The sequence below is a fragment of the Cydia fagiglandana genome, chromosome 26 (genome assembly GCF_963556715.1).
Source record: "Cydia fagiglandana chromosome 26, ilCydFagi1.1, whole genome shotgun sequence".
Taxonomy (NCBI): Eukaryota; Metazoa; Arthropoda; class Insecta; order Lepidoptera; family Tortricidae; genus Cydia; species Cydia fagiglandana.
In genome coordinates this window covers 5,324,853-5,385,800 of record NC_085957.1, presented here as the reverse complement: position 1 = coordinate 5,385,800, position 60,948 = coordinate 5,324,853, and the positions used below count along the sequence as shown (strand labels likewise).

General features: G+C 38.7%; 2 protein-coding genes and 1 non-coding gene across 3 annotated transcripts; all 3 read right to left on the bottom strand.

Annotated features, from left to right (window-relative positions):
• Window positions 1-6,027: 6,027 nt before the first annotated feature.
• On the bottom strand, window positions 6,028-17,626 carry LOC134677489 (gelsolin-like). The gene is made up of 11 exons (XM_063535970.1): window positions 17,586-17,626; window positions 17,142-17,213; window positions 15,446-15,520; window positions 14,465-14,657; window positions 12,085-12,200; window positions 9,981-10,158; window positions 8,447-8,547; window positions 7,673-7,789; window positions 6,967-7,035; window positions 6,446-6,508; window positions 6,028-6,256 (listed from the first exon to the last, which is right to left on the bottom strand). The coding sequence occupies exons 1-11, from the start codon at window positions 17,598-17,600 to the stop codon at window positions 6,185-6,187; spliced, it is 1,071 nt and encodes a 356-aa protein (XP_063392040.1). The 5' UTR covers window positions 17,601-17,626; the 3' UTR covers window positions 6,028-6,184.
• Window positions 13,107-13,179, bottom strand: Trnav-uac (transfer RNA valine (anticodon UAC)). The gene has a single exon. It is a non-coding gene; the product is annotated as a tRNA-Val (tRNA).
• Window positions 17,627-32,925: 15,299 nt separating the features above from the next.
• Window positions 32,926-54,447, bottom strand: LOC134677365 (cholesterol 7-desaturase nvd). Its single transcript, XM_063535799.1, has 9 exons — window positions 54,351-54,447; window positions 51,291-51,539; window positions 49,427-49,610; window positions 48,330-48,515; window positions 47,477-47,649; window positions 39,374-39,479; window positions 35,611-35,732; window positions 34,417-34,587; window positions 32,926-33,124 (listed from the first exon to the last, which is right to left on the bottom strand). Exons 2-9 carry the CDS (start codon window positions 51,531-51,533, stop codon window positions 32,960-32,962), a joined length of 1,350 nt encoding a protein of 449 aa, XP_063391869.1. The 5' UTR covers window positions 51,534-51,539; window positions 54,351-54,447; the 3' UTR covers window positions 32,926-32,959.
• Window positions 54,448-60,948: the final 6,501 nt, after the last annotated feature.

Genomic DNA, 60,948 nt, shown 5'->3' with positions numbered 1-60,948 from the left:
TTATACTGATAGAGCAATGTCCATTAAAGGGGGCCCATTACTGGATCCACGTCCATTACCGGGGGCCCATTACTGGAACTTTAGTGTCCATGACTGGAGAAAAAAAGCATAGTTTTAATTTGTTAAATATGTGGAAACTAATTGCAGTATCTTTGATACAACACGCCTAAAACATGAAAGACGGATAGGACTTTCATCTTTTAACACGCTAAGCGGTAGACCATTTACATGTATAAAAGAAATATCATAAATACTCAAAATTTCCTCTTAAATGTCCCATGACTGGTGCTGTTTATAAGTAGTATGAAGGTACTTTGAAAAGTACGCAAGGTCTTAATAAGCGAAATGTACCTACCTATTAAAAAGTACTTGGAACAACTAAACTTTATTTCTAAAATAAAAACAGCATACGTAATCGTCACTCTAAGGTAACACTACCACAATACTCTATGTGCTTTTAAAAGTATGCTAGGCCTCAAAAATCGAAATAGTAAACAGTACTTACATAGTACGTTGATAAAACTGGGCTTGAAACACTACAGTAAAAGCAGTATAATCGCCGACACTGTTAAACTGTCCATCGGTGGACCTTATGCCTTTTGTAATAAGGTCAACCGATGTACAAAGAGTATTGATGTATGTATAAACAAAATTTATGTATCTGAAATAAACAACAATCAACTGTTACCTTTTAAGATGTGTATGGTTTTTTAAAAGCACATAAAGTTGGACTCGAGAATCGAAAACAGTAAAAAGTACTTACATTGAAAGTACGTTGGAAGAACTGGGTTCGAATCCGCGCATGCGCTGTGGAGGTGCGCGCGCGACTGATCTTATATAAGTGGTAGTTGACTTCTTGAACCGGTGTCCGTCGCACAGTGACCGATTATAACAGTATAGCAATCTCACCTGCCGGCCTGGCCAAGGCAGGCGTGTCTCACTCCGCGATTTCGTCGCTTTGCTACAGGTAGCTAAAAGTACATCCGTTCGGCCCCAATTTTGGGGTTTGCCATAAGCCGCGCGTGGCGCTGTCGCCACCTAGCGGCCATATCTGTGCTGATCGTCACAGACGCGTTTTGTTAGAGAGTGAGTCTTCTGTACCTAGTACTATTATTTATTCTGTGGCCAAGGTGACAATCGAGGATAGAATTTGGAGTGTTATTGATATTTCACTGATACCTAAAAATTTCTAGAGTTAGAAAAAGAAAAGTTTGCAACGATTTTGATAGCCCACGTCACGCAGGGCAAAGTGTTATTTTAAACGTCAGTCTTCTATGAAATTATGACGATTTCTTGGGCTAGGTAACTCTACCACTTTGAGCATTAAAAGTTCGTCTTTTATGTTTTAGTTTAGACGTGTTTAATGAAAAATACTGCAATTGGTTTCAACAAAATTAACAAATTGAATCTAAAATACTCCAAATTGTAATTGTACCTACTGTGATTAACTTTAGTTAGAGCCACTTGCCGGTCTACTGGGAATAACCTTAGGGCCACATGTACCATTTCACTAACCCAGAGTTAACCAGTTATACCTAGAGTTACCGTGGTTACCAGTACAATATGACACTGGGTTAATGGTTTAACTGGTTAATTCCGGGTTAGTGACCTGGTGCGAGTGGCGCTTAGTGTGCGTTTGCGTACTGTTATATAATAGTTTACTGTGTCAATCAGTAACAGTATGGCGTAAGTGTTTAGCGGTCGTGTTATCAACTTGAACCCGCTGAAGTTCTGATTACTACGAAATTGATATCATTATTGTTGAACAACAGTTTGCATTTATTTATATTCGTTTAATTAATCACAACAAATGTAGGAAAAACAAATAATTATCGAGTACTTAAGGGCCACCCCACATTATGGAAAATGACGTCGTTGCGCCGCTGCGTCGACGTTGCGTCGAGCAGCGGCCATAGAGTTATAAACGCCGACGCTCGAAAGACGCTAAATGTGGGATGGCCCTAACAAGTGACTGTGGGTATTGGTGGGTCTGCCATCTTGTGGCAAAAATCGGAAAGTTAAACTTTCTCTTTTACTCAAATTGAGGCGTAAACAGAGAAAGATGCCCGCAATTTGCGAACTACGGTGTTCGTGGTAGGATCTTATAGTCTGTATACAGGATGATGCATGAGACGTGAGCAGGACTAATCCTGCACACTCAGTAGCTGATAATTGATCGATCACCGTCGTATTTAGATGAAACAGCCACACTTTATCCTATTTTTTAACTTTTTGGCGAGGACAAATTTAATTCTCTACGATCATGGTGACCCTACAAGACCTAATTAATAAACATAAAACCTCTTTAACCGTAATGACAGCATTATGATTACGAAGATAATAAACTATCAAACTTGAGTGAGATACGAGTTTTCAAAAGTAACCAGACCGTGATGACATTCAATTTGAATGACACAGAATATCGGTAGTTTAGTATTCTAATTGTAGGGTGACCATGCATGTCGTAAATAAATTAATAACTTTTTTTTTTCATCACGACTAGAAAATTAACGTTTACCTCACTAATACTGATACGAAACAGTTGCTTATTATTTACGAAATGCGCAGTGTTAGTCCTGCTCACGTCGCCTGAATCATCCTGTATTTAGGTATTTAAATAAAAGTAAACATATTTGTAAATTTTCCGGTAGTTTAAACATTTATTGGTTAACCAACCAAATACAAAACCGCCTGGATCAGTCACTGAACGACCAGACTTTAACCTACATTATTTGATCATGTAATGTTTTCATCTACCCTCAACTGGATTAAGGAGCCATTTGAAGGTAGATTTTGTTTACTTTTATTTAAATAATTAAAGATACAGAGTATAGATATGTTATTTTTTTTTATTTTTTATTATGAATGGGCTTACTCATGGCCACAGACTAGCCGAGGCGTAGACGTGGCGTGACGTGATGGATGTTATTGCCAAAAGAAGACGGTATGTCAAATTTAATGCAACATTTATGCGAAACCATGATTTGCAAGAATTTGGTGAAGTGTTTGTGACTTTCCACGACAAAAGGTACCTTGTGGCGGCTGGCGCTTACGTCGCATAGCTCCGCAATAATATTGGAGTGGCGTTAATAATGGCGTAAGCGCCAACCGCCATAAGGTACCTTTACCGTGGGATATATTTAATTTACCACATAATTTACTAATAACATTACTATCGCTTACTAAAACTATGGGTTCCGTAGTCAAATAGGAAATACAAAAATATTTAAGTAGGTATTCATTTTGTTTTATTTAGCTTGCTCATTTGTTAATGTAATAAAATATTTATAACAATTATAAGGAAAAAAACAAAACAGTTAGAACAAGATTAAACTTATTCTCGTTACTCGTAAATATTACTAGGAATCGCTGATTGAGATATCATGTTTACTAACACATTAATTACCTGATTAAAATAGTTAATATTTAAATATATGAGAATGTTCCTGAAAAATAATCTAGTAGGTAGTATTTATAAAGAACCGACTGTAAAACAAAAAAAAAACTGGCCAAGTGCGAGTCGGACTCGCGCACGAAGGGTTCCGTACCATAATGCAAAAAAAAGGCAAAAAAAACGGTCACCCATTCAAGTACTGACCCCGCCCGACGTTGTTTAACTTCGGTCAAAAATCACGTTTGTTGTATGTGAGCCCCACTTAAATCTTTATTTTATTCTGTTTTTAGTATTTGTTGTTATAGAGGCAACAGAAATACATCATCTGTGAAAATGTCAACTGTTTAGCTATCACGGTTCGTGAGATACAGCCTGGTGACCAGGTGACAGACGGACGGACAGCAGTCTTAGTAATAGGGTCCCGTTTTACCCCTTCGGTACAGAACCCTAAAAATACTGCTTGACCGCGCGACCGCGAAGCGCGAGTGAAGACTTTGAGTGACATTCCATTTCCAACTGCAGCTGCAATACTGTTCATTTTACTATGGAAACGCGTCGCTGTCATTGTCAATTTTCATAGAAAATGAACAGTATTGCAGCTGCAGTTGGAAATGGAATGTCACTTTTTCCGTTATAGGCTTTAGTTTGCAAATATAATGTGTAATCTTAAATAAAAGAGCGTTAGTATTATTTATAAAAAAAAAAATTCTTTCAGTTAAAACAGTATATATTTTGGTGAGATGTTATACAAATCTTTGGCATAGGTGTTATATAAAACATTACGAATTTTTATTTTTAGTTTAAAATAAAAACTTTTTACAAAAAAAAGAAAACCGACTTCAAAAAGGATGAAATAAAATATTATCCTTTTTAAGTCTATGCGTTACCAACTGATATGTTTGAAGTCGGTGCCAAGCCAACTTTTGAAGCATACCATTATTTTAGTGCGATTCGATAAGGATGTACGTTGGATTGCCTTACAATGAACGTACTTTCTGTAGGTACAGTCGACGTTAAAAATATGTTTACACTTCTCGTCTTATTACAAAGGAGTAAGGTGCAAAAGTGTATAATACCTTTCTTTGACGTCGACTGTACCTAAGAACACACCTCAGAACACACGATCACGATCGATCTTCTTGGCACAGTCCGTACCGTATGTTTGTCGTGTGGCAAACGTGGGATTGGAACTGAAGTTATTTCCCGTCCCTTATTCAGAGGACTACATTTCAAAATATAAAACAATTCAAAGAATTTACGTTCTTGCCAAATTTCACCTAAAGCGGTTCAATTGTTAAGCCATAAAAAGGCGACAAAGAGGCAGACAGAATTACTTACACATTTATAATAGTTCTAATGGTACACTTCTAATGGGATTTATAGTCATAAAGCTGATTATTTTTGACGGGTATTCTTTACTACTTGGCTTGGCACCGACTTCAAACATATCAGTTGGTAACGCATAGACTTAAAAAGGATAATATTTTATTTCATCCTTTTTGAAGTCGGTTTTCTTTTTTTTGTAAAAAGTTTTTATTTTTCCATTTTTAGTTTTAACGCATTGTTAATAGCGCGACGCGTGAATGAAAAACAACATCATGATTAACACTAAATTCGTGTATTTACTTTAATAAATATGTAATCTGGAATTTTCTCGAGTCCGTCTGGGAAATTATAATTCCTGTCACTACACTAAATCCATCCTCCGCCCCGCCACTGACCCAATCCCTCAACCCCCCCGATCACTCAACCTCATAGCGTATCAACCCCTGATCCATGTACCCTTCGGCCCTGAACCAGCCGCCCTTCAACCACCATTACCCGACCCCTTAATCCCCGACCCCTTAACTCCTAACCCTAACCCCCGATCAGTAGCCTTACCAGCTTACCAAGAGTTTGACATTGATTTATTCGCTAGCGCGTGTGTGTAACTTACTTTCTTTGCATCTCACTCGTACTGGCATATTAGTGCGAGCGAGGTGCATAAAAAGTAAGTTACGAAGACGTTAGCGTCGCTAACTTAGCGAATATGTCAATGTCAAACTCGTGGTAAGGCTACACTTGCACTACGTCAAATTGGCGGTGTTCGGAAGCAAATGCTCGAGTTACTTTAGAAAACACCGAAATCACTTTACACGTGCCTTTAAAAACTGAGGAGTTCCCTCAATTCCTCATGGATTCCATCATCAGACCAGAACCAAAAATAATACGGAAACACCTTGGAGGCAACTCCTTCCAAACAAAAAAAGAATTACTCAAATCGGATCACAGGTGCCGGAGTAATCGCTGAACATACTACATTTAATAAATCATCATCATTATCATCAAAACAATCATCATCATCAGGTCTACTTCATCAAAGTGGTGGTTTTCGGGAGAAAATGCTCGAGTTGCTTAAGAAAATACCCAAATCACCATGCATGTGCCTTTAAAAATTGAGGAGTTCCCTCAATTCCTCATGGATCCCATCATCAGAACAGAACCAAATTAAAATGGGACCAACTCGGAGGTAGCTCCTTTCAAACAAAAAAAGAATTACTCAAATCGGACTACGGATGTCGGAGTAATCGGTGAACGTACATAGAAAAAAAAAAATAGCCACAACCGAATACAGAACCTCCTCCTTCTATGAAATGGAAGTCGGTTAAAAATGGAAGTCGGTTAAAAATGGAAGTCGGTTAAAAAACGCTTTCAATACATAATTGATAAATATCGTAAAAAGTCCATAAAATTGTCATATTGAGATTTGTTCAGTGGCAATAAAGTAAAATAAAAACAATAGTGTAGTGTTTAAGCCCATTCGGGGAAAAATAGTTTAAACGCTGCAGGCTCCCCTCCTTCGGGTACTTTACACACGTGAATCTGAAAATAAAAACAAATTGTTATTTATGAATACTTGGGGCATACTGAAAATTCCTGGACTGGCCGCCCCGGGTGTCACCCATTTAGGTAGGTTCCTGCCTTCGGTATCGGACAGTGTTAAATTCTCTAATAATGAGTGTTATAAATTAAAATATAATATATTATTGAAGTGATATATAAGTCACTTACCCAAGCGGGGCAGTTGTTATTCTTGAGATACTCTTCTGCTCTATTCATTGCCTCCATTTTTTCCTGAAATTATTTAATAAAATCTTAATGACCTGTTTGTAAGCTGGTGCTATGCCGCGAAAGTTATTAGTGTTAAGTTGTATCCAGACGAGACAATCTGATGAAATTCTCCGATCGAACAGGGCCGTGCGGACGCAAATGCCAATTTGATTCCCCGATCACATCAGCAGGTGCGGACACAAAAATGCCAATTTTCATAGTAGAATGCAAATGGGTGATTTAATTTGTGTACGTGTGGACGCTAGATGAGATTGACCAATTATTTTCCTGAACAAATCGACTGATTTCGTCAGTCCCGTCTGGATACCGGTTACGGTTACGGTTGCTCCTCATACCTACTAATATTTGTCCCCACCTCCTTATTTTCATTTTTTTTGTTAACACGCTCACCCGCATCTTAGAAAAACGTATTTTTGTTTATTTTTAATCAAAGAAGGAGAAGATAAGAGATAAATGTTTACCTTCTGGTTGGATTTCTTCCCGACCCACACGAAAACTCCACTATTATGAGCGTCCAGGATATAACACTCCTAAAACAGTCAAAACAAACGGATAACATTTATTACTATGTATATCAAAACAATAGAAACACAGATCTTCTATTTTTTGTTATGTTAGATACACTTTTAACAAACTAAATGTATAATGTTGTGCACAGGAGACTATTGCATCTAGGTACTCTATCGGCGCGATTCGGGAAATAAATGAGATATTCACTAGATATGAAATAGTCAAGATAATTATGTGACGTTCCACGGCAAAAGGTACCTTACGCGGTTGGCGCTTACGCTATTATTAACGCCGCTCCAATGTTATTGCGGCCGCCTTTTGCCGTGGAACGTCACATATCTTTACTATTTCATTACTAGTGAGTCTCTAATTCATTTCCCGAATCGCGCCGTATAACAGTTCAATACAGTGATAAATAAGCAAGGAATCGTTTCATATTATGTACCATGGTATAGGTAATAATATACTCCGCCTGGTACCTACGCTCTTCCCGTCTTTTCTAGGTCACCTAACTGACACAAGCCTACGTCATCATGCGACAGCGCTATATGATAATATGCGATAGCGCTATATATAGCGGCCATTTTAGTGTGACGTAGGCCTGTGTCACTCTGGGAAGAGAAGACCATGTTTTATTAGACTATGTTATGTACTTACATCGGATTTAAGCTGGGATTTCCCCGTGATCGGCTTGATTTCGATGGTCTTCATCTGACCAGATGCGTCAGATATTTCAAAGAGTCTCACTGCCTTCGCGACTCCAGTTTCGAACTTCTGCAGACATGAAATATTAAAAATGTTAGAGTTTAACGCGGCAACACTAAATTTTATTAGGTACTTATATCAAGAAATACATGTAATGTAAACAAAAAAAAAAGATTTTAACTGACGACTGCAACGTTAAGTTTTTTATTCATCATTCGAATACCATTATTCCTGCGCTTTTGATGTCTCTGCTCTACCTATAACCTATAAGGCAAACGTACTAGTGTTCGACGTGCTAATGACCAATAGATGACACCTTGCTGTCACCTCTATTGACAATGACTTAAGTTTCAAGATATGTACTGGGACCACGTCTAGCACCAGTAGAAAATAGAATAGAAATAAAAAAATATTTATTTGGCGTAAAAAACATACATTAGGTAAGTACAACATAAAACATACACCAAATAGGATGCCGCTCAGCATAAGCAGTGTCTGTAAGACACTGTGCTGATTTTCAGGGCACCCAGTAGCTACGTTTATCTTAATATCTTTCATTTCCAAGGAAACAAAGAGGAAGCTGCTGTCAGCTACATCAATGCGTATTGATACTTGTATCAATTTGTTTCCTATTTGCAAGGTATGGTAATATCGGCCAATTTCCTTGATACAATGAGTGATGTTCTCCTGAGTTACCTACACTCATCAAGATGAAATGACATGTACCTCGTCATCCCCACCATCAGACGCAGGGGGCACGGAGTCCTTGTCTCCCGAACCCAGCGCAGCAAAGAAGTTGTTCAGCTCTTCATCGGTGGAGCTTGAATCTGAAACAAGAGAACGGATATAGTGGGTACAGCTAGCGGCAAAGTGCATACTTAATGAATGGAATTCATTCAGAAGTGGGTATGCACTTTTGCAGCTGGACGTACCTGCATGAGAAAAAAGCTCGCTACGTTAATCGTTGCATCTAACATACGCTGTCCGATAATAGTTATCTGACGAATAAAACAAAAATACTCGCGCTTTTACACTGTAAGCCCCCATTCGCACGACAGCATTTTCAACGCGCGTTAAAAAAGCGTTCGAATGGCACAAATGGATACATGTGTATTTATTCACACGATGCGGTGGCGCGCGCGCACACACACACACACACACGCACGCACGCACGCACGCACGCACGCACGCACGCACGCACGCACGCACGCACGCACGCACGCACGCACGCACGCACGCACGCACGCACGCACGCACGCACGCACGCACGCACGCACGCACGCACGCACGCACGCACGCACGCACGCACGCACGCACGCACGCACGCACGCACGCACGCACGCACGCACGCACGCACGCACGCACGCACGCACGCACGCACGCACGCACGCACGCACGCACGCACGCACGCACGCACGCACGCACGCACGCACGCACGCACGCACGCACGCACGCACGCACGCACGCACGCACGCACGCACGCACGCACGCACGCACGCACGCACGCACGCACGCACGCACGCACGCACGCACGCACGCACGCACGCACGCACGCACGCACGCACGCACGCACGCACGCACGCACGCACGCACGCACGCACGCACGCACGCACGCACGCACGCACGCACGCACGCACGCACGCACGCACGCACGCACGCACGCACGCACGCACGCACGCACGCACGCACGCACGCACGCACGCACGCACGCACGCACGCACGCACGCACGCACGCACGCACGCACGCACGCACGCACGCACGCACGCACGCACGCACGCACGCACGCACACACACACACACACACACACACACACACACACACACACACACACACACACACACACACACACACACACACACACACACACACACACACACACACACACACACACACACAAAAAATAGGACAAAAATAGTCCAGCGAAAAGGTAAATAACACCATTTTTTACTGTAAGCCTTTCATTTAATGAAAACATTGGGACATTGGGACAAAGCAAAGCAGTAAAGGGAATCGCCTAGCGTGGCACGGGCATGTAATGTGGAGGGATGAAAGTCATTTGACGAGAAAGGTATTACGGATGAATGTGGACGGAGAGGAAGACCGACGAAAAGGTGGATGGACTGTGTGAGAGATGATATGAAACGAACGCAAGTGAATGATGAGATGACGGGTGAGAGAGAGGTATGGAAAAGAAATACTGCACCGACCCCAAGTGAATGGGACAAGGGCAAGCGAATGATGATTTGGATAAAGCATACCGATGATCTGCACTCGGCCCCTCCCGTTATGGTCTTGGTCCCGGATCTGGTTGGCGGCCCTGATGGCCGTGTGGCGCTCCACACTCTTCGCCTCCGCGCCCACGTAGACGAACACATCATGCCCCTTGTCCAGGATAAAGCAGTCGCCTGCGTTCATCTTGGATATGTGAGCTTCCACCTGTAAATAAAATAGTATAACTATTAAATTTAAAATCCGCCATATAGTAACAGCACCAGTCATGGGACATTTAAGAGGAAATTTGGAGTATTTATGATATTTCCCTTATACATGTAAATGGTCTACCGCTTAGCGTGTTAAAAGATGAAAGTCCTATCCGTCTTTCATGTTTTAGGCGTGTTGTATCAAAGATAATGCAATTAGTTTCCACATATTTAACAAATTAAAACTATGCTATTTTTCTCCAGTCATGGACACTAAAGCTCCAGTAATGGGCCCCCGGTAATGGACGTGGATCCAGTAATGGGCCCCCTATAATGGACATTACTCTATCAGTATAAAATATTGAAATGGGGAATAAGTTACGGCAAAAAAATCCATTTTTGGTATAAGCTTTTATCGCTGAATGTATTAGATCCATCGAGACAATTTATCCAATATACCCAAACACAATTAGTTAGGGTTTATTGCGATAAAGTTCCCATGGCCACCTCCTGTCTCCAAAATATTGAAATAGGTCATCAGATCAGGTCGATGTTATCATAATTGCATTATCATCCGATTTGCATACTTAATTACGTACTTACACAAAATTTCAACTGAATCGGAAATCGAAAAGTGGCTCAAATTCAGCTACCAAGATTGGACCCACACTAACTAACAGGGCAAGTTAAATAAAAGTTTGGAAAAACGATATTAATTTATCCGAAGGCCGAGAACACCTCCTGATTGACATATTTCGTAACTACATTTTACTTCTGTATTGTTTAAATATGAAATTATGGCATGGCAAGCATCATTCTGTCAATTGTCCCATCATAGGAGGTACGCAGTTTTACAGCTCCTATAATGGGATTGGGCCTAATACCACTATTTTGTTACATCTGTGGAGTCACAACATAGTGTGTTGTATACCTTATCTCATCGTAAATGCAATTAACAAGACACATTCTAGTTTTCATCAAGTATTAATTAATTAAAATTTAATAAATTAACTCAACTCTCTTAGCGAAGTTGTTAAGAATTCATAGTGGTACTTTTTTCCACTGACACGACAACTTTTGGATTGACGCCAATTTCTTAAATGACAACCGAATTTAATGAAACTTCAAACTGAGACAGCTTTAGGACTCTTATGTATGATAACATACAGCCAGTGTTTATAAACTACTTTTAGATACTTATTTTAGAGGAATTATGTTTTTTTGTCCCATTACTGGTTCCACGTCCATTATAGGGTATACTACTATATATCATCATTGACCTTTGCGTCTATTGCAGACGATTTATGGTATAACACCGGAGAGACGTCGTTTTTGGTGGCTGAATAGACCGAGATTGCTGAATAGACGAGAGATGCGAGACAGACATGTTCTACTACAAGAGAGAGTTGCGTTCGGTGAAAGGGTAAAATCCCCCTACGCTATATCAAAAAATATGTAAAAAATTTCTGACATAATTTTGGAAAAGAGCTCTTCCAAATGATAGATCCATTTCTAACAAACATAGCTAAGAATCACTACAAGGAAATTAGCTTTCATGTAAAAAAACATCATCGTAATGGATTCATCCGTTGGAGAGATGACAGACACAGACAGACATTGCACATCCTCTTTTTGCGTTTGGGGTAAAAAAATAGATGACGTAATGTACAGTTTGTGCAGAAAGAGAAGAGTCGTGGAATGTTTGGGGCTCAATACATTCCACGACTCTTCTCTTAGCGCAGTAGTGTGGTAGTGTGGTAGTACCTAGTACTAGATATAGATATATGTTACGAAAATGTTTATGCTATGTTTCACGTAATTGAAGTCTGGTCCTTCGAACCGGATTATTTAAGCATGTCGTTTGAAAATGAGAGCGTAACATCAATTGTACGTTTTTGCGGTGGGTTACCGTATCTCTTAAGTAACGCCTGTACAAAATTACCTGTGTGACGCGGACGTTCTTCTTGCCTTTAATCTGGAACAGGCGCCGCTCGGAGCCCTCGTTTGTGGTCACCTTACTGAACCCTGATGCGTGTCCGCCGTCCAAATACATAATCACTGAAAAAAAAAGATTTTTTCAAAGATATGTTTACACTTTTTGCCTTATTACAAAGGAGTAAGGTGCAAAAGTGTAAACATATCTTTGACGTCGACTGTACAGATTATATTTGCCCTATTTTTCATACAAAATAAATATTGTCTTCAATGGACGCCATCGCCACGCCATATCATTGTGATTGACGTTGCTTGTCACGCCTTAAACGTAACAAAATTCGCAATACATTGCGTCTTAGAATAATCTTTAAAGTGTATTAAAAGTCAAACTACAAGTTATTTTTAAAAGTCGCCGAACAAATGTTGCTCAGTATGAGGAGTACAGCCTACAGTTTAATTTTTTGCTCATATTACAGGCCACACCCGGTATAAAACTACTTTATAATAAAATTAATACTTAAAAATTAAACTAATCTAAACAGTCTTGTAAATAATGAAAAAGTATTAACCGAAATAAATGTCATATAACTAAAGAAAAAGTGACCAGTTTTCTAAACTGTTCTGTGGCATGAAAAATAAAACAATTTGTTTGAACACGTTTACAAGTCGCTAACATACACATACACATGTATGTACACGTTACGTGATTGTAGATTTTTGCTGAAGTTATTACAATAAAGTGTTAAATTGTGGCGTTCCATGTCAAAAGGTACCTTATGGCGGATGGCACTTACGTCGTATAGCACCGCAATAATATTGGAGTGGCGTTAATAATAGCGTAAGCGCCAACCGCCATAAGGTACCTTTTGCCGTGGAACGTCACAATTATGTACTTAATTTATCTGTTTATCACCCACTAGTGACCCACCACAAAACTGTACGGAACCCTTAATACCTAGGATCATTATGTTGTCCGTCCGTCCGTCAGTTACCTTAGAAAAAAAACAAATGCGAACGCCAAAAAATATATGATTCCGGCCAGGATCGAACTGGCGGCCTTCTGCGTGTAAAGCAGATGTGATAACCACTACACCACGGAACCACGTGACAGTTGATGTGAAATGTATGCTCACACGCATTGATAACTTTCACTGTCCACACCGAACTACGTTACCAAAGACATATATGTAACTTCGTATAAGATGAATAAAGTCTAAGAAAAAAACGTGCCTCGGAAATCAAGAAAAAGTCATTCTCGGATAGATGCCGCACACACCTTTAGCCTATTCTCGGCTAGATGGCGTGACGACACCGTTTCATTCAGTGAATGAACATGGGTGAAAATGATATATAAATAATAAAATCATTTATCCATATAATATATTTTGATTTTTTTGGTAATTTTATACGTGTTTATTTTGAGTTATAGTCGGTGTCGATTGATGGCAGTAAATTTACAGTGACTACAACATTTACTATGACAGGACACCTCTATACTATCTATTCTTTTTGATTAGACCTATACCCGGTCAAACAACTGTGTCAGTAGATAAAGGCGCGTAATTCAAGCTTTTTAGGACGTTAACCCTGAGCGTCTACTTTTTGCATGTAGACACTAAAACAATTTCGGCAGATACTAAAATTGTATCTGCTCTAAGCTATAGAAAACCGCGTATTACTTACTAGGCTTGAAGTTGTCCAGAAACAGCTGGCTCTCATAACCTTGGACTTCTCTGTGCTGTATAGCGGCTCCGTTGAAACGGGCTTCGTCCAGATTGACGGACAATATACCCACATGTAGACACTAAAACAATTTCTATAGGTACTATGGTGTGTCTCGATCAAGTCTCGATACTCACTAGGCTTGAAGTAGTCCAGAAACAGCTGGCTCTCATAACCCTGGACCTCCCTGTGCTGTATAGCGGCTCCGTTGAAACGGGCTTCGTCCAGATTGACGGACAATATACCCACATGTAGACACTAAAACAATTTCTGTAGGTACTATGGTGTGTCTCGATCAAGTCTCGATACTCACTAGGCTTGAAGTAGTCCAGAAACAGCTGGCTCTCATAACCCTGGACCTCCCTGTGCTGTATAGCGGCTCCGTTGAAATGGGCTTCGTCCAGATTGACGGACAATATACCCACATGTAGACACTAAAACAATTTCTGTAGGTACTATGGTGTGTCTCGATCACGTCTCGATACTCACTAGGCTTGAAGTAGTCCAGAATCAGCTGGCTCTCATAACCTTGGACTTCTCTGTGCTGTATAGCGGCTCCGTTGAAACGGGCTTCGTCCAGATTGACGGACAATATACCCACATGTAGACACTAAAACAATTTCTATAGGTACTATGGTGTGTCTTGATCAAGTCTCGATACTCACTAGGCTTGAAGTAGTCCAGAAACTGCTGGCTCTCATAACCCTGGACCTCCCTGTGCTGTATAGCGGCTCCGTTGAAACGGGCTTCGTCCAGATTGACGGACAAGATGGCCGCTGCGCCCTTCTCGTCCTGCGAGCTCTCGCGGCCCAGCCAGAAGTGCACATCGTAGCTCAGGGATGGTGAGATGCCTGTTGTCTGTAAATATGTGTTTTTTAGTTATTGTAAGTCTTTTTTCTCGTATTTTCATGACAGGGTCGCGACCATAGGCACAGAGACCACATATTGTGCACAGAATGATGAAGAATGCTCTTATTCTGCACGATTTTTCGCCGCGCCGTCCTAACAGTTAGGCGCCTGTGGAAGTTTACCTACTCTGAACCTATTCGTATGTGGACACAGTGAGTGTTATTATCAAAGATTTGTTAGAGATATATATCTCATATATATTGAGGTTTAAAGTGTTCTCTTAAGATTAGCCATGTTTTTCGACGTATACCGGGTGTGGCCTGTAACACGAGCAAATAATTAAAACAGATTGTACTCCTCAAGCGGTGACACTTTTATTCAACAACTTTTAAAAATTATAAAGTATGTAGACTCCCTATTTTTCATACACAATAAATATTTTCTTCAATGGACGCCATCGCCACGCCATATCATTGTGATTGACGTTGCTTGTCAAGCCTTAAACATAACAAAATTCGCTATACATTGCGTCTTTGAATAACCTTTAAAGTGTATTAAAAATCAAACTACAAGTTATTTTTAAAGTTGCTGAACAAATGTTGATCAGTATGAGGAGTACAGCCTACAGTTTAATTTTTTGCCCATATTACAGGCCACACCCGGTATAAGGAGGTATCGCCCAAAATGTATGAAGCAGGCAAGTTTTGCGAGTGTGTCCCGTCATTAACCTGACGAAATATTAAAAACTAGTAAGTATAACATAAAAAAAAACTAAAAGCAATAAACGTTCAAAATACCTTTAAGATAATGTAAGAGTCGCCGCTATAAAATTTCCCGTGATTACTCGGGGCAACGGGCACGGGCTGAAAATTCTGAAAAAAAAAGAAACAATTAAAATAAAATTTGTCCAAAGTGTACAAACACTTTATCAATGAAGGAAAGCATAATATGTCCATATTTTATTGTGTTTTTTTTGCAAACGCCTCAAAGGAAATATAATTTTGATAATAAATAAATAAATTCTGAGAATTAACAACGTATGGCGATATTTATATTATCTTTGTTCTAATAATCAATAAGTTGACTAATTAACACATTAGTGTGATTAAAGGATAATTATGGAAAAATAAACGAGCACAATGAGTTTGTCCTTGTAATTAATGTCGTTATCGATATTCATTTACAAAATGCCATTAGTCCACTCGTAAGAATGAGTTAGATTTTTAAATAGGTATTGTAATTTCACTCGTATTTTAGGATGTTACACGATTAGATAGGTAGAGTATGGAAGTGCCACTATAAATGATAAACTACCTACAACCAATGATATTACTTGACAGTCTAGATTCTCAAGTAATGTAGAAATTAATTTAAATATGATTCTAATCTAAAACAAATAATTAAATTAAGAATTAATGAAAACAATAAAATAGGAACATGGTGACTCTATAAATTTTTCAAACTACAACCAATGATATTACCTACTTGATAACAAGTAATTTGCAAACAATGTAGTTAATGAAAATAAAATAAAAAATAAACGCAAACTCGCAAATATGTTAATAATTATATTATTTCGTTATGTTATATTTGGTTGATTGAAATATATTACCCATGTTAATTTTTCGCTTTATGCCATGATAGGTATTTCCTATCGAAGAAGAAGAAGGAGAAGCGCTGGTGGCCTAGCGGTAAGAGCGTGCGACTTTCAATCCGGAGGTCGCGGGTTCAAACCCCGGCTCGAACCAATGAGTTTTTCGGAACTTATGTACGAAATATCATTTGATATTTGCCAGTCGCTTTTCGGTGAAGGAAAACATCGTGAGGAAACCGGACTAATCCCAATAAAGCCTAGTTTCCCCTCTGGGTTGAAAGGTCAGATGGCAGTCGCTTTCGTAAAAACTAGTGCCTACGTCAAATCATGGGATTAGTTGTCAAGCGGACCCCAGGCTCCCATGAGCCGTGGCAAAATGCCGGGATAACGCCAGGAAGAAGAAGAGGAGCCATGATAGGTATTTCCTTTTAATAAAATAACTAAGTTTGATAAGGAAAATATTAAAATACATTTATTTAACATGGTTATCAGAAATCAATTTCCCCCTTTAAACTTTATTCAATTTCAATATTAATTTCTGACTGCATATTTTAATTATGATTTTATGATTTTTTATTTCAATATTTGGCTATCCACAGGGAGATTTTTTTTATAAATAATTACCTATTAATTCATTTTCAATATTTATTTCAGACTGCATATGAATTGTTACTTTATGATTTTTTTTTTCAATATTTGGCTATAGCCTATATATAGGTATACTTGGTCAAGCAAATCTTGTCAGTAGAAAAAAATGTAGGCGCGAAGGATTATCGTCTCACAGAAAATTTGAATTTCGCGCCTTTTTCTACTGACAAGATTTGCTTGACCAAGTAAAATAATATATTTTTATAAATAAGTAGTTATTATAGAGTATTGTAAATTGTATATTTATATACCTCGATCCTCCATATTTCTAGTCCCTCCTTTTTGCCACAGTTATTGAATGCAGCGTGGGGTTCCGGCATTTCCTGAATTCGGATAAAAAATGTTATTAAAAATTGTTAAAACAACATTAAATAACACTAGACCCAATTGTGTAGTGTTCCTGCCGGTGAGTAAGGTTGCCAGAGCTCAAAGAGGGTGCGGAGTGTTAGGGTCGGCAACGCGCATGAAAAACTTCAGGAGTTCCAGGCGTCCGTAGGCTACGGAGACTGCTTACCTGCTTGCCGTATGATTGTTTCCCACCGACGTATTATTAAAAAACATGTTGAAAACCAACTGAAAGGAGCCTAAGATCTTAACAATATTAAGTTTATTTCCTGGGTCGAACCTTAAAATTTAAATACACTATTCAAACTATAAAAAAGATTTAAAAAATGTAAAGTCGAAAAACAACTAACCTCAATATCTCCCATTTTGCACAGTTATATTGAACTATTTTAACTATTTTTTATATATACCTAACTAAGTACTTATGTATAAAACTAAATATACAATTTAACTCCCTCGACACTGGCACCCGGTTAGTAACTAACTAAATACATTTTGGTTTGTTTTACGTTTTATACATTATCATAAGTACCTCCAGACGTTACTTGAAATATATTGAGCCTTAAAGCAAATACATAAAGTCCACTATTGCTAGTTAAAACTGGTACTTAGTAGGTATGAACATGATAAGTTAAAATGTTTGCACATAATTTATTCAGATCGACTCGCGATTAGGGAAAATCAGAGTTTACATATAGGTATTAAACTTGTCAGTTAATATAATATTTTAGGTCTATCCTCGTGCCGCCCAATGTACATTAGGATGTACACTCAGTTTCGATGGAATGTCAACCTTAAATAAAAATAAATTAGGTAGCGTTTCATTTGTCTCGTAAATTTTTTAAACAAATGAAAATGAACCCAATTGAAAATACAACAAGATTCTAATTTCCTTGGCTATAATTTTGTATGGCGGGCGGCACGAGGCTATAACAACCAGGTCCCAAAATAGAGGAGGCTCGGAAACTGTTATAAATATGTATACATTTTTACAGCACGTATGGTGCCACTTTACCGCCCTTGGGCGGGATTAAGGACAATACGTGCCTGTCAAAAATGTAAAGGGCCATATAAATAAATAATAAATAAATAAATAAATATTATAGGACATTTTTTACACAAATTGACTAAGCCCCACGGTAAGCTCAAAAAAGCTTGTGTTGTGGGTACTCAGACAACGATATATATAAATATTTAAATACATAGAAAACAACCATGACTCAGGTACAAATATCTGTATCATCATACTTAAGACTGCATCGAGCAAAATCAGCGAAAAAGGCAGTCACCGTTTAGTCGCTAGCGTCCACATCGCTTGATAAAAAAAATTATAATAAATATCATTATTATCCCAAAGAGTGTGTTTACAACGAATCACCCTTGAAAATTTGAAATCTTTTACAATATAATAAATACACTCATGCAAAGTTGTACCTAAAACGTGATGAACGAGTGTCAGCGTTTAGTAAAATTTGTATAAAAAAATCGATGCTCATGCTACAAAATCGAGTGATTTCGAAAGCCAGATAACTAGACTACAACGAATCAGGCTTTTCCTATTTTTCCTCTTAAAGGCTACAGAGAAATTCAATCGTAAACGTAATCTTTCGTAAAATTTCCATACATCCGCCATATCTGTCAAATTCTCCTTCTCCTCAGATGCCCGCTGTGGGCCGTTGGAAGCGGACGCGTACATGCTTTTTCCAAATTGACTTTTCAATTTGGCATATATATTGACAGAAATTCATGTCCGTATACGAATGATGATACCAGTGAAAAACTGTGTTCAAAATAAATAGGGTAAATGAATAATGTCACACGGAGATCCAGAGTCATTAAAATTTTGATTTGTTTTTATTCATAAGTCATAATACTTTAAAAATATAACAAATTATTTAAAATATATACGAACACAACCAAATCAGCGTAATTAGTTTCTTCCTAATTCACTAAAAATTAAAAAAGTTTGAAGATTTGTTTTATCTTATTGGAATAAATTTTCATTGTGCTGGCATTCATATTACGTCATTTTAAAAACATATATGACATAATGTCAATATACTAGATAGACCATTTATCAACAAATTTCTTCACATTTTAACGTAAACAATATAAATTATTAAAATTTTATTTATGAAGACGAAGCAATGTTGTTCACATAATATCAGCAATAAAATTTTTAGTTTCAACCAGTTTTGTTGCTATTCTGAGAGCTATCACGTGCTTTGAAAGTTAATTCAATGATATATCATCAAGAAATTGAAACCAAGACTCGACCTGCAGTCTCAGTGTGTTTTTGTGGCTATATTATCAGTTGAAAGAACGATATTTCCATCGCAGTGGTATGGTTTACGAGTACCTATATTGGTTTCATGTGACGATGTTTATATAAATGTATCTATCAAATAACAACGTGCTTTTATTTCATTGATATTCGGTGCAAAACGATAACTCAGTAGGTAACGAAAAATAATTACTTATCAAAAATGCCTTAAAGTTTTTTCAGTGAACGTTTATTTATAGGTATTTATGAGGTCTTATGTCTTATCAGCGTGGCTTTGGCCTTTGGACATTTTTGTAATGCTTTGTAATAAGGTAGGTGAGGTATCTATATCCCTCATTTAATAACCTTTTTTTGAATGAATTACAATTTAATTATTTAAATAAATAAGTGGTCTACAAACATACATATCCGCTCGGTCCGCTAAAATAATTTAAGTGCCCTACATAATAGGTATATTTAAGATTAACAATCAGTAAACATCATTAATTACGCTCAAATGCTTGTTTCAGTACAAATTGGCTGAAATACTTCCGACATAAAACCTAAAGGTATAAAAGTACAATTTGCTAAGTAAACTGTCAATCTACATTAATTATAATAGATAGACTCTTAGAAGTCAGCTTACTGAAGATTATGAACAACATATAAGTACTTTCTAAATAAAATACAATTTGTTTTTCCATGACTCATGTAGGCCGTATTTTACTATAGACCATTTTAAATTGAAGATGAAATTAATTCATGATAAAAGCTAATAAGGCCCGGTAATATTTTCTGTTATTCTTGAACTTCTGTTCAAGTCAGTGTTCAACTGTCAGTGCAAGTAACAAGGCCCGGTTCCGAACCAACATGGTATGGTTTTTAGGGTTCCGTACCCAAAGGTTTACCCTTTTACTAAGGGACCCTATTACTTTGACTTCGCTGTCCGTCCGTCCGTCCGTCCGTCTGTCTGTCACCAGGCTGTATCTCACGAACCGTGATAGCTAGACAGTTGAAATTTTCACAGATGATATATTTCTGTTGCCGCTATAACAACAAATACTAAAAACAGAATAAAATAAAGATTTAAATGGGGCTCCCATACAACAAACGTGATTTTAGACCAAAGTTATGCAACGTCGGGAGTGGTCAGTACTTGGATGGGTGACCGTTTTTTTTTGCTTTTTTTTTGCATTATGGTACGGAACCCTTCGTGCGCGAGTCCGACTCGCACTTGCCCGGTTTTTTTTATAAAACGTGTATTTTTCAAAAGCGCTGGAATATTTATATAACTATTTTGGTATGTGAAGAAACATGAACAAATGAGAAATCTATATTGAATTGATTTGTTAATAATATCCTGATTATTAATAGAACTATTTCAGTTAAAATAAAGGTGGGCCTTATATGCTTCACCTGACCTTATTCGTCCACATTTAGATCCTATAGCTATATTTGGTCACTTTGGCCGTCACTATCTATTTGATGCCGATTGTACTAACAATTAAAAGTACAGCTCATATGAAAACCTGTACTGAAACTTAAGCATTTGAGCGTAATTAAAGATGTTCACTGATTATTAACATTACGTGTTAAAGAACCGTGTCCCGATGGTGCGTCCATTAATGAATCGCATACTAACGGATAGAGGTTTACGAGTACATTCACGGAAAAATGATTATAGGCAACCCAATACTAGTGGCTTAGTTGCCGTTTATAAATCGTTTGTGTCGAGCAAAATCAGCGGAAAAGGCAGTCACCGTTTAGTCGCTAGCATTCACATCTCTTGATAAAAAAAATTATAATAAATGTCATTATTATCCCAAAGAGTGTGTTTACAACGAATCACCCTTGAAAATCTGAAATCTTTTACAATATAATAAATACACTTATGCAAAGTTGTACCTAAAATGAGATGAACGAGTGTCAGCGTTTAGTAAAATTTATATAAAAAAATCGATGCTCAAGCTATAAAACCGAGTGATTTCGAAAGCCAGATAACTGGACTACAACGAATCAGGCTTTTCCTATTTTTCCTCTTAAAGGCAACAGAGAAATTTAAGGTTAAAGTTAGGTGAGGAATATAAGGCCCGACGGGTAACAAGGCCCAGCATTCAAGAATAGTAGTTAAAATAACAATTAAATCCCACCAAAAACATAAATGTAAAAAAGGAGAGCCAAGTTCAATACAAAAATTAGATAAAGATAAAAGATAAAAGATTTTTATTCGTGACGATCACAAAACATGTACGAACATGTACAGACAACAACAGCAAGAACAGAAAAGAACAATAAGTGTGCATCACGAAATGGACCCAACTCAGCATAATGCTAGCTATAAAGCCAGCGCTGGTCTTCCGTAGGGCCCATTCGGTGATGCCACGACAGATAACACAAAAAGATACATATTGAAAACATTGCAAAAGATACACAGAAAAAATAATTAAGAAAACAGGAATTACAAAATACAAGAAAAATAATTCAGAAAATAAACAAAACAAAATGAAAAGAAAAGCATAAACATAGACAAAAATTTATGGTAGACGTAAAATTATGAACGCGACCATACCATGCGTCAACGCTTGCCTGCAGCTGCTAGCGCCAGCGGCGACTTGCATAACCTCAAACCTGCGTAACTAAAACTATCTACAAGCATGGCATGGCATGGTCGCACCATGGAAAAAATTAAAACTATAAGAAGATGGACAATACAATATTAAGTAAGCGTAACTTAAAATTATAAAGAAGTTAAAAAAGAAGCAATATGGCAAAGCAAAAGGGACAAAAACGAACGGTAAGTCTATATAAATACGAGAGACAAAACAAGTTATATGCAACTAGTGTCATGACTCAAAGTTTCCTGTGATTTTTGGTGTAAATACATAAACTGTTTGAGTTTGCATCTAAAAGTGTTAACATTTTGCAGGTTCCTTATTGGCGGAGGAATATTATTCCAAATTTTTGCTGCTGCATATCGGAAACTACCACGGAACGCTGATGTAGCATGTCGAGGTGGAAGTAGGTGTATCGCACACTGCCGGCGTTCACGCGTCCTATTGATCATCAGCTTATCGTAAAGATATCGTGGGGCACTGAACTTCAAGACACCAAAAAGAAGACAAGCTAAATGGAGTTTGCGTCGATGCTGCATTTTTAGCATATTGTGTTTGTTGAGGAATGGAGTGACATGTGACCTTGAGGGAATGCTGAAACAAAAACGTGCGCAGGCATTTTGGACGCGTTGAATAAGCTTCTTTGTCTTGGCAAGAAGTCGGGGACCATATACACTGTCAACATAATTTAATTTAGAAAGAACAAGAGACTCGACTAACCTTATACGCACATTTTCATTTATATATGGCCTTATCATATAAAGAATTGCTTGGCTGTGGGGCTCGCCGCAAAAAGAATGGAGATCTAAATGAGTGCCACTGCCAAGTTCTATGCAAAATCCAAATATGTATTTATAGGAACAAAATAACATTATAAACAAGTATTAAACTCTATTTCTTTGCTTTATTGGATACCTATAACAATTGCTGTTATTTAAAAAAATGTGAGATCTTAAAGTAGATTAGATTTGACTTGGCCAGTTTTCATTATATCAATCATTTTATATATATTGTAATTCTGATAAAACCTGGCCAAGCCAAATCTAACCTACTTTAAGATCTCACATTTTTTTAAATAACAGCAATTGTTATAGGTATCCAATAAAGCAAAGAAATAGAGTTTAATACTTGTTTATAATGTTATTTTGTTCCTATAAATACATATTTGGATTTTGCATAGAACTTGGCAGTGGCACTCATTTAGATCTCCATTCTTTTTGCGGCGAGCCCCACAGCCAAGCATAATTTTTGTATTGAACTTGGCTCTCCTTTTTTACATTTATGTTTTTGGTGGGACATCAATACTTTTTGTAAAGAAAACTAGGCAGGTATTGAGATTTAATGTTTTTTCTTGTGTTTCCGCTGTATGGTTTTTACTTCTGTTCTTTGTATAATTATGTGGTGCCGCGCGCCGCCGACGACACACCGTTGGCCGGTTGTTTAGAGCGTATTACAAGTTTTTTGTATGGGGACACCACTTATTTTTTGACTTAACTTTATTTTAATATAGCAAATATAATAATACATATATTGGGGTAGTTTCAAATATCTGCTTGTAACGGTTTCAACGCTACAATAAAAAAATATTTTTTTGTATGGGGACCACCCCTATTTTTTAACTTTTTTTTATTTTTAGATTTTTTCCTACGCTTACACACAATAACCGAGCTGGATTCCAAATTTCATCCTTCTAGGTCATCTGGAAGTAGGTTAGGTTTAGGTACTTATATGTCAGTCCCAATAAAAAATGGTTTTTTTGTATGGGGACCCCCCCTATTTTTAAACTTTATTTTATTTTTAGATTTTTTCCTACGGTTACACACAATAACCGAGCTGGATTCCAAATTGCATCCTTCTAGGTCATCTGGAAGTAGGTTAGGTTTAGGTACTTATATGTCAGTCCCAATAAAAAGTGTTTTTTTTGTATGGGGACCCCCCCTATTTTTTAACTTTATTTTATTTTTAGATTTTTTCCTACGGTTACACACAATAACCAAGCTGGATTCCAAATTTCATCCTTCTAGGTCATCTGGAAGTAGGTTAGGTTTAGGTACTATAAGTCATAAGTCAGTCTTAAAATTTACGACTTTTTGACCTTCATACCTTTATAACCGTTTGAGCTAGCTTCATGAAATTAGGGCTTCTAGATATCCTTATGGATATAATTAAACACACGTAGTTTTATGTGTTTACGTCAAAGATGTTTTGAGTTATAGAAGGGTCAAAAGTGGCACCAAGTGGTTCGTGTAATATTACACTTGGCGCTGGCTAGCCAGTTCCTTTGCTTGAACTTGGCTTGACACGCTGCCGCGTGTCTAGATAGCTGTAAGCAGTACTGTAAAATACTGATAAGTGTTTGAGGCCTCCTCACTGAGGAGATTTTGTAATGTCATGACCGAACTGGACCAAACGTTGGCATGTTATGATAAGTCTTGTCATTCATGATAGATTCGGGCCCGTATAAAGTAGTATGAACGACAGCCTTACTGGATCGTATTTTATATTTTTCTTAATTCTAATATGTCAATGCGGTTACCAACTTTTTCTGTCACGTGTGATTATATGCTCTTTGTCTGTCACACGTGTCTTAGAATAAATTTGCACGTTCTTTGTTCGGTTTTATATTTTGTTTGGAAATAACTTATTTAACATTATGCTACGCTAACATCGGTGCACGTAGAGAGATCATATTCGACACATACATGGATTTTTCATAAATTGTGAATCCGTATAACTCCAGCTAATAAGGAACAGATTGCTATTATATAGTATAGGCTTTCCATAATATTGACAACCGTATGACATCATATGAAGTAATAATACGCAAGATTTTGAATTGTTGATTCCAATCGCAAGTTGTTCAAGACATGAAAATTTTAGCAATATTATTTATTTTTTACTTTTATGAATCATTCATTAATTTATTTCATCAAAAAATGGTTGTCTGTAAAGTCAGTATACGGACGATAATTTTGCGTGATAACGTCATAAGAAAACGTGGCCGTAACGTTACCATGGAAATCTGTCCACAACGTTATCATGGAGATTTGGCCACAACGTGACCGGTGTTCATCGATTTATAAGACGTTATCACGCCAAAAATATTTACAACAACAAATCCACTGCTTCATTGTTCACCCTAATGCCACTAAATATCCCAACTCTGTAGGTTTATAACATTAAAAATGTTTATCAGATCGTTTTCGTGGGAGACTGTACATTTTCAAAAGTTACAACGATAACAAAAGGCAGTGGTATTAAAAGATGCAGGAGTTTGCGGAGCATCGTAAGGTAGGTAAGGTATTAACACAATTATCGTTACGAAACACAAACTAAGCTTTTGCGATGTAGTACAATTTAAATGGCTACAAATATAATGACCACCAAAAAATACTTTGGTACCCTAAATAAAAAAATCATGCTTACCAAAAAAACTTACTGAACACCAAAAAAATAAGGCCTAAAAATACAAAAGTACCACCGTTTTAATTACGACTGCCCTTCAAATTGTATTCAAATACCAAATATATTGAATGACCACCAAAAATCATTAATGATCACCAAATCTTGAAGACCAAATTAATGCGATATTTTCACCTAATTAAACCACTATGATTACCAAAAAATGTATACATATTACCAAATAAAGTAAACTGATGCCAAAATTACTAGACCCTCCCGCTCAACCCCCCGTACCCCGCAACGCATACCTACCTAACTTAACCTACTTTTCTAGTAGCATTTCGTTATGCTACTAGAAAAGTAAGTTAAACTGCTATCAGTTAAGTGGGTTAGATTAGGTTAGCACTGCGACCCTTACAGAAACGAAATGGTACTATAAAAGTAGGTTAGGTTAGGTTTGAACTGCGACCTTAAAGAAACGAAATGCTACTATAAAAGTGGGTTAGGTTAGGTTAGAACTGCGATCCTCACAGGACCGAAATGCTACTAGAAAAGTGGGTTAGGTTAGGTTTGAACTGCGACCCTTACAGAGAAAAGAAATGCTACTGGAAAAGTGGGTTAGGTAAGGTTTGAACTGCGACCCATACAGAGAATAAATGCTACTAGAAAAGTAGGTTAGGTTAGGTTTGAACTGCGACCCTTACAGAAAAGGAATACTATCAGAAAAGTGGGTTAGGTTAGGTTTGAATTGCGACCCTTACAGAAACCAAGTGCTACTAGAAAAATGGGTTAGGTTAGGTTTGAACTGTGACCCTTACAGAAAAGAAATACTACTGGCAAAAGGTGACGAGGTGGATTAATTAATTTTATAGTATTATATTAAACATTTGCATTTTTAATAACATTTTTAATAAAAATTTGGTTACAATTTTGGTGGTCATTTACTATTTTTGGGTTTACAATGATTATTTTGGAGTAATTTGCTTTAATAGGATAGCAAGATTTAAAAATTTGGTTATAATTTTACATTAAAATGGTGTTCTAATTTTGGTGGTCATTTACTATTTTTGGGTTTACAATGATTATTTTTGTGTCATTTTCTTTAATAGGATAGCAAGATATAAAAATTTGGTTATCATTTCACATTAAAATGGGGTTTGAAATTTGGTAATCATTTACTATTTTTGGGTTAATAATGATTAGTTTGGTGTTATTTCCTTTAAAAGGATAGTAAAATGTAATAAAATTGGTAATCATTTCACTTACTACTTTCATTCATTATTTTAGGGTGGTAAAATATATTTTTTTGGTATTAAATTTTACTAAATCTGGTGATCAGTTAAATAGCAGCCAATTTAAATCAATTCAAAAAGTGAAGTTTGTATAGGTATGTATATTCTTCTGAGAATAAATTGTCTTATACCTGGAATCGTTTGTTTTAGTAAGTTAGGTAACAAACACTCTATATTACAATCTTGTACCTATTACAAATGCAAAGTATAGATCGTGTCATTCACGAAAACGCGTGCCTTGACTTGTATTGCCATGTTATTAAAGGTTAGATTTACCGAAGCAGCGCGTCATCGTGGATCACATGAAACTATAAAACAAAATGCCAACAATCAAATGAATCTAGGCCTTAATTTACTATACAAGTATACAGGGTGGAAAGATAAGTCGGGCCCTGGAGGGAAATTACCTTAATTATACCTTATTTTTAAAAAGAAACAAAACTGCATTCAAAGATCTTCTAAAAACTCGCTTGCCTCGCCCGGGACTCGAACCGACTAAAAATTCCAAAAAATAAAAACTCGCAAGTTTATTCTACTAGTCGATACAGTTAATGTTAATGATAACATTTCTCCAAGAAACATTAGGTCTTACACTCGTCTGTTGTACAAAATATCCATAAAATCTAATATTTAGTACTTAAGATTTCGTTTGACAAGCCAGATTGAATAAAAAAAGAAAAATACTTTTAATGCAGTTTTGTTTCTTTTTAAAAATAAAGGAATGTCTCTTTTAAGTAAAATGAGCCAGCTTAAGGATTTAAGGCTCCCTCCAGGGCCCGACTTATCTTTCCACCCTGTATACCATTTTAAATTTAAGGCGTAATTAATTCCAGATAAAGGATAATAAGGCCTAAAGGGAAATTTTGTAGGTCTTATTACCCACGAACAATGTATGTGAACTGAATAGGATAAAAAGGAACTAGATTATAACATATTGTTCTCATGTTTAGCACAGTGTAATAAATAAATATTTTTTTTATGACAAAAACGATCGTTATATGATAAGTACCTACAAGCTGAAATGTATGTACATTTTACCTGTGTGAAAATTGTATAATTGAGATAAATAAACTAAATTATACTTACTATATTCTCTGTTATTCTTGAACTTGTACTTGGGCTAAAAAGGCCCTCTGTCTGTGCGGGTGACAAGGCCCGGCCCCGGGCCTTATTGAACGTGAGACGAAATAGTAAATTTAATTATTTTTATATAGGTAATTATGAGTTCTTTGATTTCCCGATAAGCATCACTTACTGACTTACAAAAGTATAAATGTATTACATATGTAGTACCTGAATTTTATTAGAGGTTTTTAAAGCCTTATTATCAATTAAGTTATAAGTGAAATATAATAAGCGTCTTTAGTTGTAAAAAAATATTACAAGCCCTATAACTAATGAGGGGATCATTTTAGATATAGTCCACTTTTTTCGAGTAGGTAAATTCGGACTATGTTTACAAACCGCATACCATCGCCCATGACCACACTGTTAACTGACAGTTCGTAAACCTTATTACAAAAGGCATAAGGTCCACCGATGGACAGTTAAGAGCATCGCCGTTTGTACCTATCTTAATACAAATAAAAGTCAACAACGAAAATAATTAATTACCTAATACGTCACATACCTATGACATGACATGAACAAACAAGGAAAGCTATATATAAAAAGTGATTTTTCTCTGTCTTCTCACAAAGGAAAGCTTTGACAGTTTAAATTCCTGAAAGAAGGTCCGTAGTTAACACTAAACTCGAAACAGCACCTTTAAAAAAACATTAGGGGTCACTGACCTGTCCCAGTAAATTGAGGTAGTGTGTGTGAGCTGCGTTTGTGTGTGAAATGGGGTAATTTGACAGAATCTGAAAATTTACCCTCCTCGACGCCCTCTTAAATAAATGCCCTTACCAGGATTCGAACCCGGGACCATCGGCTTCATAGGCAGTGTCACTACCCACTAGGCCAGACCTGTCGTCAAACTTATGTACTGTAAAATATTGTACAGTCACCTGCAATAATATGTTACACAACGAAGGCCGCAAAAATATCTGACACGATCTTATTTGTAGAGCCATTAAGAGCGTGTCACATATTTTTGCGGCCTTCGAAGAGTAACATATTATTGCAGGTGACTGTACGCTGCACGTGGAAATAATTCTCACCTCGTACTTTCTGCTGACTACAGTCAGCAGCAATAGTGAGTGTTCTAAAATGGGAACTACGTTTGTAAGGAGAAGTGGATGCGAGCGTACTTAGCATAGTGAGGCAACATTTACGCCTTGGCGACCTTGGTTAACAGAGTACAAAATAGCCATTGTTCATTCCTATTTGCAGTTCTCTAAATTGCGTTTTAAAAGTGCTCAAGTTCATATCGACAATACACGGTGGCTAAAAAATAACTGCATTCCCGTTGCCAGGGAGGTTTTGGGATTCTACTGAGCAACTTTTATGGAACCAACCCCGAAATCGCAAAAAAATATTACCCTCCCATAGAAAATGGACCAGACACAATGTCCCAAACGGCCAAATTTTTTTTTCGGGTTTTCGGGGTTGCTCCCATAGTAAAAGTTGCTCAGTATAATCCCAAAACCTCCCTGGCAACGGGAATGCAGTTATTTTTTAGCCACCCTGGAATAAGATTTTTGTACCTATGTTATCTGAGCCTATGGTGTGCAAACTTAAATCGATGGTAAAATAGGCAAATAAAAACTTACAGAAATATTATCCTGCGTTACTTAAATTGTAGAAGATTATAAACAACAGACAACTGGTATCCTTTACGTCTCTTGAGTCACTAAATGGCAGACCTACCAGTTGAATATAAACTGGGTATTTTCAAACGATTACATGAGTAATCTTTTCCTGATTAACAATGTTTTTTAGGGTTCCGTACCCAAAGGGTAAAACGGGACCCTATTACTAAGACTTCGCTGTCCGTCCGTCCGTCTGTCACCAGGCTGTATCTCACGAACCGTGATAGCTAGACAGTTGAAATTTTCACAGATGATGTATTTCTGTTGCCGCTATAACAACAAATACTAAAAACAGAATAAAATAAAGATTTAAATGGGGCTCCCATACAACAAACGTGATTTTTGACCAAAGTTAAGCAACGTCGGGAGTGGTCAGTACTTGGATGGGTGACCGTTTTTTTTTTTTGCTTTTTTTGTTTTTTTTTTGCATTATGGTACGGAACCCTTCGTGCGCGAGTCCGACTCGCACTTGCCCGTTTTTTTTTAATTGGGGAGTTTTCCGCGTTAGGTTTCTAATCATACAAAATAGTAATAGATTCACCGAGCGACAGCGAAGGTTTTCGTTCCAGCCGGGCTAGCCAAGGTTGCAATCGCTATCGCTTCGACAACGAAAAGCATTATATTTACCTCTATCACTCTTCCATATTAGTGTGACAGTGACAGTGGCCTGCTTGGACAAAAATGCTTTCGTATGTCCGGATGTCCTCTGCAATTCGGATTTGTTTCAGATATTAATGCGTGTTTTGTATAGCAGATACTGGTGACTGTATTGTATCTTTTCCAGTGGGACTAGTCGCTCTGTGAGCTGACATTGACTCCGCCATTTTGAAAAAAAAAACCTATTTAACATAAATGAACGAACCTCGCGAGGAAACACCTTTTATGACAATGATGACAAACACATAGGAAATACCTACCTACTTCATTCATAACAATGACTCACGACTATAGGTTGTATACGTGTTAGTAGGAGAGTTGAGGTGAATGATCTGGGCTATAACCGCGAAAATCGAAGTTCGCAAATTGCGGGGATTTTTCTCTGTCACTCTAATTAATTACGCCTTCATTGGAGTAAAATAGAAAGATCCCCGCAATTTGCGAACTACGATTTTCGCGGTTATAGCCCTGATCTCACGGCTATACTTAGTTCGTTTTTTAGGATTCCGTACCCAAAGGGTAAAACGGGACCCTATTACTAAGACTTCGCTGTCCGTCAGTCCGTTCGTCCGTCCGTCCGTCCGTCCGTCTGTCACCAGGCTGTATCTCACGAACCGTGATAGCTAGACAGTTGAAATTTTCACAGATGATGTATTTCTGTTGCCGCTATAACAACAAATACTAAAAACTGAATAAAATAAAGATAAGTGCCTCCCATACAGCAAACGTGATTTTTGACCAAAGTTAAGCAACGTCGGGCGTGGTCAGTACTTGGATGGGTGACCGTTTTCTTTTTGCATTTTTTCCGTTTTTTTTTTGCTTTATGGTACGGAACCCTTCATGCGCGAGTCCGACTCGCACTTGCCCGGTTTTTAAAATCAGTAACTATTACTTATGAAAGCAAAACAATGTTAGTAATCGTATTCGAAGTTTGTGCAGCTAATATAATTGAAATAGAAATTCACTTACAGGTAAGTTCGTTTAATTTCCAAATACATATTTGCCGTGACTTATTTAAAAAAACCGGGCAAGTGCGAGTCGGACTCGCGCACGAAGGGTTCCGTATCATAATGCAAAAAAATAAATAAAAAAAGCAAAAAAAAACGGTCACCCATCTAGTACTGTATCCATCAAGTACTGACCACTCCCGACGTTGCTTAACTTTGGTCAAAAATCACGTTTGTTGTATGGGAGCCCCATTTAAATCTTTATTTTATTCTGTTTTTAGTATTTGTTGTTATAGCGGCAACAGAAATACATCATCTGTGAAAATTTCAACTGTCTAGCTATCACGGTTCGTGAGATACAGCCTGGTGACAGACAGACGGACGAACGGACGGACGGACGGACGGACGGACGGACGGACGGACGGACAGCGAAGTCTTAGTAATAGGGTCCCGTTTTACCCTTTGGGTACGGAACCCTAAAAAAGTGTTTTTCAAAAACCAACTGGCGTGAAGTGGCGCAGAATAGGGCAGAATGGTGCTCTCTTGTGTCAGAGACCAAGATCCTCTTTGGGTCACTGAGCCAGTGATGTATGTATGTATGTTTTCAATAAAAAGATACGTCAAGATTGTGCAGAAAAAAAGTTCTCGAAAAAATTTGTTTGTTTAAGTACATTCTTTATCTCGTTACGTCGGCTTTAATTAATTCATCTATCACTTTCTATTCTAATACCTAAATTGTACTTTGTGTCGGAAATTTTACAATGCCATAGAAAATCATGTTCATAGGATTTCCTACGAATATAGTATTCACAATATTGCTTAGGTGCGGTTTGAATATAATTTTAGTTTTCGCTTTACCCTGAAACCGGAAAAAAATGGCAATAAAAATACTACAATACTCACTTAAATATTTTATTGACATGTAGACACACTCATTCATTATTTTAATAATATCATTAAATAATATATATAGTTAACCTCTAAATTACCCGATACCTTTCTATGTATAATACTATTTTGTACACATTTGTGACGTTCCACGGCAAAAGGTACCTTATGGCGGTTGGCGCTTACGCTATTATTAACGCCACTCCAATATTATTGCGGTGCTATACTACGTAAGTGCCATCCGCTATAAGCTATAAGGTACTTTTTGACATGGAACGCCACATTTTATTATTAAGACCTGATGCAACACATATAAGTCCTGGGTGAAGATATCCAATGATAACTACTTATTTTAACAAGTTAAAAATACACTTTTCTTTGTGTTTTACTACCCACTGCTAGATGGCGTTAACATATCTAAAAGGTTCCGAGTAGCGGCATAGAGAAAAAATATTTCTATAAACAGCGAGTTGGAGGGTCTGCCATCTTATATGTACTGGCCGCGTAGCCAAGATGTCGATCACTTACGCTCCGTAGCGATCGAAACGCAACTGTCACTGTCGCACTACTATGGAAGAGTGATAGAGAGACATAATGCTTTTCGTTGTCGAAGCGATAGCGATTGTAACCTTGGCTAGGCCGGCTGAATCGGAAACATATGAGCACATGTACATTGCAAAAGCTACCATCTACCGTTTTCGTCGGTACGTGTCCTTGTGCGTAGTAGGTTCTACCATCTTGTGGGCTACATCGGAAGCATTAACGACACATTTACGCCTCGCGCCAAAAATCTGACGGCTCCTATGCTGCCCCCTATAGTTCATGCACGGGGCCTATAATTTCGAGTGACACTCTAAAATCTTTGTTTGCATTTTACAAACTACTTTTGCTACCCGCCACTAGATGGCGTTCACCAATCTAAAGGGTTCTGAGTGGCGTCCTTGAAACTAATGCTATTTTCGCTATAGAACTGCGCGTACCATGCCCTGAAGGCGCGAATTGTCTTGTCCGTCCGTACGTACGCCGGCGAGCTCATGTAGCGTTTGTTGTTCCATATCGTGACGTCGCGCTCAAACTGAAAAAAAAGGTATTACTGCAATGTTCTGCCGCCAGAGTGCAGCACTAAGCTAGCTAGTAAACCATAGAGTAACTGGATGCTGCTAAGCAATAATGTGTCATCCCACATTAATTTTTCAATAAGATGTCAACTCAAAAAATTGACGCTTAAAGTTGACATTTTATTGAAAAATGGATGTGGGATAATACATTCTTGCTTATCAGCATCCCACTTATACATATTGTGCCTTAAACTATTTTTTGACAAGTTTTAACTGACAATAAAATATGACATTGATGCATTAAGGCGGTTTGTTAACCGGAAAGTCTTATGTTGTTGAGATTAGAGTTTCCGGTCGGTGCTACATCTATTGTCACTTGACAGTACTACTACTGCTACTTAAAGTACTGATAATTCCGCTACTCGATGCTAGATGTCGACTATGTTTTTAAGTATTAGTTTTTTAAGTCTTTAAGTATATTGCTGTGCCCCAACGGGGTTTATGTTTGGAACATGTAAATATTTTAACTCCTTGTAAAACCCATAAAAGCAATGAATAAATTATGAATTATGAATTATGAAAATACTAATATTTTTGGTACCAAAACTGATGTATGGAGTGAGCACTCTTGTCTTACTATATTTCTTTATGGTTTCGATGCCCATGAAATTATAATTAATTGCAACATTTGTCAAAAGATGGCGCTATAATTAGTTGCAACATTTGTCAAAAGATGGCGCTATAATCAACTACGCCCAAACACCGTTAATTTGAAACTTACCATATAGCTCTCGCCCCATATGAACCCGGCTACGATTGGTGCGTTATACGCTGGCGAGAACATTCTATGTACCACGCGTTGTAGTAGGGGTCCTATCGGGGTCACTGATTGTGAGATCAGTAGAGGGCCGAAGCCGGTGTCTATGCGGAAGCGGATAATTAGTTGCAACATTTGTGAAACGGTGGCGCTATAATTAGTTGCAACATTTGTCAAAAGGTGGCGCTATAATCAAACATGTCCAAATACCGTTAATTTGAAACTTACCATATAGCTCTCTCCCCATATGAACCCGGCTACGATTGGTGCGTTATACGCTGGCGAGAACATTCTATGTACCACGCGTTGTAGTAGGGGTCCTATCGGGGTCACTGATTGTGAGATCAGTAGAGGGCCGAAGCCGGTGTCTATGCGGAAGCGGATAATTAGTTGCAACATTTGTCAAACGGTGGCGCTATAATTAGTTGCAACATTTGTCAAAAGGTGGCGCTATAATCAAACATGTCCAAATACCGTTAATTTGAAACTTACCATATAGCTCTCTCCCCATATGAACCCGGCTACGATTGGTGCGTTATACGCTGGCGAGAACATTCTATGTACCACGCGTTGTAGTAGGGGTCCCATAGGGGTCACTGATTGTGAGATCAGTAGGGGGCCGAAGCCGGTGTCTATGCGGAGGCGGACGTGGCCGGGGCCCATCTGAAATGTGTTACAAAATATTTTGAAAAAAGTCGAGCGAGTTTCAAACTATCGCTACCGTCAACCGGGGTGAATAGGGATGGCTGGGGTGAATAGGGACAATACATAGAATGTGATTTACCTGACAATTTCTTAAAAAATACCAACACGATCATAAAAAATCTATTAGGTATTATTTTCAATCGAATGACACAATTTGTGCAAGCATTTTTTAAGAAATTGTCAGGTAAATCACATTATAAGTGTTGTTCCTATTTACCCCGGTTTATATGTATATAAATTAACATTACCATATATATACAAAATAGGTATGTAGTAAGGAATCTGATACTATTTGAAATAATGTTTAAGGTAGATTTTACTAATCGTATTGTGGGTAAATGTAATTTTCATGCCAAGCGCTACGTCAAGTATGGATGGAGCTTATACTATAGTTCGTTTTTTTTAGCATTAGAAAGAACTTGCAAGAAGGTAAGCGATCTTGACATGTCTTTTAATTGAATAACGCTTTTTAAAAATCAAAAACGATTACTTATGAAAGCAGAAGAATATAAATGATCGTATTAGATTCATAATTGTTACATATTTGCCGTAACTTATTTTTAAAATGTGTTTTTCAATTAAAAGACACATCAAGATTGTTTACCTAATTTCTAATGCTAAAAAAAACGAAGTATAGGCACATATACCTACGAGTAGGTACATGCATTCACTGCTAAGTTTGTGAAAAGTTTGTGTGGCAAGATCAGGGGATCTACCACGGAAATCGAAAGACAGATAACAAAACTCATATAGTAAAGCATTTCAAAGCGGTGAGCACCCCAAGAGCAGTGAAACTTCGTATCTCAGACTTTCTATAGTTCAAGCCTTTCCCGTCAGTAGAAAAAGGCGGCAAATTTGAAAATAGTTGGTTGCAAATTTGAGAAGAATCGGTGCCATACAAAATTTGAATATTGCGCCTTTTTCTACAGGCAACATTGGTTTGCCAAAACTATACAATATTTGAATACCTAAGTTATTTACCTGTGTAGCCACGACGTCCATATGGAACAAACTGAGGTCTCCCATCTTGTAGTGGTGTTCCAGCTTCATCGTGGCCTCGTGACCCTCTCCACGTGACCACTCCGCCGACCATGAGTGCTGACCTGTAAATATTTACATGGCAGATTATGACAAGCTAGATGGGATTCCGCAATTCTGCCCCATGACACACTTATCGTCCCGCCACGCTCGGCCCACCTCCAAGATTTAACACTGAGCTTCTACAAAAAAAAGAAACGTCACCGCTTCGCCGATAGATACACCCATAAGTGACCATAACGCACAGCTATTTACGCTAACAGTGGAACATCCGTACCGCGAGGAAACAAATAACTTTCTAGAACGTAGGCTAATTAATGATGAATCGATTTATTTATTTTACTGTGACATTGAGAATTATGATTGGAATTTTATATTTAAAAATAACATTGACATTAGCAATAAGTTTAGCAAATTAATACGTGTATTGACATATTATATTGATATTCATTTCCCCGTGAAACGGATACAATTAAAAAATAAACCGAATCTTCCATGGATGACTGACGATATCTTGAATTATATTAAAAATTTAAATGACCTTTCTCACTTTCGGCAACAATATCCAGATGACATTAGTATATCCACAAGTATCCAGTACTACTCAGACATGATTAAACGTAAAGTTTTAGAAGCCAAGCAAGCCCACACAACCCAAAGAATAAAAGACAGTCGTAATCCTTCAAAGGAAATTTGGAATATAATTAAGGAAGAAACTTCTCAATCACAGGACAGGAAGGACATTACTTTAAAAAGTAATTCAATTCTTGTTCATAAATTAGATGTTCCTGACCATCTTAACAGTCATTTTTTGAGTGTCGCGTCCAACTACAACATAGGCGTCAATGAACAACTCGCGATGCATTGTCTAAACGATCACCTACAGATCGCTGATGTTCATGCCTATGGGTTTCCCTCTGTCACACGTGCTGACCTTGATCGCACCCTCAAAACAATGTTAAAAAGTCGTAACACACTTGACATATACGACATATCACTCAACATCCTGCTGTCGATTTGGCCATTACTTTCGGATACCCTAGTTGTCCTCATCAACGAGATGATCAAGGAAGGCGTTTACCCCGACATACTCAAGAGCACGCGAGTGTGCCCTGTCTACAAAAACAAGGGTGATAAAACATCCGTTGATAACTATAGACCGATCTCAATAGTACCCAACATATCCAAAATCATCGAGTCCATCCTATCCCAACAACTAATGAAACATTTCGAGAACGACTTACTGACTGACAGACAATTTGCTTACCGAAAAAACATGTCTACTACTACTGCAGCGTATAACATGATTGATAGCATCACTACCGCTATCGATGACAGGCACAAAGTAGCTGGCATTTTTTGTGACCTGTCCAAAGCATTCGATGTCATAAGTCACGACCTACTTATTAAAAAGCTTTCGTGTTATGGGTTGCAAGGTAATCTCCTGAAATCTTTTTTAGAAAACCGAACACAGACAGTAGAAGTGATGGCGGGAGGGAAAAGAATGCGATCAGGGACTGGCAACGTGACGGTGGGAATCCCACAAGGTTCCGCTCTGGGAAATACCCTATTTCTCGCATTCATAAATGACCTGCCATCTGCTATAAAAGATGGCCAAATCATTTTGTTTGCCGATGACACAACTGTGATTGTCAGCGCTCCAACCTATGAGCAACTTAATTACAAGGTCACGAATGTATGCGACCAGCTTAACAGATGGTTTTCAACGGATTGATTCTTAACGTCAACAAATCGAATGTCATGCTATTCTCGGGTAGGTGCGTCCCTAACGCGAATATTCAGTATCCTATCCCGACAACCGATACGTGTAGGTTTTTAGGATTTACATTGGATCCAACCTTGAGCTGGAAGCAACATATAAACATGCTGTGTGGTAGACTGGGTGGTGCGATCTTTGCACTGCGCAAGGTGAAACCATTGGTTTCAAGTGATGCGCTAAGGCAGGCATACTATGCATACTTCCACTCGCTTATGGCATATGGCGTGATCTTGTGGGGTAACTCGACCGACGCGGACAGGGTGTTAATCATGCAAAAAAGGGCGCTGAGGACTATACTCGGGCTAAAACAGAGGCAGTCCTGTAAAGTACTGTTTGCGGAACATCAGATTATGACCCACTACTCGCAGTATATCTTTGAGGTCATTATGTTCACGCGTATACACCTGTCTCAATTTAAGCGAGTGGAAGTTGTGGGCAAATGCCTCCGGAGCACGGGAAAACTTCGAACTGTTCCGCGTCGCACAGCATTGCATGCTAGAAACCCACGTGTAATAGGTCCAACTTTTTACGAGCACCTACCAAATGACATAAAAAAGGAGACAAGTGACATGACGTTCAGACGCAAACTAAAAACCTTTTTACTTAAGAAATCCCTATACTCAGTAAAGGAATATCTCTCGAATTAAATTGACCAATTATGTAATGTAAATTGTTATTTTGTTTTTGTTTTGTTTTTTTATTTTTAAGATACTTATTTCAATTAATTTTTATTTTTCATTTGACATGTCTCTAATTTCTATTTATTCTTTGGATTTAATTTGACTTTGTGTAAAAACTTAAATTATTCATTGATAGGTACTCTGTAGTACTCTGTTAAAATTGTATATTTTATTTTTATTATTATCTTTGACATTGTGTGATTTTATGATTTGCTATTAGAAATATTTTGACATGAATAATATTTTGTGATATATTTACGAGTATATATATATAGTCCTCCTCATCGTTTTCGATGACGGCGACCCTAAACAAATATCATGGACGTTGTCTGGCGTGAGCTCTTATGTGGCTGGCCAGGCCGAACTTGGTCTTAAAAATTCTATTGCACGTGTGACAATAAAGTTGGCCAGCTACGAAAAATACCCAATCACGAAAATTACTCCCAATTACGAAAAATTAAAAAATCGAAGGGAATTGATCGCCAATTACGAAAAGAGAGACCTAAGCCCTCCTACGTGTACACGCTCAACGAGTATATACCATTGTATATAACTACTGTTTAATTGTAATTTAATTATTTATTTAGTATCCGACGATCGCTATACGATAAGTAATTGCTTATGTATTATGTTACATTAACTATGAAAATTGTATTGAGAGATCAATAAACTAAACTAAACTAAACTAAACAAGCACCCCCCACTTAAAACGATTGCGATAGTTTTCATGACTGACTTCTGTATTACAGTGACTACACTTCTACACTAGAGTTAACAAAAGATAGTTTCCTATTCTTGTGACCTATCCCCGGGATAGGTTTTTCCCGTCATCTATAATAAAAGTGGTGATATCGGTACAGTAATGATAGGCTCCCGTCTTTAGTGTAACCTTACCTCACACCTCACAGATCACCGCAACTACTAGACGGAGCACATAAGTCAATCCAGGTCACCACACATATGCTCTCCCGAACAAATTTAGTATGGGAGAGCGACCGCTTATTTCAGTTGCGCACACAATTAGGACCACTACTTGAGTATTTTTTGAATATTTAGGTATAATTATTATGCTTTAGGGGTGTTTTTGTAGTATAAAGGTTATTATATTATAGTATAAAATAGCGTAGAATACAATGCTAACTATTGTGCTGTTGGATTCGTAGCATTTTACAAGTAAATTTGTACATATGTGTGGTGACCTCGTGCTCTTTGTAAACGCTTCATAATGCGGTGTCTGGTGGCTTACCTATAAAGTTGAGCAGGAAGGGGTACTTCTCTCCAAGGCTGGACAGCAGAGACGGGGAGTGCACCGCGTTGAGATGCGCCACGTCGGCACCGTTCTCCGGGATATCCTGGAAATTATATTGTTTTAAGGTATAAAGGATGACTCACGCTAGACCGGGCCGGAGCTTCCGGCACTTAGTTTTCTGGCTCGCTCTCACAAATGCACACCGATCAGCGAATGTGCTTCCAAATTCTAATTTATTACTGAAGAAAGATTTGCCCTAGGATACTGCCACAGACTCGGCGAGAACTGAGACACCAAGCGCGCTGCTCTCCCACCTTCGTCACGAAGCACGGCATTCTCCTGCCAGCTATGCGGTTGCGGTTGCCGCTCTCGCATTGGACTTACTATAGTCATTTGCGGAAGTACCGCACTCTTATCGACGCTGTTTGAACCATCACCTCATTGATGTAAGTAATAGAACCTTAAGTAATACATCAAACATCATCAACATCAAACATAAACATTTATTCAGCAAATAGGCCACAAGGGCACTTTTACACGTCAACATTGAATTTACATAAAAGCAAAAATAATAACATGAACAATTTTATAAAATAAAACTAACAATTCAATCTAACGTATTACAATTACTAAGAGATGTATATGGTCTCTTAATGTCGAATTACATACAAAATACAGATAAAAAAACACACGAAAGAAAATCTATAATAATGTTACAGGCCAATGATGATATTGTTTTAAGGTATAAAGGATCACGCTAGACCAGGCTCGGGCCGAGCTGGAGCTTCCGGCGCTTCGTTCACCGTCACCGATCAACCGTCGTAGAAAATGACATGTCGGACGCCTATAGCTCTACTATCAGTTTCGTGAATGACAGTGAGAAGTGAAGACAGTGAGAAAGTTAAGGAAAATGTATGGAGTAATTGTACAGAGCCTCTACCGGTCACGTAAAGAACTAAAAAATTCAATTGGTACCATGAGTTATAGACGTTTTTACGCGAGTTTTCCATACTTGCCTAACTTCACACCTAAAACGCTCTCTTTCTAATTATATAATGAAAACTGAGCCAGAATTATTCTGCGTAAATACTTTACGCGAGTAAACGTGACAGATGTTATGGAAAAATACGTGCGTTTCCAACGTGACATTTCTGTCAACTTGTAAACACAACAAATACGCAGATTTTTCACGAATATCAATGCAATTTTCAACGTAATATGTATAAATTTATAACAGTATGTGAACTTCAAGCAAAACTTTAAGGGATAAATCAATTAATAGTTCGATAAAAGGCTGATTTAGTACAAAGGTAATGAGTTATACTTGACATCATATTTTCCTATTTCTACTGCTACATTTGCGAAAATCACATTGCTTACGAGCAGTTTTTGGTTTTAGGCAAGAAGCTGATTGAAAACAACATTTCCATGAAAACCCGGATTGCATCATGTATGCATGTAGAAGTTACATATGTATTAAGAATTAAGGCTCAATACAAGGAGCGGTACATAGACATGTTGCTGTTTTTGTTGCTGGGTGCACATAACACATAGTAAGAATAAGACATACCATACCGCAAGACCTATTATAATATTTACACAAGAATTGCTACGTATTTTATTAAGCATTATTATCTTATATAAAATAAAACATACAAATGTTCTGTGGGTTTATTTATTTTTCTTTACTAAGTAAGTATTATTTTATTTTCCGTTGTTCAAATTATTGTGTTTGGTACCTAGGTAATCGTTTTTCATGTCAACTTGGTAACAGGAAATATAAAACTTTCTTCAAAAACTTTTGCTGGTGGTTCTGAATCTGAAAATTTAAATAAGATTTAAACACATTTATTGCCAAAAACCCGCTGCGTGGGTTCATTTTGTATTGGAAATGGGGCGCTTGGCACTGAAATATACTCGAGATCATATAGGTACTATAAAATTAAAATCGCTATTAAGGTCATACGTAGGGTCTGTGCGGAAAGAGAAGAGTCGTAGGTATAATGTATGGGCTCCCCTAAATTTCACGACTTTTCTCTTTCCGGACACTCTATTAGATAATGTTACTTAGCAGTAGGAGACGGCCGCTGTCATGATGCGGACTGAAGCGGACCATTATAATACATACCTATTTTAATATTTTAAGATTTCTTCTCATGTGTGTATTATTTTCATCATAGGTAATAAATATGTAGCCAAAAGTAGCCTGTATAATCGCGCCGTATACTTTGCTTCCTATTTTTTAACACGCAATGTCATAATTTTAACTCGATTATTAATGATGTTTACGTAATTATCATATTTTGCAATTTTTGTCTTGAATACAATTATATTTTAATTTATACACTGTTTACTAACATTGATGTGTTTATTATTTTCGTAACTATGGCAACGTCAAATCTTTAAAAATTTGTAGAATGAAGGTTGAGTCAGTAACAAAGTGACAAAACTGGTCTTAGAGCATTTAATAACTGGAGTGGCCATTGAGTGCTTACTGTTAGGATTTAGGATTAGGGTTCCAAGCAGGAAAGAAAAGCTTGTTTTAACACCATATAGGTAATGTTTATTAATCTCAAGCAAGACTACATAGTAATGGCGTCTCATACGAGAAGAAAGAACACCTACGTTTGTTTTATATTGACAACCGAATAAATCAAATATCATAGTCGTAGTAGTCTCGAAGGTATACTCTTTATTTTTTTGTTGACATTATTACTTACCCCTCTGCCGAAAAACTTGCACAATTGTGCAAACTTTTGTATGGACCGACATGGCTTTTTGTACGATACGTACAAATCATGTAGAAATAGCAATACATTTGACGTCCCCTCCCCCGCAAAAATCGGCGGACTGTTTTGTAAAGAAAATGACAGCGATGACATCTCCCTTCTAAATGCTCTTAGTGGATGGTAGAGGTAAGGAATACAATCTCCGTGTAATTAATAATGAAAAAGTGTCCGTCAAAAACCTTAAGAGGGAAGTATACTACGTAATCGTCCATACAAAAAGAGAAAACGTTTTTCCACTTGTATATAAATACGAGTATCTTCCATTCTCCATGATTTTTAGTACGGTATTGATACAATGAAAAACTAGGTTTATGGGTTTTCTTTTTTTCGCTACTCTGGAGAGATTTAGAAAAATTATAATAGCTGACAGCGTGCCCAGTTTTTGCAAATATTCTCCCTTCAAGGAGTTTTCTCATAAAGTCATAAAGGATTCTCCTTACCTCTAACCTCTATATTCACGGCTACCATCAGTATATGTAACATTACTTTCTGTGCATCTCACTTGCACTAATATGCGAGAGCGAGATGCATAGATAGTAAATTACGTAGACGTGAGAAAATTTGACAATTTTGTTATTTAGTTCATTAGGTGACTCCTAGAGGCGCTGTATAAAACTCCGATATACTCGTAACTCTTGCTCTGTTTTTTAGTATAGTTAGAAAGGGACAGTATCGTTTGGAGTGGAGTGAAGTTAGGTACATAAGACCGTAAAGAAACGTAAAACGTGACTCACGGCACGTTTATTCACCGAGTGTAAGTGAAAAATACTCTGCCAACTGATGGTAGAGGCTCTAGGCGCCACAAGTTATCTTTAATATACAGGGTGATTCAAGAGACGTGAGCAGGACTAAGACTGCGCATTTTGTAAATTATAAGCCACTATTTCGTATCAGTATTAGTGAGATTAACGTTAATTTTATACACGTGTTGAAAAAAATAAATATATTCACGACATGCATGGTCGGAGTAATTAACAATGGAGCCGCCATTAACAGGCGTTCCCCTCTGTCGAAAATAGGCGGCCAATGGTCAACTTCATGTAAACCATATGTATGGACTGACGTTTATCTGACATGACGTACCTATACATTTGATGTGCCCCTCCCCCGCAAAAAACGGCAGACTATTTTGTACCGAAAATTTTAGACATGGCGTCTCCGTTGGTTATATCCTCCAAGCATGCATGGTCACCCTAAAATTAGAATACTAAACTACTTACCGATATTCTGTGTCAAATTGAATGTAATCACTGTCATCACGGTTTGGTTACTTTTGAAAACTTGTATCTCACTCAAGTTTGACAGTTTATTTTCTTCGTAATCAAAATGTTGTCATTGCGGTTAAAGAGATTTTATGTTTATTAATTAGGTCTTGTAGGGTAACCATGATTGTAGACAGTTAAAATAAAATTGCCCCACCAAAAAGTTAAAAATAGGAAAAAGTGTCGTTGTTTCACCTAAATACGACGGTGATCGATCAATTATCAGTTACTGAGTGTGCAGGATTAGTCCTGCTCACGTCTCATGAATCAACCTGTAGTTTTGACGTGAAACGTCTTTAAAAAGCCGTAGTAGAGGTGTCGGACCAAAAACCAAGTGTAAAGAAAAGTGTTATGGCGCGGCGGCTTATATCTCAGAAACTATAATACCTACAAACATAGTTTTGATATAGATATATAGAAGAAAGTAGCCATTACTCGGAACAGTACGTGCCGCTGACATAGATGGCGCTGATTCTGCGCTAGACACGACGTATTCGGAGCTAAAATGACCCCTATTTTCAGTGTTCATTTAGTAATGACTCATCAGCCCATTAACCGATTTCGGTAAAATTGGTGCCATTTGATAGATCTTATTTTATTTTAATGAAATATGAGTAAAATAAAGTACGTGGAATTATAATAAGCTGCTAAAACATAAAAATGTGACCGTTTTTACAGAATTTTTATCACTGCTCTTGTTTGAGGCCACCGTGTGCGAAAAATAGGGCGCAAAACTGACAAAATATACCTGAAATAGTAAGATAAAGCAATAACGGTTCTTTTAATACCACATTCACCGTAGTAATACATGCTCATCTCCTCAAATAATGCATTAGCATCTAAGGCGGCGCGGCGGCGCGAGTTACTTTGATAGAACACATATAACGCGTATGACGGCTGCTTGACAATCCCGAGTTCCTAATGCTAGTAAGTATATAGTAATCTTAGTTAGGTACTTTCTGATGTAATGGGTAAAACATAATTTAGAAAAGGTCACTTCTGTGGACAATAGGTACTATAAAAGGTAACGACTGTGGTTCATATATATCCCGTTATTCTCATTTGAGTCTCAAGTATTGAATGAAATATTCTGCCTGTAAAGGTGCTGCGTAAAAAAATGCTTTTAGATTCCCTTAAATGCGATGGCTACAGGAAAGACACGAACGAGTTTGCTATAAAACGTGTATTACCCGTATAAAATATCTATACTCGTAATTTTGGTGTGTTATTTACAAAATAAATTGTACCTAATCGTTACATTCAATACTCCAAAATGAATTGATCATTTAATTATTTAAATAGGTGTGACGCTGTAATTAATTATTTTAAAATTACCCATCAAATGCTGCATTCAAGTTCATCTAGATACAGTGAATCATTATGACCCCAAATAATCTTTACAGATAAAATTTAGATATTATCCAAAATTATTATAATACATCACGCATTCGCGAGATGTGCGCCTTCGGTATTCAAACACAAAGCAATAGTACAAGAGTCTAACTAAATGCGAAGGTCGAAGGCTGCGCTCTGCGTAAGGCCTGTCAGTGCTTTGACACAGAACAATATTACAAGTGTCTAAATGCGAAGGCCGAAGGCCGAGCTCCGCGTAGGGCCGAAGGCCCGAAGCGTCCAGTCTGTCAGTTCTGTGTTTAACCACTGACATCCCGGACGCTTCGGCCTTCGCATTTAGACACTTGTACTATTGTTCTGTGTTATAGCACTTAAATCCTGGACGCTTCGGGCCTTCGCATTTAGACACTTGTACTATTGTTCTGTGTTAAAGCACTAACATCCTGGACGCTTCGGGCCTTCGGCCCTACGCGGAGCTCGGCCTTCGGCCTTCGCATTTAGACACTTGTATTATTGTTCTGTGTTATAGTACTTAAATCCTGGACGCTTCGGGCCTTCGGCCCTACGCGGAGCTCGGCCTTCGGCCTTCGCATTTAGACACTTGTACTATTATTTTGTGTTATAGTGCTTAAATCCTGGACGCTTCGGGCCTTCGGCCCTACGCGGAGCTCGGCCTTCGGCCTTCGCATTTAGACACTTTTACTATTGTTCTGTGTTATAGCACTTAAATCCTGGACGCTTCGGGCCTTCGGCCCTACGCGGAGCTCGGCCTTCGGCCTTCGCATTTAGACACTTGTACTATTGTTCTGTGCTTTAGCACTAACATTCTGGACGCTTCGGGCCTTCGGCCTTCGCATTTAGACATTTTTACTATTTTTCTGTGCTAAAGCACTGACATCTTGGACGCTTCGGGCCTTCGGCCCTACGCGGAGCTCGGCCTTCGGCTTTCGCATTTAGACACTTTTACTATTGTTCTGTGTTATAGCACTTAAATCCTGGACGCTTCGGGCCTTCGGCCCTACGCGGAGCTCGGCCTTCGGCCTTCGCATTTAGACACTTGTACTATAGTTTTGTGTTATAGTACTTAAATCCTGGACGCTTTGGGCCTTCGGCCCTACGCGGAGCTCGGCCTTCGGCCTTCGCATTTAGACACTTTTACTATTGTTCTGTGTTATAGCACTTAAATCCTGGACGCTTCGGGCCTTCGGCCCTACGCGGAGCTCGGCCTTCGGCCTTCGCATTTAGACACTTTTACTATTGTTCTGTGTTATAGCACTTAAATCCTGGACGCTTCGGGCCTTCGGCCCTACGCGGAGCTCGGCCTTCGGCCTTCGCATTTAGACACTTGTACTATTGTTCTGTGTTAAAGTACTAACATTGTGGACGCTTCGGGCCTTCGGCCCTACGCGGAGCTTGGCCTTCGGCCTTCGCATTTAGACACTTTTACTATTTTTCTATGCTAAAGCACTGACATCTTGGACGCTTCGGGCCTTCGGCCCTACGCGGAGCTCGGCCTTCGGCCTTCGCATTTAGACACTTGTACTATTGTTCTGTGTTATAGTACTTAAATCCTGGACGCTTCGGGCCTTCGGCTTTCGCATTTAGACACTTGTATTATTGTTCTGTGCTAAAACACTGATGTCCTGGACGCTTCGGGCCTTCGGCCCTACGCGGAGCTCGGCCTTCGGCCTTCGCATTTAGACACTTGTACTATAGTTTTGTGTTATAGTACTTAAATCCTGGACGCTTCGGGCCTTCGGCCCTACGCGGAGCTCGGCCTTCGGCCTTCGCATTTAGACACTTGTACTATTGTTCTGTGTTAAAGCACTAACATTCTGGACGCTTCGGGCCTTCGGCCCTACGCGGAGCTCGGCCTTCGGCCTTCGCATTTAGACACTTTTACTATTTTTCTGTGCTAAAGCACTGACATCTTGGACGCTTCGGGCCTTCGGCCCTACGCGGAGCTCGGCCTTCGGCCTTCGCATTTAGACACTTTTACTATTGTTCTGTGTTATAGCACTTAAGTCCTGGACGCTTCGGGCCTTCGGCCCTACGCGGAGCTCGGCCTTCGGCCTTCGCATTTAGACACTTGTACTATTGTTCTGTGTTAAAGCACTAACATTCTGGACGCTTCGGGCCTTCGGCCCTACGCGGAGCTCGGCCTTCGCATTTAGACACTTTTACTATTTTTCTGTGCTAAAGCACTGACATCTTGGACGCTTCGGGCCTTCGGCCCTACGCGGAGCTCGGCCTTCGGCCTTCGCATTTAGACACTTTTACTATTGTTCTGTGTTATAGCACTTAAATCCTGGACGCTTCGGGCCTTCGGCCCTACGCGGAGCTCGGCCTTCGGCCTTCGCATTTAGACACTTTTACTGTTCTATGTTAAAGCACTTAAATCCTGGACGCTTCGGGCCTTCGGCCCTACGCGGAGCTCGGCCTTCGGCCTTCGCATTGGCGGTCCACACCACGTTTCACGTCAGCCATAGCGGCTGTGTCCCTGATACAGCCTCTCTCATTTTTTTAACCTAATTGACGTCTGGTCTGGCCTAGTGGGTAGTCGTTAGTGGGCCTGCGAAGCCGATGCTCCTGGATTCGAATCCCGAGAAGGGCATTTATTTGTGTGATAAACCCAAATATTTGTTCCTGAGACATGGAGACAGTTTTAAGAAACAATTAGTAAAGTATATACGTACCATGCAATGCGATCCAACAACGAACTCATTTCGGCCTCTGTACCCCCACGAGGCCAACTCGTCGGCGTCGCATACGGTCCACAATGGAGGCCTGTTGTCGGCGTCGTGCCAGATCCAGACGGCCCCGTCGGCCTCTACTGTAGGCCAGGTTCGGATGGAGACGCCTTTGGGAGCTGAGGAAAAAATAATGTGGCGATGATAGGTAGGTACCTATATGAGATTTTAGTTCAGCCGACTAGCTTATGGCTAGGCTATCAGCGTCTGGAGCGTTGGACTTTCAAACCGAAGGTTAAAGGATGACCCGCTAGACCGTGCCGGGCCCGGGCCGTGGCGTCCGACATGTAATTTTCTATGACGGCTGATCGGTGATCACGGGCTTTCCATAGAAAACCAAGCGCCGGAAGCTCCGGCCCGGCCTGTGGCCGGTGTAGCGTGAGTCATCCTTAATGTCCACTCGAGTGCTTAACCTCCACTCGATTTAGCAGTAGATGCAGCTGCCCCCCTTCCCCATGTAACCCCGAGGTGGAGGCAATAAACATCCAGCCGTCCTATCATGGATGGATTTATCCATCTTTATCCACGTGATAAAATAACTGTCACTTTTTAACAACTCGGGATATAAAGTGACTGACACTGTTTTAACACGCTGTCACGTAGACAAAAACTACCATCATATCCGTACAGTATACAGATATGATGGTCGTTTTTGTCTACGTGACAGCGTGATAAAACAGTGTCCGTCACTTTCTACCCCACGGAGTTAAAAAGTGACAGTTATTTTATCACGTGGATAAAGGGATCCATAATACGTCTGTAGGACACTAACCTTTGTTGAATATAAACTCAAACTCACGGCTATCCTGTCCCGGAACATTGACGCATGCGCCCTCAGCGTTGAACCTCCACTTGTGGAAGGGGCACTCGATGCAGCTGCCCCCCACTTTGCCCCCGATGCCCAAGTTTGCCCCGAGGTGGGGGCAATATGCGTCTACGCAGCGTGCGACGCCGTCCTCGCCGCGGTACACGCATAGGTTTTGACCTGAGGGTTGAAATAGTTATTTGTTTTACAAGGGGGCAAAGTTGTTGTTTAACCGCTCGTGCTAATAGTGAAACCTGATCAAGCGAAAGATTCCAAAATTGAAACACGAGCGTAGCGAGTGGTTCGAAAAATGAAATCTTGAGCGTTGCGAGTTAAACAAAATTTGCCCCCGAGTGAAACACAAAATTTTTCACCACACCAACCCGAATCAAATATTAAATGTAAAATATCAAACAAAATCAAATCCAAATGAATTTTATTAAATATTTATCATCCAAAATCATCATTTAAAAGTCAATTTTACCAGCAAACATAAGAAAATAGCTCAAAATTTGCATTTGATTACTTTGCCTCACATGTGAATAAAATGCAACTTTGCTATCAGTTTTTGAAGTGCAAAGTAAGCCTTTCCGAGCTGGTGTGGTGAAAACATAATGTGCCAACTTTTTTGACTTAGGTATTCCGTCTGGGCCATTTCGTTGAATAGGACCTTGAGTAACTTCACACTCTTTTTGCATCGCTTTCTTCGCTTCATGATCTGTGGTCGTTCACGCAAAGGGACGTCAAGTTGTGTCAACCCTAATAATTGCTCGATGCAATGCTGAACCGAACGGAGCCGAGTTTACCCGAAGTCAGGAGTGTCTCCTTCCTCTATATCTCTAGTCTCCGTCTTTGAGTCGTGTCTTGGTTTGTTTTGTGTGAATTTATGAGAATTTGTGTGTGTGATTTGTGTTTTAGTTTGCTTTTTTTTTAATTTACTCAATAGGTATATTTCTCTCTGCACCAATTGTAGATATCTCTGTTTGGCCCTATGGTTGACTGGTAGAGAATGCCATTTAGCATTAAGTCCGCCATTTGTACATTGTTGTATATATATTGTGCAATAAGGTTTAAATAAATAAAATCCATACCCAAAGCATCGATACTGGTGACATCCCCATTCTTCAGATTTCCACTCTCTGCTACAGCGAACCACCCGTTAGGGTAGGGTGGGGGCAGTTTGACCCCCAGTTGACGGCCCTTCATTGCCCTGGCGATGCGGATCTCCCGATTCGCCCCCTTTGGTATATGGTCGTAACCGATGTCAGCTAGCTCCTAGAAAATAGATAAAAACAATGTGAAAATGTGGCGTTATCTATGAAAAGGGACCTTATTGTCGATGGCGCTTACGCCATTATTATCGAAGCTCCGATATGAATACAATGCCGCGCAACGTTGTGCGGCGTAAGCGTCATCGACGATAAGGTCCCTTTTCAGAGATAATGCCCCACATGAGAAAAAAATATCTAAAAACACATTGGTTCCATGAAAAAAGGATACCTATTTATTTTATAGTCGTCTAGTAGTACCCGCAACTTATTATTGAGGACATAGACTAGGAATCCTCTAGACCGAGCATAGTCGCGCTACCCCCTCTGCCACGCATACGGTAATACTCCATCTTTCGGTAATACTTCTATACTTCGAGTCGAAAGTTTCTTTGTGTGACGTCCGTGTCTTTGAACGGACCAATCACGGCACGGGACTTCGCTCACCTCGTCGCGCGCTCCCCCGCATTTTTGGCATCATCGGTTGCATGAAATAATTGCTCTAAACTCGGTCTAGAGGATTCCTAGTCTATGATTGAGGCTTACTGTGCGCTATGTCGATCTGTGTACAATTGTCCTAAAATATTTATCTTTTCTAATCTATCTAATATATTTAAACGAGCAATTCTTGTATATTTATTTATATATATTTCGGGGATCTCGGAAACTGCTTTATATCGATGAAATTTACTATTTGGGGGTTTTCGAGGGCGATTCATCGATCTAGCTAGGTCTTATCTCTGGGTATCAAGGCGCATTTGGGGCATTATCTCTGAAAAGGGACCTTATCGTCGATGGCGCTTACGCCGCACAACGTTGCGCGGCATTGTATTCATATCGGAGCTTCGATAATAATGGCGTAAGCGCCATCGACTATAAGGTCCCTTTTCATAGATAACGCCACATCTTTTAGTTTTTATATGGTTTCCAGATATTCTAATTTAACGTAGCTTTACAAGTGTATGGTATCGTCTAATCTTAAGCCTTTTAATGAGTTATTATTGATTTTGCTAATTATATCGTAAACTATTTTTATCTACTGCCATATCATAAAACATAAATCCACTAGCATAAAGATAAATTGTTTCTTTAGAACTAATTTCTTATCTGTAAAAATATTATGCACCTATGGCGTAATAAATGCACATTCGATTGTATTATTGCATTCAAATATCGAACATCTCTGAAAAGTAAAGTACCTAATTTGATTTGACCTCAATTATAGAAGTTAGATCGAGAAAAGTCTGCAGCGATTTTGATAGACCACGTAGTGCCAGTGTTATTAAATTTTAAACGTCAAACTTTTATGAAATTATGACATAAAAAATAACACTTGACTGCGTGCGTGGGCTAGTGGGCAGCTCAAGAAATGGCTGTTAACAAAAAGTTTCTATAATTTAAATGAATATTTTATGTACATAGACAATTAGGTAATAGTTATGATGTTATGTTATTGTTTTTTTGTTTTTTTTTGCATGCATTATGTTAGTTTATAATTGTACGCCCGAAATGGGCAAGCTGATGGACTTCTGTAATATTTATAAGACCTATGTACCAACACAGCTTTGACAACAAAAAAATCTTACCTTATCTATCAAAATCGCTGCAGACTTTTCTTGGTCTAACTCTAGCATGTATGTTAATGTCATGGTCCTTAACTTATTTAAAAAAAACCACCAGTACTCACTTTGATATATAGCACCGGACTCCAATAGGACTTATAAATAGCATAAACTACTAAAACTAATATCACAGTCATCATGATATTAAACCTATTAGTATAAAATAGCTCGATGGCTGATCGCACCAGCGCCCAAGCCATCTTTAGATAAAAAAGTAAAACGTCATTTTCAATTTGACAGTTTGCGTCCATGGTGTTGGCCCAGGCCATTGTTGTGTTGGTGGCTGGATGACCTTTTGGTTTGGCCATAGTGACCTGTAAACAAATAGTAGTTTGTGTTACAAGGGATCAAAATGATATATTTCCGTCAAGGGCGTACATTGAATCCTGAATGAAGCGATGGATTCTACAAAAGAACATTAAGGATGACTCACGTTAGACCGGGCCGTGTCCGGGCCGGAGCTTCCGGCGCTTATTTTCTATGACAGATGACAGGTGACCACGTGATGCTTTCCATAGAAAACGAAGCTCCGGAAGCTCCGGCCCGGACACGGCCCGGTCTAAAGTGAGTCATCCTTAATGCTTTTCACACCAACTATGAGGAAAATAAAAAAAATCTTAGTGTTGACACAATCTGATGCTTAAACAGATTATTTAAGCTAAAAAAATAATGTGCAAAAAAATTTAAAAATTGTGTGCTAGAACAGAAAAGTGTTAATTTGATCCCTCCTAGCAGGGAGGAAAAGTGCCACTTTGATCCCTCCTAGCAGGGAAGAAAAACCTCTTTTCCGAATACGTGGTGTGAAAAACATATAGAGTTAGACCAGGAAAAGTTTGCAGCGATTTTGATAGCCCACGCGTTGCAAGTGTTATTTTAAACGTTAAACTTCTATGAAATGATGACCTGTAAATAACACTTGCATTGTTTGGTAACACTGTCAAAATCACTGCAGACTTTTCTTGGTCTAACTGTAGCTTTTTTCGATTTTTTCATTATTTTAATAGTTAGGAGCAAACACAAATTCCGTACAAAGTTTTTAAAAGTTGCTAAAATAATTAAGATAAAAAAATCCGGCCTAGTGCGAGTCGGACTCGAATTCCAAGGGTTCCATACATTACCCAATTTTTAAAAATGTATTTTTTATATGTGATACGAGTAAATTGCCTTTAAAAACTAAGTAATTAGTCGGACTCACGCTTGACTGCATATTTCTAATAGGTTTTCCTTTCATCTATATGTCGGCGGCCGATCGTAAGATCAGGCATATCGTGAAATTCCTGGGCATATCGTGAAACGTGAAAATCTTTGACTGGTTCCCTGAGTCGACGGAGCCCGCTACGCGGGGCTCCTATTTCTGGGCAGTTTGCCCTTCGGACATCTGAAGCAACCTAACGAACCTATCTTACCTATATGTGACGTTCCACGGCAAAAGGTACCTTATGGCGGCTGGCGCTTACGTCACATAGCGCCGCAATAATATTGGAGCGGCGTTAATAATAGCGTAAGCGCCAACCGCCATAAGGTACCTTTACACGTGGGACGTCACATATATTGGTTTAATGTGACTATCCCATAGACTTATAATATATAAAGACGGTGTCTCAGCGAGCTGTCACCGTTGCCACTTTTGTTTAGTGTACGATTAACAATGAGGCCCACGTTGCTGTAGCCATGTCGATAAAGTCATATCGATAAACTATCGACATTTCTTGCAATTTTAATTTTACTTCAAAAGCTTAACGATACCTAAAATGACCAAAAACGCTTTTATTCTTTATTGTGGTTATCAGATCACAATTCTATAGTCACGTACCAGCAGGGAACCAAGGGAAAGTTCAGATATTTAATTAAAATACATAAATACCTCCTAAAATAGGTGTTCCGCAATAATTGAATTATATTATTATATTATAATATATTCATTATCCATTATCATTTCAATTATGTTTATGTTTAACGAAGATATTGAGAAGCTTTAATTAATCGCTATTTCATTCCGCTGTGTAGCGTTTATCGATATATAACGTGATTAAAATCGACTTTTCACATCCCTAAAAGAGCACACATATACGCTTTTACGCACACATACACAGCCTGGGCGCATCAAGAAAGGCAACACTTGATTTGAAGTCCACCTTGTCAACAGTATGGTTGTCCTTTTTTGACAAACGGCATTTTAAAAGAGCGAGGAGAGAGAAATGATACAGAAAACGTTGGGCCCTTGGACTATCCTCAAAACAATACACAGGAACATTACGATATGCCTGATCTTACGATCGGCCGCCGACATATAGGTACATAAAGAACTATTTAGTTTATTATTTTCAAAATTTTAGAGGCAGTAGTTTCGGAGATAAAGGGAGGGTGGATGGTCATTTTTGGCTAAATATTTTCTTAATTCACTTCTAAACTATTTATTTTAAAATTGCAAATATATATTTGAGATTCTCAAAATGAGTTCTTTCATTTGGTATCGATATATTTTAAGAAACATTTTCACCGCATTTTCAACATTGGCACCGACTTCAAACATATCAGTTGGTAACGCATATACTTAAAAACGGATAATATTTTATTTCATCCTTTTTGAAGTCGGTTTTCTTTTTTTTTGTAAAAGTTTTTATATTTAAATCCCTTCAACCCTCATATATATATTAACTACCTATATACTCGTAGTTTTTTTTGGGATAATCATTTGTTTACAAACAATATATGTATATACAGTGGTATTACTAAAATAAATTAATAACTAGCTTAAATCTAAAATAGGCCCTCTTAGTTAATATAGAGCATATAGAGCCTACAAGTGTATATTTGATCCAATGGTTGACTGGTAGAGAATGCCTTAAGGCATTAAGTCCGCCGTTTGTACCATTTTATACCATTCAATAAAGTAGAAATAAATAAATTAGGTAATATGAATTTCGGCAAAGTAACTACTCTTTCTATTTAATTATTTCTAAAACCATTTTTTCCACACACTGGGTCATATTTTTTAAATTATTTATATCACCTACTTGACTAGACCAATTAAAATGTATACTCCAAAAAACTATAGATAAAATAATTCAAAATGATTATTTTTCTTAAATTTTAACCTCTATTAGTGCTAAAAGTAAACTCACCGAACTATCAATCTGCCGCCATTTTTCTTTTTTTTTCTCTATTCGTACTAAGGCAAGCGAGCGTTCAGCCACTGGAACACTACTGGCCGAATACAAAATGATAACCGGCTATATATGATAAAGCCCATCTGAGCTGTTTTGATTTTAAAACTATAAAAAGGAATTCCTATTTTCAACCTATTTACTAAAGAGTCAAGGTTGAATTTAGAAAATCAAGGAGAATAAATTAAATCGATTATGCGTATGATATGTGTGATGTATTCGGTTTTTTTTTCTGGATTGGCGGGGAGGAAAGATCGCATGTTTTGAAATGAGTTGGAGTTTGTTTTTGATTTTTTCTGGTTTCTTGTAATAATAAAAATAACTTTCACTGGTAAAGGATGAAAGTTATCGCCTTTTATAAACTTTATACCGGGTGCGGCCTGTAACACGAGCAAATAATTAAAACATAGATTGTACTCTTCAAACGCTGACACTTTTGTTCAGCAACTTTTAAAAATTATGAAGTATTTAGAGTCTCTATTTTTCATACAAAATGAATATTATCTTCAATATGGACGCCACCGCCACGCCATATCATTGTGATTGACGTTGCTTGTCACGCCTTAAACATAATAAAATTCGCAATACATTGCGTCTTATAATAAACTTTAAAGTGTATTAAAAATCAAAGCACAAGTTATTTTTAAAAGTCGCTGAACAAATGTTGGTCAGTATGAGGAGTACAGCCTATAGTTTAATTTTTTGCTCCTATTACAGGCCACACCCGGTATTTCACACAGTTTATTTAGGTAGGTAGGTACAAGTAATGAGTTATTTATGTGTTAGCGTGGTGAAAAGAATTGTGTTTCATTCGGTGACAATTTTTTTTAAGCCCCGTGCCTCGAAACCATCGCAACGCTCAAGATTAAAAATTTCGAGGTTAAGGCACGAGAGTTAAACAAAATTTGCTCCCGAGTAAAACACAAAATTTTCCACCACGGAGAAAATGTTAACCGTAAGATATTAAACAAAAACAAACCAAATTAAATCCAAACTAATGTTATTCAATTTAATACTTATCATTTAAAAGTCAATTTTACCAGCAAACATAAGAACACAACTCAAAATTGAAATTTGATTACTTTGCCTCACATGTAAATAAAATGCAACTTTACTGTTCTCTTTACTAGTTGGTGTGGTGATAATAATTATTTTATACTTAGTTTTGGTATAATTTTAATTTTTTCAATTTATTTATTTAACGCAAAATGCAATTTTACAGGACTAGCCTAAGTCATTACATTTCTTATACCTAAGTTCAATTATAAATAATACTAAATAATAATAAAATAAAACAAAACGATTACATACAGTACATCAAAATTTAAACATCTAAATCATTAGGTTAGTAACTATATCTTCCTGTTAAGCGTAGAGGCCGGAGGCCGGAGAGGTGTAGGCTGTACCTCTGCGGCCCCTACGCTTATCATACACAGCAATGCTTTATTAATTTAACCTCTAGCCGCCCAGAGACCTATATACAGGTCTCCTGTTCCATTCTAATTTGAACTTTATGTTGACAAAATAAAATTTCATTTTGCTTGGCAAGGTTTGACGTATGGGCGGCTAGAAGATAAAGGCCGAGCCACACCGGCTTGCGTGTGCGTGACGTGCGCGTGTGCGTGCTCTAAAATGTTGGAGCCGTGCGGCACGTCACGCAAGCGGTGTGCCATCTCTCATAAGGATTTGTATACTACAACGCCGCACGCGCACGTGCACGTCACGCACACGGAGCCGGTGTGCACAGGCCTTACAGGTGAAATTCTAATTGCATTAGCGTTACTCTTGCTGCAATACTCTTGCGGCTTGAAGATACGACACAGCTGAAATCCGCCGTGTCGCCGAAAAACTTATTGGCTTGTAAGATTTTTACTATTGTATGTATGTTAGTTTGTAAGGTATGTATTCTATGGGCCTTAGTTGCCTGATAATAAATGATATTTAATTTAATGGATTATGCGATGTTTATGCCATTATTGTTTCCACCTAGTCGCGATTCTACACAATATGAATTCCACGCAGCTGAAGTTTATCACATGCGTTATTCCTCACAGTCATTATTTCAACACAGTCTTGATTCTACCTAGTAGCGATTCTACACAATATTTATTCCACACATCTGCAGTTTATCACATGCGTTATTCCTCACAGTCATTATTTCAACACAATCTTGATTCTACCTAGTAGTGATTCTACACAATATTTATTCCACACATCTGCAGTTTATCACATGCGTTATTCCTCACAGTCATTATTTCAACACAATCTTGATTCTACCTAGTAGTGATTCTACACAATATTTATTCCACACATCTGCAGTTTATCACACACAAATATATTACTATACAATCGTCGCAACTCTTATTAATGTGGTTCTACACAACTCCGAATGCAACCTTCTCGTTTGCCGTGACGTGTTTTGCTTGGCGCCATAGCTGATGCTAAGAGAAGTGTCGGTCGGCCGATGCTACGGCATAAGGACTGCGTCAAGCGAGACATGAACTCCTTCAACATCCCGGTTCATAAATGGGAGGAGCTTGCTGCGGACAGAGATAAGTGGCGCAAACTGGTGTTCGATGGTCGTAAAATCCACGATGACGCTTGGTTTAAGACACTGGCAAGTAAGCGAGCCAAGCGTCATCAGCCCGACATGTGTTCGCCACGGGCACACTACACCTGCCAGTTTTGCGGTCGTGGTTGCCGCTCCCGTATTGGCTTATACAGCCATGAAAAACGTTGTCGCCCTGCCTGACACTGTTTGTATAGTCTGCAATAGACTGAAAGGCCTATGATGATGATGATGACACAACTCCATTTATTTTTTGTATTTGCTGGGTGAGAAGTATTAGATGGAGGCAATACGGACAATATTACCTATCCACGGATATCAGTAAAAAGCAGATCAGCTCTACTAAGTTGAACGTTTTTATACTTTCGATCTATTCTCACTAACGTACTTATAAGTAAGTAAGAAAGAGATAGACACTATGCTGTCGCACAGGTCTTCACCTGTAATCGTCCCAGTTATTCACGAAAACGTAGCGATTTTTTTTAAAGAAAGGTTACCCTGGGGTACGTGGCGAAAGTTATACACGGTGTATCAGGAGGAAACCGAATAACTTTAACAGCACATTCCTGAGGTTATTAGAAGCTAAAACTGTTATATACATTTTTGTAAAAAATAAAAACAAAACTGTCATTTTTGCATATTTCTTTGTAAAACCAATACAGTGGCGTATCGTAAGAAACAAAAACTTAAAACGCGAAATCAAAGATTTTATTTTCTAAAGCAGATGAGTTTCATGAGTGATATCTGTCTTTTCGAGATTCTGTAATAGTAACTCCTAGACCCTAGTATCCTAGGACCCGGGTATGTCCTGAAACTACGTCCAAGACCACCGGTGGACGGGCAGCAGCGTCCCTCAAATTCGGTGTACTCGACTGCGATCGCCAACCCGCCTGCCAAGCGTGGCGATTATGGCATTCACCCCCCATCATGCAGAGCACAATAAAACCACGGCCCCGAGGTTCCGGCGACCCCCGGTGCTCTGGCTATGATAGCGGTCAGGGCATTAGCGGGGTCAGGGGTGCTAAGAATCTCCGGCAAAGATCCGGCTACCCACCCCGACGACGACTGGCCCTGGTAACACACAACATACGCACTATGAGGACTGACGAAAAGATCTGCGAGCTGGAAGAGGAACTGAGCAGGTTACACTGGGACATTGTAGGGTTATGCGAAGTCCGTAGAGAGGGGGAGGACACGACAACCCTGAAGTCTGGTAACTTGCTCTACCACCGGGAGGGCGACCAACAGTCCCAAGGTGGTGTCGGGTTTCTCGTTCACAAGTCCCTCATAAACAACATAATAACCATCGACAGTGTGTCGAGCAGGGTCGTATACCTAATACTCAGAATATCCAAAAGATATTCGCTGAAGGTCATTCAGGTATACGCACCGACCTCGTCACACTCCGATGATGAAGTAGTAGAGGCTATGTATGAGGACGTAAGTAGGGCCATACATACTTCTAAAACCTACTTTACTGTTGTTATGGGGGACTTCAACGCAAAGTTGGGCAAGAGAAGCGGTGATGAGTTGAGAGTGGGGCAATTTGGGTATGGGCAGCGGAACCCCAGGGGTCAGAGGCTGGCCGACTTTCTGGAGAGAGAGGAACTCTTCGTGATGAACTCTTTCTTCCAGAAGCCGCCTCACAGGAAATGGACCTGGATGAGTCCTGACGGTGCCACGAGAAACGAGATAGACTTCATCATGACCGACAAGAAACGGATATTCAGCGATGTCTCTGTGATCAACAGGGTAAAGACCGGTAGTGATCACCCAATCGTAAGAGGCTCACTGAATATCAATATTAAACTTGAAAGGTCCAGCCTGATGAAGTCTACGCTCCGACCTAATCGAGCCCATGTTCAAGACCCCAAAAGCTTTCAACTCGAGCTCTCTAACCGCTTTGCTTGCCTAGAGAACTTGGCTTCAGTGGACGAAATCAACGACGGGCTAGTGGAAACTGTCCACATAGTAGGGTCTAAGTTTTTTAGACCCCGCCGTAAAGATAGACCTCAGAAATTGACCGAGCAAACCTTAAACCTCATGGCTGAACGACGCTCGCTACAGTTGCAGTCTCCCGATGACGCGAAGTCATATAGGCAACTCAATAGACGTATATCTAAGTCCTTGCGACATGATCTGCGTCTCTTTAATACTAACCGTATTAAAGAGACTATTGAGTGAAACCAAGGCTCCAAAATGTTCGCAAAGGACAAGTCTATTGGGCAAAGCCAGCTGACGAAGCTGAAACGGGAAGATGGCAGCATAGCGTCAAGCAAAGCGGAGGTTTTAGGCGAGATCGAGAGGTTCTATGGACAGTTATACACTTCGATTGCAAAGCCCGTTGACAGCTTGGTAGGAGATCCAAGAGCCAAGCTGTCCCGACATTATACCGAAGATATCCCGGACATCAGTCTGTACGAGATTAGGATGGCCCTGAAGCAGCTTAAGAACAACAAGGCGCCGGGCAAAGACGGAATCACTTCAGAGCTTCTGAGAGCGGGTGGAACACCGGTACTTAAAGTCCTCCAGAAGCTCTTTAATTCCGTCTTGTCCGAGGGCAAAACGCCTGAAACATGGAATAAAGGCGAGGTGGTGCTGTTTTTCAAAAAAGGTGATAACAGCCTATTGAAGAACTACAGACCCATCACGCTTCTGAGCCATGTCTATAAGCTGTTTTCAAGGGTCATCACGAACCGTCTCGAACATAGACTTGATGACTTCCAGCCTCCCGAACAAGCCGGGTATCGAAAAGGCTATAGTACCATAGACCACATCCATACGCTGCGGCAAGTTATACAGAAGACCGAAGAGTATAACTTACCATTATGCTTAGCGTTTGTGGACTATGAGAAAGCCTTCGATTCGGTGGAAACATGGGCGGTGCTTGAGTCTCTTCAGCGATGCCATATTGACTATCGGTACATCGAAGTGTTTAAGTATTTGTATAGTAACGCCACCATGTCGGTCCGAGTTCAGGAGCAGAGTACGAAGGCGATTCCATTGCAAAGAGGCGTAAGGCAGGGAGACGTTATCTCTCCGAAACTGTTTACTGCCGTAATGGAAGACACCTTCAAGCTCCTGGAATGGCAAGGACTTGGCATCTACATCAACGGCGAATACATCACTCACCTTCGGTTTGCCGACGATACGTAGTCATGGCAAAGTCGATGGAGTAACTCAGCATGATGCTCGATGACTTCAACCGAGTTTCACAACGGGTAGGCTTGAAAATGAACATGGACAAGACGAAACTTATGTCAAATGCCAATGTTGTGCCCATCCGTCTCTGTTGGGAACTCGGTACTCGAAGTTGTTGAGAAGAAGAAGAAGTTTTTCCGGTTTTAGTAACTTTAAGCAGTAGAAATTAATTTATTTTAATCCGTGAACAATTGCGATAACGTCAAACAAGACAATGGCTTTGACAAGAGGCCACTGCGGCCAGTGAAGTTTATTTCTGATATGAAAACTGTTTCTTAGTAGTTAGTATTAATCCCTTATTATTAAAAAAATACTCATATAAGGTGCCTATTTACCAGAAATGTGACCGATGTCGAACATTAATAAGAGTTGCGACGATTGTATAGTAATATATTTGTGTGTGATAAACTGCAGATGTGTGGAATAAATATTGTGTAGAATCACTACTAGGTAGAATCAAGATTGTGCTGAAATAATGACTGTGAGGAATAACGCATGTGATAAACTGCAGATGTGTGGAATAAATATTGTGTAGAATCACTACTAGGTAGAATCAAGATTGTGTTGAAATAATGACTGTGAGGAATAACGCATGTGATAAACTGCAGATGTGTGGAATAAATATTGTGTAGAATCGCTACTAGGTAGAATCAAGACTGTGTTGAAATAATGACTGTGAGGAATAACGCATGTGATAAACTGCAGATGTGTGGAATAAATATTGTGTAGAATCGCTACTAGGTAGAATCAAGACTGTGTTGAAATAATGACTGTGAGGAATAACGC

Excerpts from the sequence above, each read along its gene's own strand:
- LOC134677365 (XM_063535799.1), bottom strand. The coding sequence starts at position 51,533 with ATGGCCAAACCAAAAGGTCATCCAGCCACCAACACAACAATGGCCTGG. Across the intron at positions 47,650-48,329 it reads TGTTCCGGGACAGGATAGCC|CTCCCAAAGGCGTCTCCATC; the intron begins GTGAGTTTGAGT and ends TTTTTTCCTCAG. Across the intron at positions 33,125-34,416 it reads TATGGGGAGAGAGCTATATG|TTTGAGCGCGACGTCACGAT; the intron begins GTAAGTTTCAAA and ends CTTTTTTTTCAG.
- LOC134677489 (XM_063535970.1), bottom strand. Across the intron at positions 7,790-8,446 it reads CTGATGGTGGGGATGACGAG|AAGTTCGAAACTGGAGTCGC; the intron begins GTACATGTCATT and ends TCATGTCTGCAG. Across the intron at positions 6,257-6,445 it reads ATAACAACTGCCCCGCTTGG|ATTCACGTGTGTAAAGTACC; the intron begins GTAAGTGACTTA and ends TTTTATTTTCAG.